Source organism: Syngnathus scovelli, unplaced genomic scaffold, assembly GCF_024217435.2.
Source record: "Syngnathus scovelli strain Florida unplaced genomic scaffold, RoL_Ssco_1.2 HiC_scaffold_43, whole genome shotgun sequence".
NCBI classification, from domain to species: domain Eukaryota; kingdom Metazoa; phylum Chordata; class Actinopteri; order Syngnathiformes; family Syngnathidae; genus Syngnathus; species Syngnathus scovelli.
In genome coordinates this window covers 204795-276883 of record NW_026061528.1, presented here as the reverse complement: position 1 = coordinate 276883, position 72089 = coordinate 204795, and the positions used below count along the sequence as shown (strand labels likewise).

At 47.1% G+C, this 72089-nt stretch overlaps 1 protein-coding gene, 1 non-coding gene and 4 pseudogenes across 2 annotated transcripts; 3 read left to right on the top strand and 3 right to left on the bottom strand.

The window, feature by feature from the left end:
* Positions 1–2056: 2056 nt before the first annotated feature.
* On the bottom strand, positions 2057–2164 carry LOC125968058 (U5 spliceosomal RNA; annotated as a pseudogene).
* Positions 2165–4965: 2801 nt separating this feature from the next.
* Positions 4966–5073, bottom strand: LOC125968062 (U5 spliceosomal RNA; annotated as a pseudogene).
* Positions 5074–19200: 14127 nt separating this feature from the next.
* Positions 19201–19366, top strand: LOC125968057 (U1 spliceosomal RNA). The gene has a single exon (XR_007481035.1). It is a non-coding gene; the product is annotated as a U1 spliceosomal RNA (small nuclear RNA).
* Positions 19367–20666: 1300 nt separating this feature from the next.
* Positions 20667–20751, top strand: LOC125968060 (U5 spliceosomal RNA; annotated as a pseudogene).
* Positions 20752–25372: 4621 nt separating this feature from the next.
* On the bottom strand, positions 25373–25580 carry LOC125968059 (U2 spliceosomal RNA; annotated as a pseudogene).
* Positions 25581–35097: 9517 nt separating this feature from the next.
* On the top strand, positions 35098–60679 carry LOC137840029 (janus kinase and microtubule-interacting protein 3-like). Its single transcript, XM_068649829.1, has 4 exons — positions 35098–35243; positions 35465–35527; positions 35614–35730; positions 60671–60679. Exons 1-4 carry the CDS (start codon positions 35175–35177, stop codon positions 60677–60679), a joined length of 258 nt encoding a protein of 85 aa, XP_068505930.1. The 5' UTR covers positions 35098–35174.
* The last annotated feature ends 11410 nt before the right edge of the window (positions 60680–72089 follow it).

Here is a 72089-nt window from a genome sequence, read left to right as displayed (position 1 = left end):
GCGGTCGATAGCCTTAACTTGTAGGGCGAATGGCGCAATGGATAAAGCATCATGGCATATTCAAATAATGTCACCCATTTTTTTTTTGTTTTTCATTTTTGCAAAAGTGTTACACACAAGTTTATAAGCCACATATTCCTGTGGGGCTCGTGGAGCAATGGATAACGCATCTGTCTACAAATCAAAAGATTCCAGGACTCCTGGCCAGCTCACATACCATTTTGTGGTCAACATTAGCTATGTGTAATTTATGTGAACTTTTGGGTTGAAGTAACTCACAGACACCATCAAAAAATAGTCTTTCCAATTTTGTCTGATCTCAAGTCTTAGGAATCATCGGATCTGCGTAGTTATTGGATAGTTCAACCAACATTTTAACATCGACATTCTTTCATGGTCTGCCTGGGTGTCGTGGCTGAAGTTCCTAGAGAAAAGACCCTAAACATGCAACTGCATATTGGCCATAATATAGCAATGAGGCGGCTGCAACCCCAGTTTGAATCTGGTTAATAGCAGAATAAACTTGTTGCAGTTATTTTTTATTCACCCTAAACAGTCTTACGTTGGACCATGACAAATTTACATACACACAAGCTTACAGAAAATGACAACTTCCCGTGGGGCTAGTGGCTTGTTTCTTGCTCTGAACAGACAGGCAAAACGATTCCTAGCATTTACTAATCAAGTCCTAACCAATTCCTGTGTGTATGGGGGGGCAAAGGAACCAATCAGATGGCCCGAATCCATGCATGGCGGATGATGGCAGTGATCAACACAGATATTTGAGAAGTGAAATGAAGTTTATAGGATTTGCAGACAGTGTGCAATCATTATTTAAACAAAAGAGGCAGGTGCATACATTTGGAAACTCCAACAGAAAAATGACAGCAATATTTAGTAGATCCTCCTTTTGCAGAAATAACTGCCTCTAAACCAGTGGTTCTTAACCTGGATTTGGTCAAACTCTAGGGGTTCGGTGAGTCGGTCTCAGGGGTTCAGCAGAGCCTCCACTGCGGAGGTCCGAACACACCAGATTTATAAATTCGTGATAAAGCATATCTGAACTGGTCTCGCAAAGGCAATAGCAGAAGTCACACCGATTTGCTGGTATGTCATTTGTCGTGAATTCATGCATTGTGTTGGTTTTATTCTTTCAGCAAGATGGTGTTCATGCACTTCTGCATGAGTTCCGCTCTATTCTGGCCCAACTCTTTCGGTGCAGCCGTTGTACATATGATGACCCTGGAAAGTTCTTGGCGAATTATCCATCTTTGCCTTTCATGTTCATCGGGTCTACCATTTTAATAGGTATCTACACTGTGTATTTGGATAGAGACTGCTGAAAGGGGAAGCATATATGCCTCGTGAACTATATTTATTACTGCGGGTGAAGAAGAGTGAACAAATAAGTCATCAGACAAGTTTGCCGATTTATTAGTGCCCAGAAGAGCAGCACTCTGTTCCGTACTGTAACCTGTTAGGTTTGATCCCAGTTCTTTATCTTTAATGCTCGATATGCTAACAGTAATTACCAAGAGGCAGCCTTCACAGTTTAACTATTTGATGTATGCCAGAATGATCGATGCACAGCTGTGGAGCCCTTTCTGCGAGATGCGAAAAAAGGTCCCTCTCCCAGCGCCAAGGTTCCTGCTCTTATACTACTCTGGGCCGCCTTTCTGCAAGGAGGCGACTCTGCCTAGCCTGTGTGATGACGTGTGACCTTGTAGTCTTAACTGAGAGCGACCTCTACATATGTGCAAAGGGTGTCATAGAGAAGAGAAAGCTAATAAAGCAAGAAAAGGGTTGCAGCGATATAACGGCATAGCTCAAGCTACCCAGCTAATCACATGTGCCAAAGAGGCCTATTCTAACAAACCGTTGCTGAGAATGGGTAGACGGGGAAGCCTGTAAGTGAGTCCGTCACTCGCATACTCCATCGCTTCTCGGCCTTTTGGCTAAAATCAAGTGTAGTCTCGGTTCTTGGGTTTGAGGGATTAAGAGAGCTGATCATAGAAGAGAGAATTTTAACCATAAAAGCGGTGCCAAAGAGGCCTATTCTAACAAACCGTTGGTGAGAATGGGTAGAGATAGACTCTTATTGTTCCTCCCACGGAAATCTTTAGTAAAAGGCGAAAGATTTATTCCATCTGAAAAGAAAGAGAGATCTGATAATCTGGGTCAAAACGGGCCACGTCACTGCTGGTCTCACCAAATTCACAGGCGGTCTCACACTCAAATTGTAGCAACCAGTCCTTCTAATACAAACAATAGACGTTGATAGATTTACTATACTTACAAGGACTCAACCTAAATAGAAGGTTTAAACAAGTATTTTGTTTTCATTAATGTCTTTTTTACTTTAAACATCTTTGGCGCACAGGATTGTAGGTACCTGATCAAACCTTCTTTCAAACAGCGTCACCTATCGATTGGGCGTCTATTATGAGTATTGAAGGTAAAAACAGTTGTATGTCTTGGTACGTGTACTTTTGGTATGAGAGAATGGGAAATGATCCCATCTCTGTGTTTTATTTGAAAATCTGTGATTTCATAACTTTATTCAAATCGGGAAACAAAATACGATCGTAATTTCTCAAATGATTTCTCAAATTTCAGAAGTGCTCTATATCTCTCGTGTCGCAAATAATTGAGGCTTTTCTCGTTGCTGGCATGGTTTGGAGTGTAATTTACCTCCACTGTGATGGCGGCGTTCGATATTTGACATTTGAATATAAATCTGTCAATTTACTTTAGAAAGTAAATGTTGTTTTCTAGAAATCTATACTGAGATGTATGAGGAACAACAATCGGGCGTATTCTTAAAAAGACAGACCTATAGCCGACAAAAAGGTTTTGATACGTTCATATCATATGACGAGTCAGGAACGTGGTAATTCCATATTATTTTGCATTGACTAATTTGGTTAATACAGTTTAGCAAGCAAATGCACAGTTCCATAGTACAGTTAATAACATGCTCAAAAGCATTCAGTGTGTCACAGCACCGCAGACCTAAACTCCATGTGCGTACGACTGCGTGTGATTTTTGTTTTAATCAGAAAGACCAGGGGAGAGCGCGAACGCAGTCCACGACTGTTGTGTTTATACGGAGTAGAGATGAACGCGAATGCAACTTCTTTATTCAGCAACTTTTTATTTTCTCCCCACTCATGTCTTACATAGCAGTACAATGCCCCTGGCGCACCACAGAGCCCCCAACTGTCAACATTATTTGAGACCTCCAATAACAAACTATATAATATTATAGTTTCAACATACGATAATACCACATCTCCCTTTTTCCAGGGATCATAGGGTAGACTGCCTTTGTCTCGTCAGACCTTAGAGCAGTGGTTCTTAACCTGGGTTCGATCGAACCCTAGGGGTTAGGTGAGTCGGCTTCAGGGGTTCGGCAGAGCTGGGAAGTCATTGCCCCGCCCCCGCCCCGCGACCCCCCCCCCCCCCCGCCCACGGATGGCTGAACACACCTGAATATCATGTAAATTCGTGATAACGCATATCTGAACTGTTCTTGCAAAGGCAACAGCAGAAGTCACACTGATTTGTTGGTATGTCATCCCCCCCTATATAGAGGGGTTCGGTGAATGTGCACATGAAACTGATGGGGTTCGTTTAACCCGCCCCCCAAAGAGGGGTTTGTTGAATGCACATATGGACCTGATGGGGTTCGGTACCTCCAAAAAGGTTAAGAACCACTGCCTTAGAGGATTATTCTGCCTCTTGTGTAGAAAGGTCTGTTCCTAACTTTTGCCAAGGTCTTTCAGGGCACCCTGATGGCACGAGTGCCTCTTTTGGGTTGTGTCGCTCTTGTATGCATGTCCTGCAGTTCAGTACCATTTTGTTCACTTGCTGGCTGAGTCCCGGCCACCACACAGATTGACGTGCACGTGATTTACATTCCAGGACACCTAAGTGTCCTTCGTGTAATTTGAACAGCACGTCGTTCCTCATTGCGGAAGGTATTACCAGTCGTGTGTCCTTTAGCATCTTTCACTGTTAATGTGGCTCGCTCCGGCCAGTCATTTTTTAGCGCTGGTTCCTGTTTTGCATGTGCTGGCCATCCTTCCATGCACATGGTCATGACACGCGAGCAGACACTGTCGGCTTTCAACTGCTCTTTCAGGTTTTCTGTATATGATGAGCTGACAGGTAGACTCTCAGTGACACAGTCCACAAATATGTTTGTGCTCTCCATCAGCTCCTGGTCATCAGTGGACATGCGTAATTTTACAGGTTGCACGTGAAAGTGTGTCTGCTGTCCAAAGCGACTTTCCTGGTACGTGCACGATGGAGTATGAGTAGCGCATCACCCTCATCATTTATTAGTGCCCAGAAGAGCAGCACTCTGTTCCGTACTGTAACCTGTTAGGTTTGATCCCAGTTCTTTATCTTTAATGCTCGATATGCTAACAGTAATTACCAAGAGGCAGCCTTCACAGTTTAACTATTTGATGTATGCCAGAATGATCGATGCACAGCTGTGGAGCCCTTTCTGCGAGATGCGAAAAAAGGTCCCTCTCCCAGCGCCAAGGTTCCTGCTCTTATACTACTCTGGGCCGCCTTTCTGCAAGGAGGCGACTCTGCCTAGCCTGTGTGATGACGTGTGACCTTGTAGTCTTAACTGAGAGCGACCTCTACATATGTGCAAAGGGTGTCATAGAGAAGAGAAAGCTAATAAAGCAAGAAAAGGGTTGCAGCGATATAACGGCATAGCTCAAGCTACCCAGCTAATCACATGTGCCAAAGAGGCCTATTCTAACAAACCGTTGCTGAGAATGGGTAGACGGGGAAGCCTGTAAGTGAGTCCGTCACTCGCATACTCCATCGCTTCTCGGCCTTTTGGCTAAAATCAAGTGTAGTCTCGGTTCTTGGGTTTGAGGGATTAAGAGAGCTGATCATAGAAGAGAGAATTTTAACCATAAAAGTGGTGCCAAAGAGGCCTATTCTAACAAACCGTTGGTGAGAATGGGTAGAGATAGACTCTTATTGTTCCTCCCACGGAAATCTTTAGTAAAAGGCGAAAGATTTATTCCATCTGAAAAGAAAGAGAGATCTGATAATCTGGGTCAAAACGGGCCACGTCACTGCTGGTCTCACCAAATTCACAGGCGGTCTCACACTCAAATTGTAGCAACCAGTCCTTCTAATACAAACAATAGACGTTGATAGATTTACTATACTTACAAGGACTCAACCTAAATAGAAGGTTTAAACAAGTATTTTGTTTTCATTAATGTCTTTTTTACTTTAAACATCTTTGGCGCACAGGATTGTAGGTACCTGATCAAACCTTCTTTCAAACAGCGTCACCTATCGATTGGGCGTCTATTATGAGTATTGAAGGTAAAAACAGTTGTATGTCTTGGTACGTGTACTTTTGGTATGAGAGAATGGGAAATGATCCCATCTCTGTGTTTTATTTGAAAATGTGTGATTTCATAACTTTATTCAAATCGGGAAACAAAATACGATCGTAATTTCTCAAATGATTTCTCAAATTTCAGAAGTGCTCTATATCTCTCGTGTCGCAAATAATTGAGGCTTTTCTCGTTGCTGGCATGGTTTGGAGTGTAATTTACCTCCACTGTGATGGCGGCGTTCGATATTTGACATTTGAATATAAATCTGTCAATTTACTTTAGAAAGTAAATGTTGTTTTCTAGAAATCTATACTGAGATGTATGAGGAACAACAATCGGGCGTATTCTTAAAAAGACAGACCTATAGCCGACAAAAAGGTTTTGATACGTTCATATCATATGACGAGTCAGGAACGTGGTAATTCCATATTATTTTGCATTGACTAATTTGGTTAATACAGTTTAGCAAGCAAATGCACAGTTCCATAGTACAGTTAATAACATGCTCAAAAGCATTCAGTGTGTCACAGCACCGCAGACCTAAACTCCATGTGCGTACGACTGCGTGTGATTTTTGTTTTAATCAGAAAGACCAGGGGAGAGCGCGAACGCAGTCCACGACTGTTGTGTTTATACGGAGTAGAGATGAACGTGAATGCAACTTCTTTATTCAGCAACTTTTTATTTTCTCCCCACTCATGTCTTACATAGCAGTACAATGCCCCTGGCGCACCACAGAGCCCCCAACTGTCAACATTATTTGAGACCTCCAATAACAAACTATATAATATTATAGTTTCAACATACGATAATACCACATCTCCCTTTTTCCAGGGATCATAGGGTAGACTGCCTTTGTCTCGTCAGACCTTAGAGCAGTGGTTCTTAACCTGGGTTCGATCGAACCCTAGGGGTTAGGTGAGTCGGCTTCAGGGGTTCGGCAGAGCTGGGAAGTCATTGCCCCGCCCCCGCCCCGCGACCCCCCCCCCCCCCCCCGCCCACGGATGGCTGAACACACCTGAATATCATGTAAATTCGTGATAACGCATATCTGAACTGTTCTTGCAAAGGCAACAGCAGAAGTCACACTGATTTGTTGGTATGTCATCCCCCCCTATATAGAGGGGTTCGGTGAATGTGCACATGAAACTGATGGGGTTCGTTTAACCCGCCCCCCAAAGAGGGGTTTGTTGAATGCACATATGGACCTGATGGGGTTCGGTACCTCCAAAAAGGTTAAGAACCACTGCCTTAGAGGATTATTCTGCCTCTTGTGTAGAAAGGTCTGTTCCTAACTTTTGCCAAGGTCTTTCAGGGCACCCTGATGGCACGAGTGCCTCTTTTGGGTTGTGTCGCTCTTGTATGCATGTCCTGCAGTTCAGTACCATTTTGTTCACTTGCTGGCTGAGTCCCGGCCACCACACAGATTGACGTGCACGTGATTTACATTCCAGGACACCTAAGTGTCCTTCGTGTAATTTGAACAGCACGTCGTTCCTCATTGCGGAAGGTATTACCAGTCGTGTGTCCTTTAGCATCTTTCACTGTTAATGTGGCTCGCTCCGGCCAGTCATTTTTTAGCGCTGGTTCCTGTTTTGCATGTGCTGGCCATCCTTCCATGCACATGGTCATGACACGCGAGCAGACACTGTCGGCTTTCAACTGCTCTTTCAGGTTTTCTGTATATGATGAGCTGACAGGTAGACTCTCAGTGACACAGTCCACAAATATGTTTGTGCTCTCCATCAGCTCCTGGTCATCAGTGGACATGCGTAATTTTACAGGTTGCACGTGAAAGTGTGTCTGCTGTCCAAAGCGACTTTCCTGGTACGTGCACGATGGAGTATGAGTAGCGCATCACCCTCATCCTGAAACCCTGGATTCTCTGTGGCAAAAGATCCAGTGCTTGGGCTCCAAGCAGGATGAGAAGGGGTTTATGGTCGGTCTCCAGGCAAAACTCCTTTCCAATGAGGAAATCCCGAAACCGTTCACAGGCCCATGTGAGGCCCATGTGAGGCCCAGAGCTTCCTTCTCCACCTGTGTGTATCGTTGCTCAGTTGGAGGGAGTGACCGTGATGCGTAAGACACAGGCTTCCATCCTTCCCCTCATTTCTGAAGAATTACGCCCCCCCAACCCATACGATGATGCATCAGCAGATACTTTGGTGTCTCTGCCCGGGTCATACATAGCCAGCACCGGAGGAGAGGACAGAGCTTTCTTTAGGTCTTCAAATGCTGCTTTTGTCCTTTTGGGGCACGACCACCATGCCGGCACACCAATCAGTTGGCTCCTTCACCCGACTAATGACGCCCAGAGCTTCCATGCGCTGGAGCTCTCTCTTGACTTCACCCACCAGTGGTAGTGGAATCCTCCTGGGTTTTTTTACTGAATATGGCACGGCACCTGGCTTGACCTTTATGGTGTATGGTTGTTGTAGCTAACCCAGACCGCTGCGCAACTTGGGGTAACTTGCCTTGAAAGTCTCCATGTCTATGCTGTCGACTCGGATAAGCAAGCCAAGAAATGTGCTCTGGTTTTGATCAATATATCAGTGTTTGTTTTCATTTGCCGTTCTCATCCCTGATGTTTAGCTCTGCTTCAAAATGAGGCTTGTCATCTTTCTGTGGCAACTGTGATTTTTTTCTGTGGCTCATCACCTGACACCTACCCACAGTTTGCGGTGTATTTGTCTCCCTAGACTCAATATATATATTTGTGTGTGTATATATAAACAGTGATCTCCAAGAACCACCATCATGTGTTTTTTTTTTTTTTTTTTTAACAACGATTACTTCTAGAACATTCCTTGAAAATAATATGTCCTCATCAGTGAGTTGTTTTAGAACAGGCCTGTCGGCTACTCATGTGGTAGTTGGGGGCTGCCTTTTGCCAATGGGCACAACTGTAGTGAATGCAAACTTCCTGTGTTGCAGAGAAGAACCAGCGGACACACATAGTCATTGCTTTTCTTTTTGTACCTTTAATCAGAAATCTGCTATTGGCTGTAATGAAGATTTGGCACACAAAACGTACCTATATTCCTGGACTTGGACTCTGACTCGGGGACTCGGACTCGGTCGGACTCTGTCATTTTTGCCGGACTCGGACTCAGACTCGGTGCTGATTTTGACCGAGTCCACCGAGTCCGACAATAAAACAATCACGTTCAATTTTATTTTCATCATGCTGCTCAGAATGCGAGTAGGAATACTGTCCACAGCCCTGCTTACGATCAATGCGGCCACGTTGAGTTGCACTTAGGCTAATGTTTACATTATGTACCAATGTCAAGGACGATTATGTCACCCAGCTTATATCATTGATGTGTTTCGATAGTTGTGGGGTCGTCACTAATTATTTGTGTTTAGATAAATGTCTGAGCTATAATGGTGTAATTAATGATTAAAAAATATTATCTTACATGTCCCGTGTTTCAGAATGGTTATTTAATTGGGCAAGAGTGTTTTCAAGCATTTTGCCTCATGCCAATGGCACTCAGGGCTAAGGGTGGGCTTCAATGACCATTTTTGTAAAGCCACGCATTTAATACCATGTCAAATAATATATTAGAGTGTAGGTTATGTTCCAATGTATCCACTTCTATCGGTTAAATTGTCAACCGTACATTTATGACTATGCCTCGAGTGATCTACGTTATGAACTAGCACAACTCCGGTGGGGCAGGGAAAATGTTATCGATCCGACGTCCGATTGGAACGTCGCCTCACTTTTACGTCCGCCCTCTCAGCAAGGGATCCTGTATAAGCCGAACCAGCCAGTGTGAAAGCAGTTGTGTTCGTTCTGATAGATTTTGATCTAAATTAGCCTTGACTAAAGACGAAGCAGTCACATGAATTAACGGAAAAAATTGACAGCCGGACTAGGACCCGGACTCGGACTCGGTGGTCAAGAGGCCGGACTCGGTGCAAAAATCCGACCGAGTCCACAGCCCTGGCTCAAACCTCATTGAATAAAGTACATAAGCAGACAAGTATATTCACATATTAAATAAATAAAAGAAACATTTTAAACATATAATTATACCTACACACCAAATCAATAAAGAAGACATAACTAGACATTTTTGATAAGTGGTAATGAGAAAGGTTTTTATAACTTTATGATCTGATATATATATTTCTGAGCACTTTGAAATAACAAATGTTTTTTGATATATTGCCTGAATAGCTTAATGACCCTTAAGGAACTGTTCAATGCATGCCTGATGATTTTCTAAATCACGGACACTGCCAAAGTCGTCTAAAAATGTTCAGTACTTGATTGTATCTTATGTTTTGACTAATTCTAGACACCAGTTTTCGATTACTACTGAACGTTCTGGACAGAGGGAAATATTTTGCCTAACAAAGAAAAGATATGGTTGAAAGCATGATTAAACTAAGAATATGATGACGTAAGCAAGTACATGGAGATCAAAAGAACAAACAAACAAAAACATGGTAAGTGGTGAGTACAAACTTTGCATGGTCAGGGAACATTAATAAATAGGTAGATGATGTCACAGCCAAAAGCTCACATAATTCCGTACAAAATGACAAAATTGAAAGAATGATGAATGGATGAGGTGGAACAGTATATGTGCAAGAATGTTTACAGGAAGGTCACTTGGAGATAAAACCAGCAGGTGCCAGAGGGAGACAGCCAAGCCAAAGACGATCGTCAAGGCTGAAAGACGGAAAGGACAACAACAGCCCCCACAAATCGAATCTCCCATAATCAGCACCCAACCCCACGGAACCAGCTCTCACCGAACCAGCACCCACTCCCATGGAATCAAACTCTCCTGTGAACTTGCCCCACCCCAAAGACTCATCACCCATCAAACTCGGCCCACACTGGCCGACTGAATATAAGCTGACCAAAGAACCTTGAACGTGGCCTTTTCTGAATGGAGACTTTGCGCTCTTGAAAGGCCCAGCGCTGTATTGTACTTTCCTGAAGACAGAGCTTTCTGAACAAGAATTGTGATTGAACTCAACCAACCTGTGTAAGTCTAATTTCTGCTTCAGTGTCTTAGCATTTTCCTAAATCTGAAGAAATCAAACGAGCACACAGTGAGTAAATTGGATAACTGGTGATTGGCAATGACTTTTGCCGTGAGGCGCAGATAGTGCGCTCCCTAAATTGTGGACAAAATCCAACAGGTGCATGAACTCAATCTGTTCTTCAACAGATTTGATTCCGCCTCCCCCCCACCCCTTCACCTCGCTCCGCATCTTTTTCTACCACCTTCGACACTCCAGCCCCCCCGCCAGCTCACCAACCCCCTCCCCCGGAGTCACTCTTCTGTCTCCTGTCTCCACTCCATCACCCTGGTCTTCCGACATCCCCCTCTTCTTTACAGATCTTCAGGTTCACTTCAGAAAGATCAAAGCAGGGAAGACCCCGGGCCCAGACGGCATCTGGCCGAGACTGCTCAGGGATTGTGCGGACCAGCTGAGTGGTGTGGTCAGGTACCTGTTCAACCTAAGCCTGAGCCTGAACAAGGTCCCAGTACTGTGGAAGACCTCCTGCGTGGTCCCTGTACCAAAGGTGCCATGCCCCAAGGAGCCTAACCACTTCAGGCCTATTGCCTTGACTTCCCACCTGATGAAGACTATGAAGAGGATCATCCTGGGTCACCTGCGTTCACTAGTGGGAGCGCAGCTGGACCCCCTGCAGTTTGCTTACCTGCCTGGTGTTGGGGTGGACAATGCATTGATTTATTTACTGCACAGAACACTGCTTCACCTGGAGGACAACAGGAGCACTGGGAAGATCATGTTCTTTGTTTTCTTCAGCGCTTTTAACACCATCCAGCCGTCACTGCTTAGGGTGAAGATGGAGAAGGCGGGTGTGGACCAGTGCCTGACTGCATGGACAACGGACTTCCTCACCGACCGGCCGCAGTTTGTGAGGTTACATCGCAGTGAGTCCGACGTGGTGCACTGCAGCACTGGTGTCCCCCAGGGTAGGGTGCTCCTTTCCTTTTCACCCTGTTCACGTCAGACTTTACCCACGACACCGCACACTGCCAAATCCAGAAGTTCTCCGACGACATGGCCATTGTTTGAAATGTCGCAGAGGGGAACGATCTGGAATATAGGTTGGTCATCAAGGACTTTGTCAGCTGGTGTGAGCTCAACCAGCATCAGGTGAACAACACCAGCAAGACGAAGGGGTTGATTGTGAGCTTCGGGAGGACAGCACCCATCTTCACTCCAATGAACATCCAGGGATCGGACAGTGAGGTAGTGGAGAACTACAAATTCCTGGGTGTTCGCCTTAACAACAAACTGGACTGGACTGGACTGATCACACCCATATCCTGTACAAAAAGGGCCAGAGTCGCCTCCATCTGCTGAGGAGACTGAGGTCCTTCGGTGTGTGCAGGGCTCTCCTCCGGACCTTCTATGACTCTATGGTGGCCTCGGCCATCATCTACGCTGTGGTCTGCTGGGGTGGGGGCAGTAGTGACCGGGACAGGGGGGGACTGAATAAGATGCTCAGAAGAGCGAGCTCTGTTCTGGGCTGTCCCCTGGACTCCATTGAGGTTGTGGGTGAGAGGAGGACGTTGATTAAGCTTAAATCCATCATGGACAACACCTCTCACCACCTCCATGAGAGTGTGCGGTTCCTGAGCAGCTCCTTTAGCGGCAGACTTTTGCACCCTCGGTGTAGGAAGGAACGGTTCCTCAGGTCCTTCATTCCCTCTGCTGTCAGACTTTACAACATGCATGCCGCCTGATAAAATGAATGTGTTTCGTCTCTACTAGCAGCACTTGTGTTTATCCTTGTCTGTTATTTACCCTTTTTTGTAATTCTGGCACTTGTTCTATTCTTGCACTCGTATTATTATTGCACTGATATGCGCTGCTGTAACAAGTGAATTTCCCTGCTGTGGGATGAATAAAGTTCAATCAATCAGTCAAGAGTTGGTTCAGACTGAAGTCAAGTTTTTGATTTCAAAGCATGACACGTTAAATTGACTATGAAAGGGATCGTCTGATCCGAAGTCAGGTGCCTTATCCATTAGGCCACATCGCCATGTGAAATACTCCATGTTTTCAGTGTGGCCTTGATAAGACTGTTTAACGGTTCCCAACAAGCAAGGATGCCCAATGTGGGAACCGAACCCACGGCCCTGAGTTTAAGAGTCGCATGTTCTCCCCACTGAGCTAACCAGGCTTTTCGACCTTGGAATTGTTTCATTTTTTCATTTTTTTGAATGGGTTAGGGGAAATAGAGAAATGTTTTAAGTGTGGCCTCTGAAACACATCTATTGATAAGACTAAAGAATCAAAGGTTCCCGACAAGTGTGGGCTGCCCAATATGGGGATAGAACCCACAACCCTGAGATTAAGACTTGCATGCTCTACCACCTGAGCTAACCAGGCTTCTCCTATTAAGAACTGTTTCATTCTTTCACTTTTTTTAATGGGTTTGGTTCACGAAAACCAGAAGCCACGTTTTAAATCTGGCCTCTGAAACACATTCGTTGATAAGACTAAACATTTAAAGGTTCCCAACAAGTGGCAGCTGTCCAATGTTGTCTCTAATTGGAAACCCCAGCCCGAGTTGGAAACCCTAATTGGAAACCCTTGCCCCAGTTGAAATTCCTAGTTTGAAACCCTACCCGGAGTTGGAACCCTAGTTGGAAACCCTAGCCCTAGTTGGAAATGCTGGCTCTAGTGTGCAATAGAGAAAGCATTTTTTCTTTTGGTTTTTGTCACTTTGTTGCACTGAAAATGGAGATTGGGGGGGAGTCAGCACAACAAAAAAGAAATCAGAAACCAAAACCTTTCTGACAGTATAGAAAAGAATAATAAATAATACATAGAATAAGGTTTACTGTCTGTGAAGTTGAGTTTAATTGAAATGGCCAGTGGTTGAATCAATTTTACAGTAAAATAGCTTTGTAAAACCAACTATTCATTGCCTCGGTAGCGCAGGCGGTAGCGCGTCAGTCTAGTAAACTGAAAGTCGTGAGTTCAACCCTCACACGGGGCTATGTTTTATTTAGTCCTAACCCTAACTCGAGCCCTTGTTGGAAACCCTAGCCCCAGTTGGAAACCCAACTTTGAGAATGGTCAGACAGAAGTACCTTTTTCTTTTGATGAAGTTCAGTTTCATGGAAATGGCCGGTGGTTGAATCAATTTTACAGTAAAATAGAATTTTAAGACAGGTGCCACAAATTCTCGTTGGCGCAGGCGGTAGCGCGTCAGTGTCGTAATCTGAAAGTCGAGAGTTTGATCCTCACACGGTGCATGATTTATATATATTCCAACCCTAAATCTAGCCCTACCTGTAAACCCTAGTCCTAGTTGGAAATCCTAGCCCTAGCCTAGTTAAGTTTGATCAAAATGGGCGGTGGTTGAATCAATTTTACAGTAAAAAACAATTGCACAAATTGCAAATGCATAGCCTCGTTCGCGGAAGTGGTAGTGTGTCAGTCTCATAATCTGGAGGTCGTAAATTCGACCCTCACACAGGGCACACTTTTATATAGTCCTAACTCTAGCCCGAATTGGAAACCCTCATCCTCGTTGGAAGCCCCAGTTGGAAACCCTGGCCACAATTTGAAACCTTAGTTGGCTTCCCTAACCCGAGTTGGAAACCCTAGTTTCAGAATGCTCAGACTAAAAGTCACTTTATCTTTCTGTGAAGTTCAGTTTGATTGAAATGGCCGGTGGTTGGATCAATTTTACAGTAAAAAAGAATTGTAAAACTGTAAATGCACAGCCTCATTAATGCAGGTGCTAGCATGCCAGTCTCACAATCTAAAGGTCAAGAGTTCGGTCCTCAGGTGGGGCAGACTTTTTATATACCTAGTCCAAACTAGCCCTAACCCTAACTCTAGCCCTAGTTGGAAACCCTAGTCCTAGTTGGAAACCTTAGTTGAAAACCCTATTTTCAGTAGGGAGCAGGTTGCTCAGACTAAAATAACTTTTTCTTCTTTTAAGGGGTAGGGCAGCAAAGTAAGCAGGGATTGTGAATATCAGCAAGCACAGGTTGCTCAACTGGAGTCAAGAGAAACAAATTAAAAATTGTACATCAGATGAAAAATGTGCCTCTTTCTTTTGGCTTTTGTCACTGACATTTGGGGTCACCACAACAAAGATCAAAACAGCACAAAAACAGTTTACCTATATTTTGTCACGTCTCGCCCCCAACTGCTCCACTATGTGTCTGTCTTGGTTTCTGTCTGTGTGCTCGCCCCTCCCCTCCTGTGTGCCCATGATCAATGTGATTGTTCCCACCTGCCTCTCGTTACCTGTCGTGTATAAAAGTCCTGTCTGCCCCTCTCTCCCTGTCGGATCATTGGTTTTGGTTTTGGTTGCTGTCGTTCGGTGTTGGCGTGCTGTCTTGGTGCCGTCGTGTCCTGCTGTCTTCTTGTTTCACGTCCTGGTCAGTCAAGTTATTGTTTAGGTCATGTCAGTTTACCGAGTCTGTATTTTGAGTTGCTTCGGTGGACCCTGGTCCGGGCTGCACTTGGTCGTCCTGCTCCATGCTCCACACCCGACCGTGACAGAATGATCCGACCATCACAGCGGCCAGCGCTTGGACCACCCTTCACCACCAGCTCCCGCTGCGACGCACGATCCACATCCGAGCATGTTCCAGCGCCATGGGCTTGCAGCCGCCATCGGATCTTGCTCCAGCGACGCCGGGCTCACGGCCGCCATCGGAATTCCCCCCCGGCGCCATCAGCTCTGCGACCGTCGTCGGACTTCGCTGCCGCGACGCCGGACCCGCGGCCGCAATCGGAGTGCCCCCCCGGCGTCATCAGACTCACGGCCGCCATCGGGCTCCACCCCAGCGTCGCAGGACCCGCGAACGTCGCCAGACATCCAAGCCAGCTGCGTCGGATCCGCGATCGTCCCTGGCTCCGCTCCCTCTGCTGCGGCGCGTGATGGCTCTTGCCGCCGCGCACAGCCCCGCCTTCCGAATGTCGCCGATCACTGTACGGACTTTGTGAGTGGCCGCCGATCGCTGTACAGACTTCCCAAGGCGCCGCCCCAGTGCGGTTGTGTTTCCCCGAGTTTCCGCGGAGTGCGGTTCTGTTTCCCCAAGTCGCCACCCGTGTGCTGTTGTGTTCCCCAAGTCGCCGCCCGAGCGCGGTTCTGTTCCCGAAGTCACCGCCAGAGTGCGGCTCTGTCCCCTAGGTCACCGCCAGAGTGCGGCTCTGTCCCCTAGGTCACCGCCAGAGTGCGGATCTGTCCCCGCAGTCACCGCCCGAGTGCGGATCTGTCCCCGCAGTCACCGCCCGAGTGCGGTTCTGTCCCCGAAGTCGCCGCCAGAGTGCGGATCTGTCCCCGCAGTCGCCGCCAGAGTGCGGATCTGTCCCCGCAGTCGCCGCCAGAGTGCGGATCTGTCCCCGCAGTCGCCGCCAGAGTGCGGATCTGTCCCCGCAGTCGCCGCCAGAGTGCGGATCTGTCCCCGCAGTCGCCGCCAGAGTGCGGATCTGTCCCCGCAGTCGCCGCCAGAGTGCGGATCTGTTCCCCGCAGTCGCCGCCAGAGTGCGGTTCGGTTCCCCCAAGTCACCGCCCGAGTGCGGTTCGGTTCCCCAAGTCGCCGCCCGAGTGCGGTGCGGTTCGGTTCCCCAAGTCGCCGCCCGAGTGCGGTGCGGTTCGGTTCCCCAAGTCGCCGCCCGAGTGCGGTGCGGTTCGGTTCCCCAAGTCGCCGCCCTAGTGCGGTGCGGTTCGGTTCCCCAAGTCGCCGCCCGAGTGCGGCGCGGTTCGGTTCCCCAAGTCGCCGCCCGAGTGCGGCGCGGTTCGGTTCCCCAAGTCGCCGCCCGAGTGCGGCGCGGTTCGGTTCCCCACGTCGCCGCCCGAGTGCGGCGCGGTTCGGTTCCCCAAGTCGCCGCCCGAGTGCGGCGCGGTTCGGTTCCCCTAGTTTTTTTTTTTTTTGGGACGTCGGGAGACGTCCCTTGTGGGGGGGTTCTGTCACGTCTCGCCCCCAACTGCTCCACTATGTGTCTGTCTTGGTTTCTGTCTGTGTGCTCGCCCCTCCCCTCCTGTGTGCCCATGATCAGTGTGATTGTTCCCACCTGCCTCTCGTTACCTGTCGTGTATAAAAGTCCTGTCTGCCCCTCTCTCCCTGTCGGATCATTGGTTTTGGTTTTGGTTGCTGTCGTTCGGTGTTGGCGTGCTGTCTTGGTGCCGTCGTGTCCTGCTGTCTTCTTGTTTCACGTCCTGGTCAGTCAAGTTATTGTTTAGGTCATGTCAGTTTACCGAGTCTGTATTTTGAGTTGCTTCGGTGGACCCTGGTCCGGGCTGCACTTGGTCGTCCTGCTCCATGCTCCACACCCGACCGTGACATATTTTCCTCTTTCAATTTGATGATACACTAGACATGAATACCTGTTTAGATTTGAAATCTTATCCATTAGGCCAGATAGCCATACAGGAAATTCTGACAAGTGATAGCAGTGCAATGATTTTTGAGCATATACAGTAAATCTACAGCCTAGATTCAAGTGGAGTTAACTGACTGGATCAGAAGATTAAGGGGTTCAAGTCCCTTCGTTGTCAATTTAATGAATGTCAAGAGGAAAGTAGCCTAGTGGATAATGTGTCTAACATTAAATAATAGTTTTTATTTTGTTTCTGCATTACCCAATACATCTCCTTCACATTGTGACACATTCTCCCATTATCTGTCTGTGTTAGGTAGAGAAAAATATTTTAAAGGAAAGGTAAGTATTGTTGTGTTGTGTTTTGTTGTATTGTGTGTTGTCATTACCGTATTTTCTGGACTATAAGTCACGTTTCTTTTCATAGTTTGGGTGGGGGGGGCGACTTATACTGAGGAGCAACTTATACGTGATTTTTTGTCACAAATTTTCAAAATAAAAAAAAAAAACGAAAAATGGATAAACGAACCGTGATGTAGCAAGGGATTACTGTAGTTTGAACTGCAAGTGACATCAGCGGCGCGGCGGTTGTTTACTTAAAGGACAAAGGATTCGATCACGGGATGACGAAGATGACGAAGGGCCCCATGTACTACCGGCATCTTTAGTGGCTTTGCTTGTAAGTGACACAGAGGACGAAGAGTTTTTTTTTTTTCCCAATGATCATCACACACACATCTGGGTGTGGTGAGATTTGTCCTCTGCATTCAACCCATCCCCGTGTGATTTTGATCCATCCCCTGGGGGAGAGGGGAGCAGTGAGCAGCAGCGGTGCCGCGCTCGGGAATCATTTGGTGATCTAACACCCAATTCCACCCCTTAATGTTGAGTGCCAAGCAGGGAGGCAATGGGTCCCATTTTTATAGGTATGACCCGGCCGGGGTTTGAACCCACAACCTTCCAGTCTCAGGGCGGACACTCTACCACTAGTTTGAAGGATTTAATGATTTGGAGTGACACAGAAGGTTTGAAAAACTATTATATGTTTCACGCACACCCGGTCCTATTCTATGGAGCTCTCTTCCACCTCTGTGGCTGGAAGTGCCACCTCCAGGGATGGAAGTCCACGCTGCCACACGCCTGGAAGTCGATGCCGGTGCTTGGGGCTGTGTGGCGGTGAACTGTTTATGTTATTGTTATTTGATATATTTGTCATTTTCAAAACTTGTTCAGGAAAAAAAATATTATTCAGTGGTAATGTTGGACGTTTTCAATAAATACAAATTCATACAGTTTTAGGGTTCTCAGGTTAAAAAAGGCAATGCATGCACGGGGGCCCCCAGGGCTGCGTGCTCAGTCCATTGCTCTTCACCCTGCTGACGCATGACTGCACTGCGACCTACAGCGACAACCGCATAGTGAAGTTTGCTGACGACACGACTCTGGTGGGTCTCATCACGAAGGGCGACGAGACTCGGTACAGGTCGGAAGTTGACCTTCTGACCATGTGGTGCAGGGACAACAACCTCCTGCTGAACGTCAATAAGACCAAGGAAATCGTTGTTGACTTCCGGAAGGGTCACACAACACACCTGCCGCTGATCATCGACGGTGCTGTGGTGGAGTGGGTGAGCTGCACCAAGTTCCTGGGGGTGCACATCAGTGAGGACCTCTCCTGGTCCGCAAACACCTCGTCACTGGCAAAGAAAGCTCAGCGCCGCCTGTACTTCCTGCGGAAGCTCAGGCGTGCATGTGCTCCTCAGGCAGTCCTGTCTACATTCTACCGTGGCACCATTGAGAGCGTCCTCACCAGTTGCATCGCTGTCTGGGGTGGTAACTGCACTGAACAGAACTTGAAGGCCCTGCAGCGCATAGTGAATACGGCTGGTAAGATTATTGGTGCTTCGCTCCCCTCCCTGAAGGACATTTACACCTCCCATCTCGCCCGCAAGGCAACCTCGATTGCCAGAGATGTGAGTCACCCGGCTCACTCTTTGTTTGACCGTCTGCCCTCTGGGAAGAGGTATAGGAGCCTGCGCTCCCGCACCACCAGACTCGCCAACAGCTTCTTTCTCCAGGCTGTTAGGGCCCTGAACTCGCTACCCCCTTCTGCGTAGCGTGCGGCACTGTTGCGCTATTTTCTGGAATGTCTGCTGTACGCACACTTGCTCCTTTTTTTGCTCCTCTTATTTATTTATTTATTTGTTGTGTTATTTATTCATTATTTATTCAGCACGCTTTTGTTATACTTGTTTACTTGTTTGTCTGTTGTGGGCCATGTCTTGTCACCATGGGATAGGGGGGAACGAAATTTCGGTTTCTTTGTATGTCTTCGGCATGTGGACAAATTGACAATAAAGCTGACTTTGACTTTGACTTAAACAGTTCTACGAATCCTGTTTCATCCACTGAGTGTGTATGTGTGCCACACGTTTTTAGCAATTAAGCCCGTGACTGAAGATGGCGTGTGCGGTAAAGACGTCGGCCCATGATCAAGAAGGTGGTTCACCCCATGTGAGGCTCAGCCATTGCACTACGGTTGTGCTGACCTCTGCAAATTCCCCTACTGTGTGAATCTTGACTGCATTATTTCTGGTAGTGGGGGACTGTGTTCGCGCTCTCCTCTGGTCTTTCTGATGAAAACAAAAATTAAGCGCAGTAGTATGCACATGGAGTTTAAGTCTGCGATGCTGTGACACACTGAACGCTTTTGACTATGTAATTAACTGTACTCTGGAACTGTGTGTCAGGGTTCTCCAGATTATCCTTATCGTATGATTATGTTGGAATGCAGCCTGTAATAAATAACCTAGCTAGATTAGTTTTATGCTTATGTTGGAATGCAACCTGTGATAAATCACCTAGCGTGTCCCATCCTACACAAAGTCGTAAAACACCCCTTGCTATGTTTTGACTAGAGGTCAAGGGCTTTCTCTATTCAGTCCACTCTTACCCCCACCCTGTTTCTCTTAATAAAAATGCTCTTGCAGGAGGCGAGAGTCAGACCTCCATTCGAACATCGCTGTACGCACAGCGACGAATGGACTCTCCACCTGCAGGTGTCTAAAGGGACTTATCGTCTCCCGTGTGGTTCTTGCAAAATAAGTTGGACTGAGCGAATCTCTAACACTGTGCATTTGCTCGCTAAACTGTATTCACCAAATTAGCAAATGCAAAATAATATGTAATTACCACGTTCCTGACTCGTCATATGATATGAACGTATCAAAACCTTTTTGTCGGCTGTAGGTCTGTCTTTTTAAGAATGCGCCCGATTGTTGTTCCTCATACATCACAAGTATGGATTTCTAGAAAACAACTTTTACTTTCTAAAGTAAAATGACAGAAATATTTTCTAATGTCAAATATCAAACGCCACCAACGCAGTGGAGGTGAATTACACTCCAAACCATGCCAGCAACGTCAAAAGCCTCAATTATTTGCGACACAAGGGAGACATAGAGCATTTCCGAAGTTTGAAAAATCATTTGAGAAATTACGATCGTATTTTGTTTCCCGATTTGTGTTGAATAAAGTTATGAAATTACAAATTTTCAAATAAAACACAGGGATGGGATCATTTCCCGTTCTCTCAGACCAAAAGTACACGTACCAAGACATACAACTGTTTTTACCATCAATAATCAAAATAGACGCCCAATATAATTGAAAGAACGAGCGCCATCAGTGTTCGATCAGATACCTACAATCCTGTGCGCCAACAATGTTTAAAGTAAGTGAGACATTAATGAACACAAAATACTCGTTTAAACATTCTATTTTGCTTGAGTCCTTGTAAGTATAGTAAATCCATCAACTTCTATTGTTTGTATTAGAAGGAATGGTTGCTGCAATTTGAGTGTGAGACCGCCTGTGAATTTAGTGAGACCAGCAGTGGGGTGGCCCGTTTTGACTCAGATTTTCAGATCACTCGTTTCTCTTCAGATCGAATAAATCTTTCGCCTTTTACTAAAGATTTCTGTGGAGAGGAACAATAAAGAGTATACCATTTCCGTGGAGAGGAACAATAAGAGTATATCTCAATTTGTTGATGCTCTGCGAAAGAATATCAATATTGCAACGGATAGCCGCCTATATCATACTCCGTGCAACAATCATACGTTCACATAATTCATACCGGCACGTGTGAACATGTTCACATAAACAGAGAAATTATGCCGAGTGCAGACAGACAATCACGTTTAAAACCTCGTTTATCATCCATCCATTTATCCATCCTATTCCGCTTATCCGGGTTGGGTCGAGGGGGAGACAGCTTTAGGAGGGACTCCCAGGCTTCCCTCTCCCCAGCCACTTCATCCAACTCAACCCGGGGAATCCCAAGGCGTTCCCAGGCCAGCCGAGAGACATAGTCTTTCCAGCACGTCCTGGATCGCCCGCGAGGTCTCCTACCGGTGGGACATGTCCGGAACACTTCCAAAGGGAGGCGTCCAGGAGGCATCCTGATGAGATGCCTGAGCCACCTCATCTGGCTCCTCTCACCGTAGAAGAGCAGCGGCTCTACTCCGAGTCCCTCCCGGATGACCAAGCTTCTCAAGGGAGAGCCCGGACACCCTGCAGAGGAAACTCATTTCGGCCGCTTGTATTCTGGATCTCGTTCTTTCGGTCACGACCCAAAGCTCGTGACCATAGTTGAGGGTAGGAGCGTAGATCGACCGGTAAATTGAGAGCTTTGCCTTTTGTCTCAGCTCTCTCTTCACCACGACGGATTAGTACAGAGTTCGCATTACTGCCGACGCTGCACCAAACCGCCTCTCGATCTCGCGCTCCATCCTGCTCTCACTCGTGAACAAGACCCAAAGATACTTGAACTCCTCCACTTGGGGCAGGATCTCATCCCCGATCCGGAGAGGGCATCCCACCCTTTTCCGACCGAGGACCATGGCCTCGGATTTGGAGGTGCTGACCCTCATCCCGACCACTTCACACTCGGCTGCGAACCACCCCAGTGAGAGCTGGAGATCACGGCTTGAAGAAGCCAACAGCACCACGTCATCTGCAAAAAGCAGAGACGCAATGCTGAGGTCCCAGAACTGGACCCCCTCAACGCCTTGGCTGCGTCTAGAAATTCTGTCCATAACCATTATGAACAGAATCGGTGACAAAGGGCAGCCTTGGCAGAGTCCAGCCCTCACTGGGAAAGAATCTGACTTACTGCCAGAAATGCGGACCAAACTCTGGTATTGGTGATACAGGGACCAAACCGCCCTTATCAGTTGGCTCAGCACCCCGTACTCCCGAAGCACCCTCCACAAAACTTCCCGAAGGACACGATTGAACCCCTTCTCCAAGTCCACAAAACACATGTGGACAGGTTGGGCGAACTCCCATGCCCCCTCGAGGATCCTGCCCAGGGTGTAGAGCTGGTCCACTGTTCCATGGCCAGGACAAAAGCCACACTGCTCCTCCTTAATCCGAGGTTCGACCTCCCGACAGACCATCATCTCCAGCACCCCTGAATAGACCTTACCAGGGAGGCTGAGGAGTGTGGTTCCCCCATAGTTGGAACACAACCTCCGGTCTCCCGTCTTAAAGAGGGGAACCACCACCCCAGTCTGCCAATCCAGAGGCACCGTCCCCGATGTCCACGCAATGCTGTAGAGGCGTGTCAGCCATGATAGTCCCACAACATCCAGAGCCTTTAAAAACTCTGGGCGGATCTCATCCACCCCCGGGGCCATGCCCCAGAGGACTTTTTTGATTACCTCAGTGAGTTCGACCCCAGAGATTGGAGAGTCCACCTCAGAGTCTCCAGGCCCTGTTTCCACAATGGAAGGCGTGTCGGTGGAATTGAGGAGGTCTTCAAAGTACTCTCCCCACCGACTCACGACGTCCCGTGTCGAGGTCAGCAGCACGTCATCTCCAGTGTAAACAGTGTTGACGGTGCACTGGTTCCCCCTCCTGAGACGCCGGATGGTGGACCAGAATTTCCTCGAAGCCATCCGGAAGTCATTCTCCATGGCCTCGCCAAACTCCTCCCACGCCCAACTCGGGCTCCTTTTCAGTCAGAGAGGCGATATTCCATGTCCCAAGAGTCAGCTTCTGCAGCCAGGGATCGGTCCGCCAAGGTCCCTGCCTTTTTCCGCCGCCCATTTTGCACTGCACCCGACCCCTTTGGCCCCTCCGGCAGGTGGTGAGCCCATGGGAAGGGGGACCCATGTTTCCTTTTCGGGCTGTGCCCAGCCGGGCCCCGTGGGCGAAGGCCTGGCCACCAGACGCTCGCCTTCGAGCCCCACCTCCACGCCTGGCTCCAGATGTGGGGCCCGGTGACCCGCGTCCGGGCGAGGGAAAACAAAATCCATTTATGTTTTTCTTCATAAGGGGCTTGTGAGAGCCGTGCTTTGTCTGGCCCTTCACCTAGGATCCGTTTGCCATGGATGACCCTACCAGGGGCATGAAGCCCCAGACAAGATGGCTGCTAGGATCATTGGGGCGTGCAAACCCCTCCTCCACGGTAAAGTGATGACTAACGAAGGGGCTTCGTTTATCAATGCAGTTTAACTTCTGGTGGGACCCATTTGAATTGGCACATGCCAGTCTATTGTAATTTGGCAAAAAATATTGTTTTTAAATAAAAACCAATAACCAACCCTGTCAATTGCACAAGCACTCCTCTTTACTGTTCACAAGCACAATCACAAGTACAAGTCGTCTTCATCCATAAGCACATGAGTCTTTCCTTGTTAAAACACAGCAGCCCTACAAAAAAAATGTTCCATCAACTTTTAGTGTCTTAATAGACAATGATGGTATTTATTTAAATATTGAAACAAAATATCTACCTCCTTCAATGTTACACGTGAATGCACATACAGAGAGAAGTTTTATTCATTTTGATAAGGCTACATGAAGCAAAATATAAAGGTGAATACACACTGTTTTCGTGCACCATTTTAGCCCAATTCCAACATTTCCTTGTCTGTCTGTGCCTCCTTACCAGCAAATTTCTGGAAGTCCACATGGCGTCTTTGATGGCAGCAAAAGTGAGCCACTGCTTTGTAAAGTCTTCTTACTTGATTTTCAACGGGCTCACCCCATAGAGTACAAGGTTCAAGATTCAAGATTCAAGAGTTTTTTATTCGCCATGTTTGAGCGTGCCAAACAAGGAATTTGACTTCGGTAAATCACAGCCTCTGTTCAACATTTAGGTGACTAACAACAACATGTGAAAAATGAAAGATATTCTCAAACATCCCCTGATCTTAAACTGATCTTAAACTCCCAAGAGGGCAAGGAAAAACTCATAACTCCAGCTAGGGGAAATGAGAAACCTTGAGAAGAGACCACAGATGGGAGGGTCCCTCTTCTAGGATGACCAGGCTGCAATGGATGCAGAGAGGACACATAGTACAAACAGTGTAAACAAAAAAGGTGTGGAAAGTGGGATGTTATTGCACAGTAATGACTCTGAGACTCTAAGAGTGGTGTGAGTTCATCAGAGCGACAGCCTGGGGGAAGAAGCTGTCTCTGTGTCTGCTGGTTTTAGTGTACAGAGCTCTATAACGGCGTCCGGAGGGGAGTAGTTCAAACAGGCTGCAACCTGGGTGCGAAGGGTCTGTTGAGATGTTGATGTCTGCATTCAACACTTCCCTTGCCGGGAACTGCAGGTCGCCCACAGGTATACGGCAGCCATGAACTACCTGAGCAGGTGCCACACTGACTCCTGGGCGCCACAGCCAGGTCGGGGGCACGTTGAGAGCGCTGATATGCCCCGGGAGTGCATAACGGACCTGACTGGGAGGCCATCATGGGCCACCATCCACGACAGGTCCCAACAAGTTTGTTTCGAGAGGGCGGGGTGGTTGACGTTGTGCCAAACTGTTGTGGGCTCGCCGAATGCGGGTCCGAGCACTGGACAAACCACTTCCCGCTGTACGACAGAGATCATAGATCTGTGACTTGTTAAAATGTCACTATTTTCTTGCTCTAATTTAAAGTTCCTCAAAAACATTTTGGTGAAGAAATAAGAAGGTGGCGCGTTAAAAGACACAGGAATTCATTGGTCGATGGGTATTAGCTTTAGTTTCCGGAGGTATTTGTCACGTCTCGCCCTGCTCCACTATGTGTCTGTCTTGGTTTCTGTCTGTGTGCTCGCCCCTCCCCTCCTGTGTGCCCATGATCAGTGTGATTGTTCCCACCTGCCTCTCGTTACCTGTCGTGTATAAAAGTCCTGTCTGCCCCTCTCTCCCTGTCGGATCATTGGTTTTGGTCATTGGTTTTGGTCATTTGTTTTGGTTCCTGTCGTTCGGTGTGTCGTCCTGTCTTGGTGCCGTCATGTCCTGCTGTCTTCTTGTTCCACGTCCCGGTCAGTCAGTCAAGTTATTGTTTAAGTCATGTCAGTTTACCGAGTCTGTATTTTGAGTTGCTTCAATAAACCCTGGTCCAAGCTGCACTTGGTCGTCCTGCTCCATGCTCCACCACCCGACCGTGACAGTATGAGCCCATCCAGAATCGTGTCATTGCTTGGCTTTTCGATGCATTTGGTGTAACGAGCGCGCTTCGCAGGTGCAGGGCAACATATCTGCTTCCGAGGAAGAGTTTTAAGTTCGGGACTCCTTCTCCTCTGTTTTTTTTTCTTTTTCTTCATGGTGTCCCTCTTCAGTCCCTCTGACTTGGATTTCCAGGTGAAGTAAAAAATGGCTCGGTCCAATTCTAAAAGCAACTTACTTGCTGGGATGAAAACAGAACTGATTAGTAAAAGCAAGGGTAAAATCACCACTTTTATGGTTAAAATTCTCTCTTCTACGGTCAGCTCTCTTAATCCCCCAAACCCAAGAACAGATACTACACTTTATCTTAGCCAAAAGGCAGAGAAGCGATGGAGTAGGCGAGTGAGGGACTCGCTTACAGGCTTCCCCGTCTACCCATTCTCACCAACGGTTTGTTAGAATAGGCCTCTTTGGCACATGTGATTAGCTAGGGAGCTTGAGCTATGCCATTATATCGCTGTAACACTTTTCTTGCTTTATTAGCTTTCTCTACTCTATGAAACCCTTTGCACATATGTAGAAGTCGCTCTCGGTTAAGATGACAAGGTCACACATTATCACACAGGCTAGGCAGTCGCCTCCTTGCAGGAAGGCGGCCAGAGTAGTATAAGAGCAGGAACCTTGGCGCTGGGAGAGGAACCTTCTTCTGCATCTCGCAGAAAGGGCTCCACAGCTGTGCATCAATCATTTTGGCATACATTAAATAGTTAAACTGTGAAGGCTTTCTCTTGGTAATTACTGTTAGCATATCGAGCATTAAAGATAAAGAACTGGGAACAAACCTAACAGGTTACAGTACGGAACAGAGTGCTGCTCTAATGGGCACTAAAAAATCGGCAAACTTGTCTGATGACTTATTTGTTCACTCTTCTTCATCCACAGTAATGCATGTAGTAGTTCACGAGGCATGTATGTGTCCCCTTTGACCAGTCTCTATCCAAATACACAGTGTAGATACCTATTAAAATGGTAGACCCGATGAACATGAAAGGCAAAGATTGAGAATTTGCCAAGAACTTTCCAGGGTCATCATATGTACAACGGCTGCGCCAAAAGGAGTCAGGCCAGAAGAATAGAGCGGAACTAACACAAGATTTGAACGCACGCCTTAGTAGAGACTGAGAGCCTAAATCCAGCGCTTCAGCGACACTACCTACCAACTGCAATTTCAACATTGAATTTTGTTGACATTTCTAATAAAATGTGAAAGTGGATAAAAAGTTGGTTTCTCCACCAGCATCCAGGTTAGTGCTGCCCGACTGAGCTTTGTTCATAATGTAATGAGTGACAGTCAGAATCCAGTTACGAGTTGGAACCGAATGCTTGTTAGCCGATTAGAGGACTTGATGAATTGCTAGCACTGAGCAGCAGAGTGGCGCAGCGGGAGCGTGCTGGGCCCATAACCCAGAGGTGGATAGATCAAAACCATCCTCTGCTGTTTGTCTGGTTTGGACCTTCTTTCAAGTTATGCTTTTGAGAAAAAATGTCGTGCGCATTATCTTTTCCACACGTTGGTTGTGCTGCACCTGGAGGCGGGGCTCGAAGGCGAGCGTCTGGTGGCCGGGCCTTCGCCCATGGGGCCCGGCCGGGCACAACCCGAAAAGGAAACGTTGGTCCCCCTTCCCATGGGCTCACCACCTGTGCGAGGGGCCAAAGGGGTCGAGTGCAGTGTGAGCTGGGCGGTGGCCAAAGGCAGGGACCTTGGCGGTCTGATCCCCGGCTGCAGAAGCTAGCTCTTGGGACATGGAATATCAAGTTCAAGTTCAAGTTCAAGTTTACTTTATTGTCAAAGATCTCTGTAACAGGGTTACCACAGAAGTTTGAAATTGCATTTTACCAGTCTCCAATGTGCAGATTAACTAAAAACATGCTGATAAACATGTGCAGTACTATACAATAAAATACTCTCTCTCACATTCACACGCACACACACACACACACACGGTGTGTAATAAGAGTATTGACAATACAGACCCACACACACACACACATACATACACAGCAGCAGAAGTACAATCAGTGGTCATAGAAGTAAAGTGAAAAAGTGTATAACTGTATATAAGGTGCAAGAGTAAAGTGCCAAGTGGCATGGTGACTTTGGAATCTTCAAGTGGTTTTCCTCAGTGTGTTCATGAGTCTGATGGCTTGAGGAAAGAAGCTGTTACTCAGTCTGCTTGTGCGGGACCGCAGGTTGCGGTACCGCTTCCCTGATGGTAGAAAGGAGAACAGTCTGTGTGCAGGATGAGTAGTGTCTTTGATGATGTCCATTGCCCTCTTGGTACAGTGTGAAGTGTACAGTTCCTGAATGGCTGGAAGGGGTGACCTGATGATCTTTTCTGCTGTCCTCACCACCCTCTGCAGCGCCTTTTTGTCTGCAGCTAGGCAGCTGCCATGCCAAACAGAGACGCTGCTGGTCAGGATGCTCTCAATAGCACCTCTGTAGAAGGTGGTGAGAGCAGAGGTGGGGAGGTCGGCTCTTCTCATCCGTCTCAGGAAGTGGAGTCGTGTCTGCGCCTTCTTGACCAGTGCAGTGGTGTTGGTAGTCCATGAGAGGTCATCAGTGATGTGCACTCCCAGGAACTTTGTGCTTTTCACAGACTCTACTGCACTGCCGTTGATGATGAGTGGGATGTGTGTTGGTTGTTTCTTTCTGAAGTCCACAGTGATTTCTTTTGTTTTGTTTACGTTGAGAAGCAGATTGTTCCTATCACACCAGGTGATGAGTTGCTGTACCTCCTCTCTGTATGCTGAGTCATCGTTGTCTTTGATGAGGCCCACCACTGTTGTGTCATCTGCAAATTTGATGATGTGATTCGTTTCAAATCTGGCAGAGCAGTCGTGGGTCATCAGCGTGAACAGCAGGGGGGATAGCACACATCCTTGCGGCACCCCGGTGTTTATGACGGTGGTCGCTGAGGAGTTGCTTCCGACTCTGACTGTCTGCGGTCTGTTCGTTAGAAAGTCCAGCAGCCAGTTGCACAGTGGAGTGCTGACGCCTATTGTACTCAGCTTGTTCACCAGATGTTGGGGGATGACTGTGTTGAACGCAGAGCTGAAGTCAATGAACAGCATCCACGCGTGACTGTTTTTGTTCTCCAGATGAGCCAGGCAGAGGTGGAGTGCTGTTGCTATGGCGTCATCAGTGGAGCGCTTGGGGCGGTAGGCAAATTGGTATGGGTCCAGAGTAGTGGGGAGGGTGGATGTTAAGTGGGTCTTCACCAGTCTCTCAAAGCACTTCATCATGATGGAAGTGAGTGCTATGGGTCTGTAGTCATTCAGTGATGATGCCGGTGACTTCTTGGGTAGTGGTACGATGGTGGTAGCTTTGAAAATTGCTGGTATGATGGCTTGGTTCAGAGAGGTGTTGTAGATGTCTGTGAGGACGTCAGTGAGTGAGTCTGCACAGTCTCTGAGCACGCGCCCGGGTATGTTGTCTGGACCTGCAGCTTTCCTGGGGTTCACCTTGAGTAGGGTCCTCTTCACGTCCGCTGGGTCCAGTTGAAGTGTTGTGCTGTCTGGGTGTACTGGGGTTTTTGTGGGTGTTGTGGTGTTGTTTTCTTCAAACCGGCTGAAGAAGGTGTTGAGAGAGTTGAGGAAGTCTATGTTGTCCTCACACGGTGGGGGGGATGGTTTGTAGTCTGTGACTGACTGGATGCCTTGCCACAGGCGTCTTGGGTCTTTTGTGTCAGTGAAGTGTGAGTTGATTTTTTGACCATATGCACGCTTGGCTACTCTCACGCCCCGGTGCAAGTTGGCCCTAGCAGTCTTGAGGGCCTCCTTGTCCCCAGACTTGAAAGCAGTGTTGCGTGCCCTCAGGAGCTCACGTACCTCCCTGGTGAGGTTGACGTCCTGGTTGGTGGTGGCCGCCTCCCTGAAGACAGACCAGTCTGTGCGTTCAAAACAGTCCTGTAGAGCTGCTGTGGAGCCCTCTGGCCAGGCCCTGATCTGCTTCACAGTTGGTTTGCTTCTCGTCAACAGAGGTCTGTAGGCTGGAATTAGCATAACAGAGAGATGGTCTGATGAACCCAGGTGGGGGTGGGGAACCGCCCTGAAGGCCTGTCTGATGTTTGTGTAGACCTGGTCAAGTGTGTTTTCTCCCCTTGTTGCAAAGTTCACACACTTGTGGAAGTGTGGCATTACTGTTTTCAATTTGGCCTGGTTGAAATCGCCAGCGATTATGCAGACCAAGTCCGGGTGTGTGTTCTGTAGTGTACTCACAGACTTGTACAGTATGGAGAGTGCGTCCTTTGTGTTAGCGCTGGGGGGGACGTAAACAGCTGTGATGTTGACGGTATTGAATTCACGTGGTAGGTAGAATGGACCGCAGTTGAGGGTTAAAAACTCAATGTTCTCTGAGCAGTGACTTGTAGTAACGACAGCGTTTGTACACCAGTTGTTGTTAATGTAAATGCACACACCACCTCCTCGAGATTTACCCGTGCTGGCGTGGTTTCTGTCCGCGCGGAAAGTTGTAAACCCATCCAGTTTAATGGCGCTGTCCGGAACGTTGTTGTGAAGCCACGTCTCTGTGAGGATGACCGCGTTGCATTCTCTCACCTTTCGTTCTGTAGTTAAGTCCAGCTTGAGATAGTCCATTTTATTTTCCAACGACCGCACGTTTGAAAGGAGAATAGATGGAAGTGCTGTTTTGTGAGGGTTTCTCTTTAGTCGGTGTGTGATGCCGGCTCGGGAACCTCGCCTTCTCCTCCGGCGTGTGCTCAGACTCCACCCCCGCTTCAGCTGCTTCCAGTGTCGGCTGGTGGGGGAGGGGGAGCCCGCTGCCTCGGAGGTTCCTTTGTCTCGGGACATTATTCCAAGACCGCGAAGAGTTTCACGATCCATGGCAAAGTTAACTCCGGATATATCCTTTGTGCAGTTGTTGCTTCTAAGTCCCAATAGTGTACTTCTGTCGTATGCGATTCTCGGAGACGATTTGGACGGTACATTTAACACAAAACACACATTTTTATCGGGAGCCGGCTTGGCCGCAGCCTCACAGGGCGCCGCCATCTTTGATCAACCTCATCTTTGAATATCACCTCTCTGGCTGGAAAGGAGCCCGAGCTGGTGTGCGAGGCAGAAAAATTCTGACTAGATATAGTCGGACTAGCCTCCACGCACAGTTTGGGTTCCGGTAGAAGCCCTCTCGAGAGGGGCTAGACTCTCTTCCACTCTGGAGTTGCCCACGGTGAGATGTGTCGAGCAGATGTGGTGGGTATACTTATTGCCCCCCCGGCTGGGCGTCTGCACATTGGGGTTCACCCCGGTGAACGAGAGGGTAGCTTCCCTCCGCCTTCAGGTGGGGGGGACGGGTCCTGACTGTTGTTTGTGTCTATGCCCACCCTTCTTGGAGTCCCTGGAGGAAGTGCTGGAGACGCTCCTTCTGGGGACTCCATCGTTCTACTGGGTGACTTCAATGCTCACGTGGGCAATGGCACCAGGACTTTGTAGTTGTGTCATCAGATTTGCGGCCGCATGTTTTGGACACTCGGGAGAAAAGAGGGGCGGAGCTGTCAACTGATCACCACCTGGTGGTGGGTTGGCTCCGATGGTGGGGGAAGATGCTGGTCCGACCTGGCAGACCCAAACACTCTGTGAGGGTCTGCTGGGAACGTCTGGCAGAATCTCCTGTCAGGAAGAGCTTCAACTCCCACCTCCGGCAGAGCTTTTCCCACGTCCCGGGGGAGGCGGGGGTCATTGAATTTATATAACTCGACCTCTACGTTTTAAGCTTGATGAGCCAAAATATCAGATCTTGCTCTTGTTTCCTACCGTTTTAGCCTATTTGTTTTATCCAAATCTGTTCAATCTCTGATTATAATCTGTAGCCCTACGTATTTTTCAAATTTTTATTTATTTATTTATCAAATCTCCTCAGTTCTGTCAAACTCAGTGCACAATGAACCTCCCTTCCACTTTGAACCAAGCTTCACCAAATTTGGGAACGCCGTAGCAAGGAGTGCGATTTGGTTGTCGGACACTCCAAGTCCATATCTTTTTGCCGCACTTCACCCTCTCAAGTTGGTGTTCTTTTGTTGTTGCTTCAGAGCGACCCCATCCATCACTCTTGAATGAGTCCATTGTTCAAATGAGTCAATTTTCATCATTGTGAGTTCCTCCGCTTTTCACTGTCTTTTCTCGTCCCCGAGGATGTTGTCTGTCCTCCGGAGTGTACTTGTCCTCCTCCAAGCACAACAGCAGTCTTTTCTTGTCCTTCGCCAAAGGTCAAAGGTGCTTCAGAGCCAGGCACCATTTTGTAGTTGTTCACGGCTGCAGGCGAAGTCTCGGATTGGGTTTCAGGGACTCTGACACTGAGAATGACAGGCTGGGACATCAAACTTGTAAGACTATTTCCAAATGTAGCTGCTTCCATCAATTTGCTGGTAACGTTTATTTACCAAACTTCAAATTCTCCTAATAACAGCGGTCTGGGTTTTATATCGTAAATCCTGCAACTCATCCTATTTTTGAGCTACATTTTATCTATAGTTCCAATTTAATCGGACAGTATGTTGTCTTCAGTATCATTATTGAAAATCAACTCATCGAGGTCTGCTTTCCACATCAAGCCCTGATCTGTATGTCTTGACCTCTCACATGTTATTGTCATGCTTGCTCAAAAATGTGACTTAGAGTATGGTGCTGTGAATTCTCAATCTCCCCAATGAAATTGGATCCCACCTCGTAGTTCTTATCGTTCTCATGTTCCTGTTAGCCTGCAATTGTCCAAATCAAAAATGTTTTCTTTTAACTGTCTTTCTTTTGAACCTCTAAATCTCTCGTGTTGCTAACCTATCTACACCAGAACAAAAAAATTACCACAATATATCACCAAATGTATTCGAAAATTCATTGTCATAACGTGTTGTATTATTACTATCTTCCACTATCTGTCCTACTCACTCCCCCCTTTTTGAGGCTTGGCAACGCCCATGCCTCACACCTTGACAAACTTTTTGGGAGAATGCGTTCTTTACTACATACGATTCCATCATCATTTAAGTTGACTTTCTTTCCAAAACACTTCTCAATTTCTCAGTTCACACATCTTCTGCATGTGTTACTGGTTCTCCAGTTTTTTTTCTTCTAGTTAATTATCAATCCAAAAGCTATGTGTTTCTTTCTAACATTCAACCTGCTCAAAATCACTCTTTCATCGAAGTCGCTCTACTAATTTTCTATAGTAGTCGCCAACGACTTCAACCATTCAACCTGTAATTTCTTTTCATTCAGGCTATCATTCATCAATGTTCATTTGCATCTCACACGCAGTCTCCAAAAAGGAGTCTTTCTATCACATTGGTCCCAATTCATCCAAGCTCACCACACAACATTCATATATCATTTTCAACTCAGGTTTCCTGGTAGAACAATCCACCAATTCAAAAAAACTTAACTAAAACAAACAATTGGCAAATTAATCTGAATTTCTTTTCTTTGTTTTTAAATTTGAAGAACTCAATCTCTCAGATTTAGCTTGCATTTAAAAATTTGCATAATCTTATAACACAACCAATCAATTATTCCTATTAAATGTAGCATTGCAAAATCTTAAATTCACAATTTAGCTTCTCCCAATTCCTGAAAGCATGTTCTGTTGTTTTGTTAACTCCGAATTTCTCATGAGGGCTTGACACTAACATGCACTAGTGTGGATTATTTTCTGTTCGCAAACAGATTTCTCTCTTTTTCTTTCATTTTTATCTGTCAAAATTGTTTCTGTTCTGCGGTGTAAATTGAATAGACCACAGTCTAGCAAATTTTTTTATACTAAAACTTTAGCCAATGTTCATCATTTTAACATATACGCACACACATACACAGCTCTCGCATGCAAAAGGTAGTTCCCAGCACCAATGATTCGTCACAGGCTGGCCATTTCCTGTGGTCGATCATGAGCTGGTCCCTCCCATGCACACGAGGACAGCACATTCTACTTTTATTTATTTATCTTCTAGAAGCAAGTTGCATTTCTTTACCACTTGATTTGCATATTTTAACTTCAGTGTAACACAATTTGATCCCTATTCATTTGTAATTGGGCCTACAAACAGCATTGTCATACTTCTTGTGTGGACAGGGGCTCTAACAATCTAAAACGATTTTTGATAACCTGACAATGACATGTTTTGCTGTCATATGGGAGAGGTTTCAGATCTTTTAAATTTCGATACATGATTTGCATAGGACCGGAAACTCCTCTTGCCCCTTGCTTGAGCCGCGGCTTGAGCTGCGGCCTTGCACCTGCTCACAGGGGCCTTATTGTCTCCTGGTCTGACAAACACTTGTGACCGCATCAGTTTTCATCTTTCTAGCTTTTGTCTCTTGAATTCGTTCTCATCTCTTTGTGAAGATTTCAACCACACTCTAGCACTTCTACCACTTCAGCATGTATTCCATACAATTAAGAAATCTACTTGCTATGAACTTCTCGTTTTAAAGAAGAGCAGAGCAAGAGATTTACCGTTCTTTTTTCCCATCTTAATTTCAGTAGTTTAAGGTTTTACATTTTTTTTTCAATTTTTTTTCTTTGAGGATCCTCAATGCAGGTTTAAATTGACCTTTCGACAGATTACTAGCCTGTTTTATTGCCGTGGATCAACGCTAGAACTGCTTCTTAGTCAATTTATCCTACCAGTCACACACTCAATCACACAAGTTATCCCTGCCTACGCGAAGTCCTCCTTTTAAAAAAAAAAAGAGCTGCTTCATCCAGTGAGGGGACTCTACAACACCCCCCACCTTCCCTGGGAACTAAAGACAAAAGTCCTTGTCCCCAGCCCTGCCAACGCGAAGTCCTCCTTTTTTTTAAAAAAAGGAGCTGCTTCATCCAGTGAGGGGACTCTACAACACCCCCCACCTTCCCTGGGAACTAAAGACAAAAGTCCTTGTCCCCAGCCCTGCCAACGCGAGGTTGTACTCCCTAGAACAGTGGTCGTCAAATAATGATTCACGGAGGTACTGAGATTTTAAAACAGTTTGAGAACCACTGCTCCAAAAGAGACACCTCATCCAGAGGGGGACTCTACAACACCCCCTCCTTCCACAAAACTTATTCCTGTGCACTTCTTCCTTTTTACGCGTTTCACAAGCAACAACACAATCACACAACTTCAGGCCTTTAACTTACTTGTCCCCTGGTTCATTGCACTGCCGGGTCCCGTCAATCCACCTCTGTCAGACGAAGGCAGACCTAAGATGCTGGCCCAGCGAAGAATTCTCTTCCCAGGACTTTCTCTTCCAGGTCCTCCTAATGGACGCTGGCTTGTCGACAATGCAGCACGTCCTCCTTCGCCGGTCAGATGGTGGGTATGAGGATCCCGGGTTTCGGCACCAAAATGTTAGAGATTTGCTCACTCCAACTTATTTTGCAAGAACCACACAGGAGACAAGGCAAGTTCTTTTAGACACCTGCAGGTGGAGAGATCACTCGCTTCAGGAATGAAATCTGCCCTCCTTCCTGCACGTGGATATTTATTAAGAGAAACAGAGTGGGGGTATGGGTAGGCTGGCTAAAGCCCTTGTCCTCTAGTCTAAACATGTCAGGGGATGTTTTACGACCTTGAGATAAGGAGGACAAGGTAAGGTATTTATTACCTGTTGCATTCCAACATAATCCTACGATAAAGATAACCTGGAAAACCCTAACACTAGTGCTGTGTTGCATTGGTGTGTGCATGAGGAGGCGGAGCTTCGCTACCGCCAGCTGACGCAAGAATATCAAGCGCTGCAACGAGCCTACGCGCTTCTCGCCCAGACCAGCGGAGGGGACTACGACGCCGAGAAGGAAATCAAGGTGGCGCCCCTTCCCGCAACCCCCGGCCGGGTCGCAGCCTCCCCGTTCTCACCCAGCCTCGGGTGTTCTCTGGTCTGAAAGGAGGAGGAGGAGCCTCCCTCCTCCTCCTTTCAGACCAGAGAAAAGCTGATGGTAGAAATGGGTCACTATCAAAGCAGAGTAGCAGATCTGGAGTCAGCGCTGACGCAACAAGGACAGGTAAGCTCATCAATGAGCACACCTTTTTCTCAGACAAAATAGCTACATTCTTCAGTCACTCATTCGTCTGGCATTACTGGACCAACCCCCCCCCCCCCCCCCCCCCGAACGTGGCTGGGAAAATGCGGAGAAAAGCAAATGTCATTTTCCAGTCAACCAAAGAATTTGTGGATGAAAATGACACAACATTCCAAAGCTGTCCACGCGTTTGTCTCTTCTAGAATGTCAAGTGGGTGGAGGAGAAGCAGCTGCTGCGTCAGAGCAATCAGCAGTTGGCCGAAAAGGTGACGGAAAGAAAGGCGCTGGGCGGAGTCGCTTGGCGTCACACCCGTCGGGAAGCCCCGCAGATGAGGTCTGACTGTCTTTTCAGGTCAGGCGGATGGAGGCGGAAGAAGCGCGTCTGAAAGAGCACATCCAGGATATCCGAGACCAAAACGAACTGCTTGAGTTCCGCATCCTGGAGCTGGAGGTGGGAAGACTCGCACAAGCGTGTTGAGGCCAGAGATGTGACAGACGGACGGACGGACGGATGCATGCCTCTGCCTTTCAGGAGAGGGAATGGCGCTCCCCCGTCTTGAAGTTTCTGCAAGTCCGTTTCCCAGACAGCCTCAGCCCTTTGCAGATCTACTGCGAGGCCGAGGGCGTGAGCGTACGTAAGGCATCCCTCGCAACCCTAACCTTAACCCGAGGTCCCAGAACACCTTACATTGCTCCTTGCGCCTTTACCCCGGACATCGTCATCAGTGATCTGATGAAGAAGCTGGACATCCTGGGCGATAACGCCGTAAGTGTATGTCGAACTCCTTATGTTCGCACTCCACGAGACTCGGCGGCTCAAATGTGACTTTTGGAAGGCTTTGCGATGAAAGAAGCTTGTTGACGCTGTGCCTTTGGGCTCTTGCAGAATCTCACCAACGAGGAGCAGGTGGTCGTGATTCACGCCAGGACCCTTCTCACCCTAGCCGAGAAGGTAACGGGCACGTCCACGCACGCTCTCGCATTCTGCTTATGTGACAGCAGCCTTTCCTCAGTGGTTAGAATACATCAAAGTGACCAAGTCAGCACTTCAACAGTAGATGTTGGACATTGAAAGTGAGAAGGTAGACAGACACGCGACATCAGCCAAGGGGAACTCCGGCAATGTGCCCCAACAATTCTGACCTTGAGCTGTGCTAGGATATGTTCTGTAAGCAGAAGGGCTACCTGGATGAAGAGTTGGACTTCAGGAAGCGTTCCATGGACCAGGCTCATAAGGTAAGCCGCCCTCAAATCTCCCGCTGGACCACTGATGGACGAGGATTGCGGCCCAGAGGATCCTGGAGCTAGAGGCCATATTGTACGAGGCGCTACCGCAGCGGGACTGGCCCGCCACGGACGGCGAAAAAGCCAGCCACGCTGGCGTGAATGACGTGCTGACGGCGGATCAGAGAGAAGAGCTTAGGAGCGCCGTGGACCAATGGAAGCGAGCCCTGATGTGCGAGTTGAGGGAGCGCGACGCTTGCATCCTCCAAGAGAGAATGGATCTGCTGCACAGCGCGCAACAGGTAAGGGCCCAAAGCCAGCCCGGCACTTACTTGCACGCTTACTGGCTTTTGAAGGCCGCTTTCCATTTCTCCGTCCTAGAGGAACAAAGAGCTGAAAGAATTCATCAGCTCAGAAGAGACAAATCAAACAATTGGAGGAGAAGTTTCTGTTTCTCTTTCTATTCTTCTCCTTGGCCTTCATTCTGTGGCCCTAACACCAGCTGGTGAGTGAGCTCCAGCGGCACCGCACTCGACACTTCCGATACACCGCCAGCCGGTCTCAGACGTTGGCAGACGCTCCGATGCCGACGTATACCCCCCGCCACAGTGACAGAGGCACCGCGTCACACCGGCGCTCATCCAATCAGAAGGCAGGAAAGGCAAATTCACATGCAGGGCACTCTTGAACCAGAAGAGAGCGCCACAAAAAACGGTTGTTGCCCCAAACGCGCACTAAAAAGGGTCAGAATAACAAGAGTCCCACCGGCCAGCCGGGGCCACCCGTCCATCCATTTCTTCAGGGGAGAAAAAAATTGGAGTCACCGGTGAGTACATTTTGCATTTAGCTCTGCTTTTCTGCTTCTGTCTTCAAGTGTGTGGCATCCTGCGACCAAAGATTCAGCCAACCCCAAAGCGGTTGACCTCAACATCCCACCACCATGCCGACCAGAGCAGGTGACGTGATGCTTTGGACATCCTTCCGTCTCAGATGCCCAAAAGTACTCTTTGCCACATCTGCGGCAATACGGTGTCTTTTCAAAGGTGCAAATAAATCCAGCGTGGGCGGAACACGCACGTCTTCGTTTTTTCCCGCTTTGTTTGGGGGGGGGGGGGGGGGGGGGTTGTGCGTGTTGGCTTCACTTGAGTTCAATTTGGTATTTTGGTCAAAAGCGCATGTGGTGAAATTCCACAAAGTAGGATGGGCAAACACATTCCAGTAAACTATTAGTGTCAATTGGGCTCTCGAAATGGCAGAGAAAAGATGCACAGCAAAACGGAAATATGTAGATGAACACAGGACGTTTTTATCAGAGTGGGAAAGTTTATATTTTTTGTTGAACTTGATGGCAAACCATTCTGCCTGTTATGTCAGACCTCAGCGCATTTCAAAGATTCAAATCTTCAGCGCCATGCACTTCAGCTCACTCCATGGCTAACATTGATCAGGCGTCGAACCCGCAACATCATGCTTAAGAGGTGGACATGCTAACCAGTGCGCCATTATGTCAACGCATAATAACTAAGTCTACTGATCAAAACAGCGGTTACTATATGACGTCGCTACGTCGTGGTCAAGTGACGCAGACAAGACGTCAATGGACGGACCTTCCTCCGAAATTAGAATCCGTGGGCAGAGTTAACTTGTTTAAAAGGGAGTGGGCAGAAGAAATATTTAATTTATTTAAATCTATTTTGAGTGCACACCATTATGCCAATGCATAACAACTGTAAATCTACTAAATGGAATGTCTGCTGTACGCGCACTTGCTCCTTTTTTTTCTGCTCCTCTTACTTATTTATTTATTGTTGTGTTATTTATTCATTATTTATTCAGCACGCTTTTGTTATACTTGTTTACTTGTTTGTCTGTTGTGAGCCATGTCTTGTCACCGTGGGATAGGGGGGAACGAAATTTCGGTTTCTTTATGTGTCTTTGGCATGTGGAGAAATTGACAATAAAGCTGACTTTGACTTTGACTTTGAAAACAAAACAGCGGTTGCTATATGACATCTGCCACGTTGCGGTCACGTGACAGACGTGACGTCGATGGGCGAAACTTCCGCCGGAATTCAAATCCGCGGGGAGAGTTAACTTGTTTAAAAGGGAGTGGGCAGAAGAATTATTTAATTTATTCAAATCCATTTGGAGTGTGCGCCATTATGTCAATGCATAACAACTGTAAGTCTACTAAACAAAACAGCGGTTGCTATATGACGTCTGCCACGTCGTGGTCACGTGACGCGGACGTGACGTCGACGCCTACTTTACATCCCACCGATCACAGGACCCCTCGGCTGCATAACCGCGCCCCCTTCCCAACCAATCGGATTTGCTATACGCGAAAACGACGCCAATGGGCGGGCTCTTCCGCCAGAATTTAAATCCGTGGGCGTGGCTTGCAACAGGAAGTAGGAAAATGGCGATGTTGACAAAGACACAGCGGATGGTAACATACGACTAACGAGAGAAATATTTTTATTTTCTGCTTGCAACTGGACCGTCCAGAGTGTACACGGTAAGTACAACTCATCGTTTTTAAAAAGAAGTACTTTTGTTGCCCTGAAAAGCGAGTGAGTGTGGCGTTTGGGGGGAACGTCGAATTTCGACGATTATTTCGACTGGTCAACGGTTGTAAATGATTGCGTTGATTAAAAACTTTATTTAACTCTACTCTTAACTTTGCCGTTTCAGATATGCGGGTATTACACCGCGGAAATGACGTCAATAGGCTGAACTGTCACCAAAATTCAAATCTGTGGGCGCAATGGCCTTGAGCGAGACAACGGATACAAACACGACGACTATCAACAGAAATATCTTTATTTTCTGCTTGCAAGTGGACCGTCTAGAGCACATATGTCAGAGTCAAGGCCCGCGGGCCACATCCGGCCCGCGAGAAGGTTTTGTACGGCCCCTGGGATGATCTTGATTTATTATTAGAACCGGCCCGCAGACCGCAGCAAGCCGGCAGCCCGCAGATCTTTCACACGCACCAATACTACATTTCCCACAATGCAACGGTGAAGCACCGAGCAGTAGGCTGCTTGATTTCAGTGTTTATTAGCAAAGCAGTCGTCAGCATAACTGTAAAATTAACCCTCAGATACCCATCATAAATGGCAAAAAGGAAGGTGGACACTGAGAACCGGGGGTTTCAAACAAGGTGGGAGTCGGAGTATATGTTCGCGGAGGTAGCTGGAAAATCTGTGTGTCTTCTGTGTGGAGAAAGTGTGGCGGTACTGAAAGAGTATTATCTGAGACATTATGAAACGAAACACGCGGACAAAAACAAGAATATAGACATGGAACAAAGGCTACAGAAGGCCGAGGAATTAAAACGAGGCCTCAAATCTCGACAGGCTCTGTTCTAAAAAGCCAAAACACAAGGCTAGGCTGCTGTCAAGGCCAGTTTTATTTTGGCAGAAGAGATCGCTAAATTAGCCCGGCCATTTAAGGAGGGGGATTTCATCAAAAACTGTCTGATTAAAGTTTGTGTTTTTACTCAGTTCAAGTTTAAAAGTTAAAGTTTAATATTTTTTTCACTGCATGTTACTTATCCTTGAGGAAAGTGTTGTTTTTGATTAACAGATTTCTGCACTTTATTTTATTGTATTTCAATCCAATTATATTTTTAAAATATTTCAGTTGAGTGGATAATAGAACATTGCTATTGTTTTTTTCTTTGAAGTAAATTACCTCACTTTTGCTAAAATAGAAAATATAGGTTACTGGTGGTGCCTTGAATAATACAGGTTTCTTTCATTTAATGTTCATGTTATGGGGATTTTTATATAAAGGAAATTTGTCTTTTCTGTCTGTTGAAAATTAAAGATTATTGACAAAGCCATAAGAAAATATTGCTTTATTTATCTGATCATATTGGAATATATTTGTTAGGTTTTCAGTAGGTTCAATTAGGTTCACTAGACTACATGCGTCATTTAAAAAAAAAATCAATGAACATTCGATCAGTCCGGCCCTCGGCTTGTAGCTAAATTTTTTATTGGGCCCTCCATCCATTTGACTTTGACACCCCTGGTCTAGAGCGTACACGGTAAGTACAACTCATTGTGTTTAAAAATATTTACGTTTGTGTAGTTTGCGTTGCGTTACATCTGTGAATGTTGGTTGAGGCCACGGTGTTTGTTGGCTGTAAGTTTTCCACTGCAAGAAGAGGCTCGTATCATTGACCAGGAGCGAGCTACAAGTATCATTGACCAGGAGCGAGCTACAATGGTGAGTAGCCATAACATTCATGTTAAACACTTCCTATTTCATGTCTAACAGTACTTGATTTAACAAATAACCATAAATAAATACAGTGTGGGCACTGAAGTTAACATATGTGATTATACTGCCTAATCCGTCACCGAGTATATTGTTGCAAAGTAATATAAGATCCAAAGTTGTAATTCAGAATAGTTTTCAAAAGAAGGCCATTAGAATTATATACAAGTCTGATTACCCTGAACATAATAACAAGCTATTAATTAAATCACAAATTCTTCAACTCAAAGATTTGGTAGATTATCAGACAAATAATGTCTAACAGTAATTGATTTAACACATCACGATAAGTAGATTGAGTGTGGGCACTCTCAAGTTAACATATGTGATTATACTGCCTAATCTGTTACAGAGTATGTTGTTGCCAAGTAATGTAGAATAGATCCAAAGTAGTAATCCAGAATAGTTTTGAAAAGGCCATTAGAATAATAAACAAATCTGATTACCTTGAACATAGTAACAAGCTAAGTGTTTAATATGTCCTATGAAGTCAAAATTGGGCACCATCATGTGGTGAAATTTGGAATTGCATCACATCCAATTTTGCCTGGGAACAAACAGATTAAATAAATCTTAGTTTTGAATAAGCCACTCCTTCTCAAACAAGTAAACTCTGCCCATTTTGCGCAGTAGATGTTCTGTTAATATCTAGTATTTATACAAAGTCATAATTTAAATTGCTTTCAACCTTCATTCATCGGTTCAACCAACATTACTCGCTCTTATTACCAATTTGTATCGATTTAACTAAGCGTTTAATACTTCCTATCAGGTCTCAAGTCAAGATTTGGCAAAATACAATTTCAGCAAATCCAATTTTGCCAGGGAACAAAAATAGATTAAATAAACTAAATAAGTCTTCTTCCCATTAAATACATCAGAAAAGTTTGTCTTGTAACCAGTCCTCTTCAAACAAGTAAAGTCTGCCCATTTTGTGCCGTAGATTTTGTGTCTATGCCTAGTATTTATACAAAATCATAATTTAAACGACTTCTTTCCTTCATTCACTTTGGAAATTTGGAATTGCAGCAAATCGAATTTTGCCAGGGAACAAAAATAGATCAATTAAACTAAATAAGTCTTCTTCCCATTGAATAAATTAAAGAAGTCTGTCTTGTAACCAGTCATTTTCAAACAAGTAAAGTCTGCCCATTTTGTGCCGTAGATTTTGTGTTTATGCCTAGTATTTATACAAAATCATAATTTAAAGGATTTCATTCCTTCATTCACTTTGGAAATTTGGAATTGCAGCGCATCAAATTTTGCCTGGGAAGAAAAGTAGATTAAATAAATTTAATAAGTCTTACTACTTCCCATTAAATAAATTAAATATGTCTTACTTGTTCCCACTCCTTTTCAAAAAAGTAGTTTAAAACGAGGGCCCTTCACTCAACCTTTAACCCTATTTATTCACCTTCTAGGCTAAGTGTTAAAGGCTAAATGTTAAAGGCTAAGTGTTAGAGGCTAAGTGCCAGAGGCTAGGCGCCAGAGGCGAGTTTTTGTGGGCTGAAGTTTTAGTAGGGTTAGTGTGAATACAATCCAAAAGAATACAACAGAATACAATACAATACAATATAATACATAGATTAAATTCAATAGCTCTTACTACTTCCCATTAAATAAATTAAATACGTCTTACTTGTTCCCAATCCTTTTCAAAAAAGTTGTTTAAAACAAGGGCCCTTCACTCAACCTTTAACCTCAACCCCGCACGTCACATTGTGTTGTATCTGTGAATGTTGGTTGTGGCCAAATGATAGTTTTGTTTCATTCGTTTAGGTTCCACGGTGTTTGTTGGCTATATGTTTTCCACTGTCAGAAGGATGAAAATACAAAGTACAACGCTTGGACGTGGGCAAAGACGTTACCGGTGAGTCCTTCCTGTTAAGGATCGGACAGTACAGCCAAGTGCGGGACGACGGACTTTATTGGAAGGGGATGAGGGGAACAGCCGGCGCTGGAGCGGCGATCGGGCTGGAGAGGACAAACGGTTCTGCGGGGGTTTCGAATAGTCAAGCGAGTCAAGTTTCTCCGGGACTGATGAGCGAAGCAGCATCAAGGGACAGACTGGCACTCGGTTCTGCGCTTGCGGCGCTGATATAGCGCTGTCCATGAATCCGTGGCAGGTGACGGTGATTCCACTGACAGGGGGGGCGTGGTCCCGTCGCAGGTGGCACCAACACGTGACAGAACCCCCCCCACAAGGGACGGCTCCCGACGTCCCCAGGAACCGAAAACAACAAAACAACAACAACAACAAAAAAAAGGAAGGCAATACCCCGGGCGGCCAGGTGGAGGGGTCAGCACACCGCTGAAACGTCCGACACCTCGCCAGACGCAGGCTCGACGGGCGCGGGGGCAGAAGAACCCGGTACCGGTGGGCAAGACCTCCCCGGACCCTCACCCCTGGTCCCCTCGTCCCTCCTCGGGCGCCCGCGCCGAGGACCCGGTTGGTCCGGATGACAGCGATGGAACTCCGTGATGAGCGAACGGTCGAGTATCCAGCGGCTCGGAACCCAGGAGCGGTGCGCGTCGTCATAACCCTCCCAGTCCACGAGATATTGTAGGCCCCGACCACGCCGCCGCGATCGGAGCAGGGAGCGGACAGCGTAAGCCGGGCCCCCATCGACGAGCTGGGGCGGCGGAACGGGCGCCGGCGCCAACGCGCTCTCATGGATGGGCCGCACACGGGACACGTGGAACGTGGGATGAACCTTCATGGAGTCTGGAAGGAGCAGACGGACTGTGGCCGGGCCAATCACCTTCTGGATAGGGAACGGTCCAACAAAGCGGGGCGCCAGTTTGCGGGATCCCGCTCGCAGCGGCAAATCCCGCGTCGAGAGCCACACACGCTGCCCCACTCTGTACTCCGGAGCCGGCGTCCGGTGCTTGTTCGCCTGGCGGGCGTAGCCTGAAACAGAGCGGAGAAGAGTGACCCGGCCCCTCGCCCAGGCACGATGACAACGGCGGACACAAGCCTGGGCCGACGGGCACGCCGCACCACGCTCCTGGTGGGCGAACAAGGGTGGCTGGTACCCGAAGACGCAGTGGAAAGGCGAAAGTCCCGTGGCCGAGGTGGGAAGGGAATTGTGAGCATACTCTACCCAGGAAAGCTGTTGAACCCACCCGCGCTGGTCCCCGGCGGCCATGCATCGGAGAGCCCTGCCCAGTTCCTGGTTCAGGCGCTCCGCTTGACCGTTGGACTGAGGGTGAAACCCCGAGGAGAGGCTGGCCGTGGCGCCGAGGAGTCGGCAGAACTCCATCCAGAAGGTGGACGCGAATTGAGGTCCTCGGTCTGACACGATGTCTTGTGGAAGACCGTGGTGACGAAACACCTCCCGCACCATGATGGACGCCGTCTGCTTCGCAGATGGGAGCTTAGGCAGAGGGATGAAATGTGTCATCTTGCTAAAACGGTCTACCACCGTGAGGACCACCGTGTTTCCCTCTGAGGGGGGGAGGCCTGTGACAAAGTCAATTGACAGGTGAGACCAGGGACGCTGGCGAACCGGCAAGGGTTGAAGCAGCCCGGCCGGAGGATGAGTAGACGTCTTGTAGCGGTTACAGATTGAGCAGGCTCTGACGTAATCGCTGGTGTCCACTTGCCAGGTGGGCCACCAGAAACGCTGAGCCACCACGTACCTCGTGCGTGCAGCGCCGGGATGACAGGCCAGGCGTGAGTCGTGCGCCCATTGCAGCACGGCCGATCGCAGGCCTTCAGGGACGAACAGGCGACCCTCCGGGCAGTTGCTGGGGCCGGGTTGATCGCGTGATGCGGTTTCCACTTGGCGTTCGATCTCCCATGTGAGAGCCGCCACCCGAACCGAGCTCGGGAGGATAGTGGGAGGCGGACCCTGTCCCTCCTCCCCACCAGGAAACAAACGCGACAGGGCGTCCGCCTTCGCGTTACGGGAACCCGGTCTGTAGGAAAGAGAGAACTCAAACCGGTCAAAGAACAGAGCCCACCGTGCTTGTCTCGCGTTCAGTCTCTTGGCCGATCTCAGATACTCCAAGTTGCGGTGGTCGGTCCAGACAATGAACGGAGTGGTGGCGCCCTCCAGCCAATGTCGCCACTCCTCCAAAGCCAACTTGACGGCGAGGAGCTCACGATTACCGATGTCATACTTCCTTTCTGAGGCTGACAAACGGCGAGAAAAGAAGGCACACGGATGGAGACGATCGTCTTGGCGGCTACGTTGAGACAACACCGCCCCGACACCCACGTCCGAGGCGTCCACTTCGACCACGAACTGTCTGTCGGGATCGGGAACTCTGAGGATGGGAGCGGATGTGAACCTCCTCTTAAGCTCCTGAAATGCCTGTTCCGCCCGTTCTGTCCATTTGTATGGGGAGGCGGGGCTGGTAAGGGCGGTGAGTGGCGCGGCCACCGTGCTGTATCCACGGATAAAACGTCGCTAAAAGTTCGCGAAACCTAAGAATTCTTGCAGCCGCTTGCGTGTCTCGGGAACAGGCCATGACGTGACCGCCTCCACCTTCCCAGGGTCCATTTTGATGGATCCCTCACGCACCACGTAGCCGAGGAATTTGACAGAGGAGGCGTGGAACTCGCACTTCTCTGCCTTCACGTAGAGCGAATTCTCTAGGAGGCGTCGCAGCACCGCCCAAACATGCTTGATGTGCTCAGGAAGCGAGCGGGAGAAGATGAGGATGTCGTCCAAATAAACGAACACAAATTTGTCCAGCATGTCTCGTAACACGTCGTTTATCAGGGACTGGAAAACTGCTGGGGCGTTGGTGAGCCCAAACGGAACCACCAAGTACTCGTAGTGTCCGCTCGGGGTGTTGAAAGCCGTCTTCCACTCGTCTCCCTCCCGGATGCGGATCAGGTGGTAGGCGTTGCGAAGATCCAGCTTTGTGAAGATGGTGGCACCCTGAAGGCTCTCAAAGGCGGAAGAAAGAAGAGGCAGAGGGTATCGGTTCTTTACGGTGATCTCGTTTATTCCCCGGTAGTCGATACACGGGCGGAGCGTGCCCTCCTTCTTCTTCACGAAGAAAAACCCCGCTCCCGCAGGTGAAGAGGACGGCCGTATGATACCGGCTGCCAGGGACTCCCGGATGTATTCCTCCATAGCCCGGCGCTCAGGAGCGGACAGGGAGTAGACGCGTCCCTTGGGAGGGAAGGTGCCGGGCAACAGGTCGATGGCGCAATCGTAGGACCGGTGTGGAGGAAGAGAAGCGGCCCTGGCTTTACTAAAAACCTCCTTGAGTTCGTGATAAACTGCTGGGACATTGGAGATGTCGGGACTGTACCTGGGCAGGGCTCTGCCGAGTGGGCTGGTGGCCGCCTTCAGGCACACTCGATGGCAGCATTCGCTCCACTGCCGTACCACCCCCACCTCCCAGTCCAGCACCGGGTTGTGCTGCCGCAACCAAGGGTGCCCCAGGATGAGCTGCTGTCCTAGGAGGGAAAGAAGAAAAAACTGGATGGTCTCGTGGTGATTGCCGGAGAGCATTACCTTAACCGGTTCCGTCACGAAAGCCACCTCGCCAATCAGACGGCCATCAATGGCACGCGCGGGAATGGACGGGCTCAGCGGGAGGAAGCCGACACCCCACTGACGCGCCAGGCTAATGTCCATGATGTTCCCCTCCGCGCCGGAATCCACCAAGGCCGCCACGTTCTGGTCGCCCGCCGCAAGCTGGACACGTGCCTGTAGCATGAGTGTGCTGGGACTGGGAGAGCCGGTGCTGGTCGAGCTCACGCGGATCCCCCGACGCCGCGTGAGCTCCGGCCTTTTAACGGGCACCCCGCCACCCGATGGCCCCCCTCCCCACAGTAAAAACACAAGCCCAGCGAGAGGCGTCGACGGTGCTCCTCCGAGGGAACCCGAGCCCCTCCCAGATCCATGGGCTCGGCGGGTGGTGTGGTTGACGGGTCCCCAGCAGACGGAGGAATGTGGCCACGCGGATTCCGCGGGAACCTCCTCTCCCGATCGCGCCGCCGCGTCCGGATCCGCAGGTCTACTCGGGCCGCCAAGTCCATCGCGCCCTTCAGGGTTCGCAGGCGATCGTAAGACACCAGTTCGTCTTTCATATACTCGGCGAGGCCGTTTAGGAATGTGCTAACGAGCGCTGGCGCGTTCCATCCGCTGCTGCCGGCCAACGTCTGGAACTTAAGGGCGTACTCCGCGACCGATCGGCTACCTTGACGCAGCGTCGCCAGTTCCTCGGCGGCGTCTTCGGCGGCGGATCCCAGGTCGAACAGGCAGAGCAATTCCTCTGCGAAGGCGTCGAAGGAATCGCATGCCGGGGCCATCCTTTCATACTCTGCCAAACCCCATAGCCGCGCCTCGCCCGTGAGGTGGGTTAGAACGAACCCGACCTTGGCTGATTCTGACGCAAATGTGACGGGCTGGAGGCTGAACATTATGCGACAGTTGGTCACAAACGCCCTCACGTGCTTGGGATCGCCGTTGAACTTCTCGATGTTGCCGAGGCGGGGCTCCGGGACGTCCACGAGCCTCCTGGCCTCGGCAGACGGGCGGTGCTGTGACAGCCGGGGACGCAGCCACCGACAGTCTCTGGAGGGCTTGGGCCATCTCCTGCTGCTGCAGCTGTTGTTGCTGACCAACCTCGATCAGGTTCCGGATGTCGGCGGACAGGCTGCTGATGGCGGTCTCGGCTCGCTCCAGTCGGCTCAATGCCTTCTCGTCGTTCGCTGACTGCATAGCGTTGGCCAGTCTGTACTGTTAAGGATCGGACAGTACAGCCAAGTGCGTGACGACGGACTTTATTGGAAGGGGATGATGGGAACAGCCGGCGCTGGAGCGGCGATCGGGCTGGAGAGGACAAACGGTTCTGCGGGGGTTTCGAATAGTCAAGCGAGTCAAGTTTCTCCGGGACTGATGAGCGAAGCAGCATCAAGGGACAGACTGGCACTCGGTTCTGCGCTTGCGGCGCTGATATAGCGCTGTCCATGAACCCGTGGCAGGTGACGGTGATTCCACTGACAGGGGGGGGGGGCGTGGTCCCGTCGCAGGTGGCACCAGCACGTGACACTTCCTTCCTATTTATTTACCTTCTAGGTGCTAGAGGCTAAGTGTTAGAGGCTAAGTGTTAGAGGCTAAGTGTTAAAGGCAACACAATCCGAACAACACAACACAATACGAACAACTCAACACAATACGAACAACACAATATGAACAACACAACACAATACGAACAACACAACACAATACGAACAACAGAACACAATACGAACAACACAACACAATACGAACAACACAAGACATTACTAACAACACAACACAATACGGACAACACAACGATACTGCACTGAACAACACGATACCGCACTGAACAACATGATACCGCACTGAACAACACCATCCCGCACTGAACAACACCATGCCGCACTGAACAACACCATGCCGCACTGAATTACACCATGCCGCACTGAACTACACCATGCCGCACTTAACAACACCATGCCACACTTAACAACACCATGCTGCACTGAACAACACCATGCCGCACTGAACAGCACCATGCCGCACTGAACAACACCATGCCGCACTGAACAACACCATGCCGCACTGAACTACACCATGCCGCACTGAACAACACCATGCTGCACTTAACAACACCATGCCGCACTGAACAACACCATGCCGCACTGAACAACACCATGCCGCACTGAACAACACCATGCCACACTGAACTACACCATGCCGTACTGAACAACACGACGCCGCACTGAACAACACGACGCCGCACAAACAGTTTTAGATAATATTATGTCGCAGTCATGTGACGCGGACATGACGTCAATAGGCGGAACTCACGGCAAAAATTTAATCCGTGGGCGTGACTTGCAACAGGAAGTAGGAAAGCGGCAATGCTGGCAAACAAGACACAGCGGTTAGTAACACGACGCCTAACAAGACAAATATTTTTGTTTTCAGCCTGCAACTTGACCGTCTAGAGCGTACAGGTAATTACAACTCATTGTTTTGAAAAGTATGTTTTTTTTGTGTAGCCCTGAAAAGCGAGGGAGTGTGGCGTTTGGGAGGAACGTCGAACTCGGCGTCTGCTTCCAGCCACAGACGCCAAATTTCGACGATTATTTCGACTGGTCAACGGTTGTAAATGATTGCGTTGATTAAAAACTTTAACTCTACTCTTAACTTTGCCGTTTCAGATATGCGGGTATTACACCGCGGGAATGACGTCAATAGGCTGAACTCTCGCCAAAATTCAAATCTGTGGGCGCAATGGCCTTGAGCGTGACAACAGATACAAACACGACGATTATCAACAGAAATATTTTTATTTTCTGCTTGCAAGTGGACCGTCTAGAGCGTACACGGTAAGTACAACTCATTGTGTTTAAAAATATTTACGTTTGTGAATGTTGGTTGAGGCTAAATGTTAATGTTTAATTTCATTCCTTTAGGTTCCATGGTGTTTGTTGGCTGTATGTTTTCCACTGCAAGAAGAGGCTCGTATCATTGACCAGCAGGAGCTACAATGGTGAGTACCCCTTTCGTCGTCCATTTATGTGAAACACTTCCTATTTCACGTCTAACAGTACTCGATTTAACAAATAACCATAAATAAATACAGTGTGGGCAGTCAAGTTAACATATGTGATTATCCTGCCTAATATGTTTATCACAAATATGTCACTAATCACTAAAATGTTTGTTTATCACAACACCTTTGGACCTTCAGCAATCGATTATTTCCCTTCATCTACATAGAGACAGAACGATGGTGTCATAAACATCTCATTCATTTCACCAAATAACTTCACGCAGGTGGATAACGGCCGTCTCGGTCACGCTATGTTGCGTGATGCAGTTTTGAAGAACTAAATGCATTTATTCAATGAATAAGTCAAGCTAGATCTATGTTTATGATGTTGTAAGTTACGGTACCGATTGAAGTTGAGTCCGAAGCCAGTGGAAAACAGCACTGCGTTTGTGCTCTCCAGGTACAAATGTTGTGATCTCTGACTGACGACCGGGCGAGACTCGAGTAAGAGATGTCCAAACGAGCTCCGGCAGGGCGGGCCGAGGCGGAGTGAACGGGCGCCCTTCAGGCCGCCAATGACGAGCTGAGAGCCAAACTTATGGACGTCCAGTTAGAACTTCAGCAGGAGAAGAACAAGGTGAAAACCTCAACAGACAGACACTGCCTGCCTCCAGTGGCAGAGTTTACTTGTTTGAGAAGGAGTGGCTTATTCAAAACTAAGATTTATTTAATCTGTGTGTTCCCAGGCAAAATTGGATGTGATGCAATTCCAAATTTCACCACATGATGGTGCCCAATTTTGACTTCATAGGACATATTAAACACTTAGCTTGTCATTATGTTCAAGGTAATCACATTTGTTTATTATTCTAATGGCCTTTTCAAAACTATTCTGGATTACTACTTTGGATCTATTCTACATTACTCGGCAACAACATACTCTGTAACAGATTAGGCAGTATAATCACATATGTTAACTTGAGAGTGCCCACACTCAATCTACTTATCGTGATGTGTTAAATCAATTACTGTTAGACATTATTTGTCTGATAATCTACCAAATCTTTGAATTGAAGAATTTGTGATTTAATTAATAGCTTGCTATTATGTTCAGGGTAATCAGACTTGTATATAATTCTAATGGCCTTCTTTTGAAAACTATTCTGAATTACAACTTTGGATCTTATATTACTTTGCAACAATATACTCGGTGACAGATTAGGCAGTATAATCACATATGTTAACTTCAGTGCCCACACTGTATTTATTTATGGTTATTTGTTAAATCAAGTACTGTTAGACATGAAATAGAAAGTGTTTAAGATAAATGTTATGGTTACTCACAATTGTAGATCGCTCCTGGTCAATGATACGAGCCTCTTCTTGCAGTGGAAAACTTGCAGCCAACAAACACCGTGGAACCTAAAGGAATGAAATTAAACATTAACACTTCGCCTCGACCAATATTCACACGTACAACGCAACGCGGCTACACTTCTGCTAGGGTTAGCGCCTCAGCTACACGTTGCTATTACCGTGAACGCTAGCTACATCGACAACTTTAGTCAAACTACACAAACGTAAATCTCCTTAAACACAATGAGTGTTACTTACCGTGTACGCTCTAGACGGTCCAGTTGCAAGCAGAAAATAAAGATATTTCTGTTGATAATCGCCGTTGCTCAGTGGCTCACGGCCATCGCGCCAACAGATTTGAATTTTGGCGGAAGTTCCGCCAATTACGTCATATCCGCGGCACATGACTGCGACGTAATACCCGCTTATCTGAAACGGCAGTTAAAAGTAGAGTTACATCAAGTTTTCTTGGAACCTAAACGAATGAAAGAAAACTATCATTTGGCCACAACCAACATTCACAGATACAACACAATGTGACGTGCGGGGTTGAGGTTAAAGGTTGAGTGAAGGGCCCTCGTTTTAAACTACTTTTTTGAAATGGAGTGGGAACAAGTAAGACGTATTTAATTTATTTAATGGGAAGTAGTAAGACTTATTAAATTTATTTAATCTACTTTTCTTCCCAGGCAAAATTTGATGTGCTGCAATTCCAAATTTCCAAAGTGAATGAAGGAATGAAGTCCTTTAAATTATGATTTTGTATAAATACTAGGCATAAACACAAAATCTACGGCACAAAATGGGCAGACTTTACTTGTTTGAAAAGGACTGGTTACAAGACATACTTTTATAATTTATTTAATGGGAAGAAGACTTATTTAGTTTAATTGATCTATTTTTGTTCCCTGGCAAAATTCGATTTGCTGCAATTCCAAATTTCCAAAGTGAATGAAGGAAAGAAGTCGTTTAAATTATGATTTTGTATAAATACTAGGCATAGACACAAAATCTACGGCACAAAATGGGCAGACTTTACTTGTTTGAAGAGGACTGGTTACAAGACAAACTTTTCTGATGTATTTAATGGGAAGAAGACTTATTTAGTTTATTTAATCTATTTTTGTTCCCTGGCAAAATTGGATTTGCTGAAATTGTATTTTGCCAAATCTTGACTTGAGACCTGATAGGAAGTATTAAACGCTTAGTTAAATCAATACACATTGGTAATAAGAGCGAGTAATGTTGGTTGAACCGATGAATGAAGGTTGAAAGCAATTTAAATTATGACTTTGTATAAATACTAGATATTAACAGAACATCTACTGCGCAAAATGGGCAGAGTTTACTTGTTTGAGAAGGAGTGGCTTATTCAAAACTAAGATTTATTTAATCTGTTTGTTCCCAGGCAAAATTGGATGTGATGCAATTCCAAATTTCACCACATGATGGTGCCCAATTTTGACTTCATAGGACATATTAAACACTTAGCTTGTTACTATGTTCAAGGTAATCAGATTTGTTTATTATTCTAATGGCCTTTTCAAAACTATTCTGGATTACTACTTTGGATCTATTCTACATTACTTGGCAACAACATACTCTGTAACAGATTAGGCAGTATAATCACATATGTTAACTTGAGAGTGCCCACACTCAATCTACTTATCGTGATGTGTTAAATCAATTACTGTTAGACATTATTTGTCTGATAATCTACCAAATCTTTGAATTGAAGAATTTGTGATTTAATTAATAGCTTGTTATTATATTCAGGGTAATCAGACTTGTATATAATTCTAATGGCCTTCTTTTGAAAACTATTCTGAATTACAACTTTGGATCTTATATTACTTTGCAACAATATACTCGGTGACGGATTAGGCAGTATAATCACATATGTTAACTTCAGTGCCCACACTGTATTTATTTATGGTTATTTGTTAAATCAAGTACTGTTAGACATGAAATAGGAAGTGTTTAACATAAATGTTATGGCTACTCACCATTGTAGCTCGCTCCTGGTCAATGATACTTGTAGCTCGCTCCTGGTCAATGATACGAGCTGTTAGAGATTTGCTCACTCCAACTTATTTTGCAAGAACCAAACAGGAGACAAGCAAGTTCTTTTAGACACCTGCAGGTGGAGAGTCCATTCGTCGCTGTCTGAACAGCGATTATCGAATGAAGTCTAAAAGTCTCCTCCCTGCAAGGGCATATTTATTAGGAGGAACAGAGTGGGGGTGGGAGTGGACAGGTTTGGTGAACCCCCGGCCTCTGATAAGATCAGAGCAGGGGGTGTTTTACACTATTGTGGGAAACAGAACAACTTTGATTGCTTCCCCTGCAGCTGGTCAATCAAGCAGAGGAAGCAACCACTTCATCTTACTCTGCATTGTGAGGGCCAGACGTGATTGATTTAATCATTACATTTGTGAGGGCAAGACAAGATTGATTTAATCATTACAGTCTACATTCCAACATAATCATAGGATCAAACTAACCTGAAAACCCTAACATCTCCCTCCTGATTTATCATATGATTATGCCACCCCAAACAACAACGATAAGCAAGAAAAAAACATATATACGTATAATGAAGAAAGTAGAATGGTAAAAATAAAAACAACAAACAATGATAGCAACACTTTCCAGTGAAGATGAGGCATTACCTCAACACCCCAGATCAAACTTATTGTGTAAGCGAAAAACCTGCTGGCCAGATGTTATTAGCAGGAAAATTCTTACACGGCCCCTGTGCCACAGGCGACCAGAATGCTATCAATAAAAACAAAAAGAAAAACACAGAAACAGTATATCTGAGGGAAGAGCGCAAGGACAACTTTGTCTCCGACGGACCATACTTTATGGTCATCTGGAACGTTCGCACCCCAGACAGGGTCATGAGGGTCAAAGGTTGCAACTGCTCTGCGTCGAGTCCAGAAGAGTTGTGTGCTCCTGTCAGCTGATGATGTCATATCCTGTAGGTGTGGTCTGTCACCCACACTGGTGCACACACTCCTGTCCAGTTGGCGGGCAGCATCGGATAAACCACCTTGGATGTAACATGTGTAATTCACTCCAGCTGGTCTCTCTGTGTAGGCCACTTGTGGTATTGTTCGTCCTTTAACAGTCACATTGAGATTTGCCCAGAAGTGTTCATCATAGGCACCGTGTTTCGCTTCAGTGACATTCATTGCTCTGGCCTCCAAGCGAACTTGCGTGGAGGAAGGGGGGAGTTTCGAACACGCATAGCACGCCTCCTGTGTGTGAGCTCTCACAGTGAACCTGAGGGTTGTCCACCTGTGAGGGGGAGAGATCAGGCGGCAGTAAATTTGCATTGGACACATCTTTCAGTTTGAGCGTCCTGATTAGATAATCTGCCCAGGACTGCTCTTCATCTGTTGCTTGCAACTCTCGTAGTCAATTGTAGTGCCCATTTAACTGGCAAATAGGATTTTTTTTTTTTTTTTTTTTTTTTTTGAAACAAGCTCTACAAAAAAAAAAAAAATGTTTGTTTTGTTTTGAAAATGTTTTGAATATGAATCAAATCCATATGTTGTATAAAGCTGACTGACCTGCCCCACTATCCCTCCTCTTGAGCCATGTGACGCGCACCATGGCTCAATATTGCAGCCCATTTGCATAGGTTCTTTGGTAGGGTAGGTCATTTATAGATGCCATTCTCTAATCATGCCCCTGTTTTGACAACTAGCTTAGCAAGTAAATGGATGGCCTCCCCGAATGGGGAGCGACTCAGCTAGCAAATGATTAGACATTTTCACTTTGTTGTAGTTTCTTTAGTTACTTTTCAATCGTTTTCTCATTGTTTATCACAAGAATCTTAGAAATTTGAATACAAATCAAAACGTATGTTTTATTTTACTCAATTGTATGATTTAGAGAATCCATATGTAGTAAAGTTTTGTAGTACTACATATGATTTCATCATCATTTAGTTTGACTTTCTTTCCAAAACGCTTCTTAATTTCTCAGTTCACACATCTTCTACATGTGTTACTGGTTCTCCATTTTTTTTCTAGTTAATTATCAATCCAAAAGCTATGTGTTTCTTTCTAACATTCAACCTGCTCAAAATCACTCTTTCATCAAAGTCGCTCTACTAATTTTCCATAGTAGTCGCCAACGACTTCAACCATTCAACCTTTCATTCAGGCAATCATTCATCAATGCTCATCATATGTATCTCACACAATCTCCAAAAAGGAGTCTTCCTATCACATTGGTCCCAATTCATCCAAGCTCACCACACAACATTCATATATCATTTTCAACTCAGGTTTCCTGGTAGAACAATCCACCAATTCAAAAAAAACTTAACTAAAACAAACAATTGGCAAATTAATCTGAATTTTTTCTTTGTTTTTAAATTTGAAGAACTCAATCTCTCAGATTTAGCTTGCAATTAGAATTTTGCATAATCTTATAACACAACCAATCAATTATTCCTATTAAATGTAGCATTGCAAAATCTTAAATTCACAATTTAGCTTCTTCCAATTCCTGAAAGCATGTTCTGTCTTTTTTTTTTTTTTTCGAATTTCTCATGTGGGCTCGACACTTAACATGCACTAGTGTGGATTAGTTTCTGCTTGCAAACAGATTTCTCTCTTTTTCCTCTCATTTTTATCTTTCAAAATCATTTCTGTTCTGCGGTGCAAATTGGATAGACCACAGTCTAGCAATTTTTTTTATACTAAAACTTTAGCCAATGTTCATCATTTTAACATATACGCACACACATGCACAGCTCTCGCACGCAAAAGGTAGTTCCCAGCACCAATGATTCGTCACAGGCTGGCCATTTCCTGTGGTCGATCATGAGCTGGTCCCTCCCATGCACACGAGGACAGCACATTCTAATTTTATTTATTTATCTTCTAGAAGCAAGTTGCATTTCTTTACCACTTGAACTCTCAACTTCCTTTCTACTCCATACTTTTTCTTCCACTTCGGCATATATTGCATACAATTAAGAAATCTACTTGCCATGAACTTCTCGTTTTAAAGAAGAGTAGAGCAAGAGATTTACCGTTTTTATTTCCCATATTAATTCTAGTAGTTCTAGGTTATACAATTTATTTTCTCAAAAATATTATTATTATTATTACTTATTTATTTATTTAACTATTGCTTTGAGGATCCTCAATGCAGGTTTAAATTGACCTTTCAACAAATTACTAGCCTGTATTATTGCCGTGGATCAATGCTAGAACTGCTTTTTTAGTCAATTTATCCTACCAGTCACACACTCAATCACACTAACTCCAGCGCTTTTTTAGGCCTCATGGCTCGGACAAACCAAAGCCGTATCTCATAGCTCGGACAAACCAAAGCCGTATCTCATAGCTCGGACAAACCAAAGCCGAATCTCATAGCTCGGACAAACCAAAGCCGAATCTCATAGCTCGGACAAACCAAAGCCGAATCTCATAGCTCGGACAAACCAAAGCCGAATCTCATAGCTCGGACAAACCAAAGCCGTATCTTTAGCGCTTTAACTTACTTGTCCCCTGGTTCGTTGCACCGTCGGATCCCGTCAATCCACCTCTGTCAGACGAAGGCAGACCTAAGATGCTGGCCCAGCGAAGAATTCTCTTCCCAGGACTTTCTTTTCCAGGTCCTCCTAATGGACGCTGGCTTGTCGACAATGCAGCACGTCCTCCTTCGCCGGTCAGATGGTGGGTATGAGGATCCCGGGTTTCGGCACCAAAATGTTAGAGATTTGCTCACTCCAACTTATTTTGCAAGAACCAAACAGGAGACAAGCAAGTTCTTTTAGACACCTGCAGGTGGAGAGTCCATTCGTCGCTGTCTGAACAGCGATTATCGAATGAAGTCTAAAAGTCTCCTCCCTGCAAGGGCATATTTATTAGGAGGAACAGAGTGGGGGTGGGAGTGGACAGGTTTGGTGAACCCCCGGCCTCTGATAAGATCAGAGCAGGGGGTGTTTTACACTATTGTGGGAAACAGAACAACTTTGATTGCTTCCCCTGCAGCTGGTCAATCAAGCAGAGGAAGCAACCACTTCATCTTACTCTGCATTGTGAGGGCCAGACGTGATTGATTTAATCATTACATTTGTGAGGGCAAGACAAGATTGATTTAATCATTACAGTCTACATTCCAACATAATCATAGGATCAAACTAACCTGAAAACCCTAACACGAGCCTCTTCTTGCAGTGGAAAACTTACAGCCAACAAACACCGTGGAACCTAAAGGAAGGAAATTAAACATTAACATTTAGCCTCAACCAACATTCACAGATGTAACGCAACGCAAACTACACAAACGTAAATATTTTTAAACACAATGAGTTGTACTTACCGTGTACGCTCTAGACGGTCCACTTGCAAGCAGAAAATAAAGATATTTCTGTTGATAGTCGTCGTGTTTGTATCCGTTGTCTCGCTCAAGGCCATTGCGCCCACAGATTTGAATTTTGGCGACAGTTCAGCCTATTGACGTCATTTCCGCGGTGTAATACCCGCATATCTGAAACGGCAAAGTTAAGAGTAGAGTTAAATAAAGTTTTTAATCAACGCAATCATTTACAACCGTTGACCAGTCGAAATAATCGTCGAAATTCGACGTTCCCCCCAAACGCCACACTCACTCGCTTTTCAGGGCAACAAAAGTACTTCTTTTTAAAAACGATGAGTTGTACTTACCGTGTACGCTCTGGACGGTCCAGTTGCAAGCAGAAAATAAAAATATTTCTCTCGTTAGTCGTAAGTTACCATCCGCTGTGTCTTTGTCAACATCGCCATTTTCCTACTTCCTGTTGCAAGCCACGCCCACGGATTTAAATTCTGGCGGAAGAGCCCGCCCATTGGCGTCGTTTTCGCGTATAGCAAATCCGATTGGTTGGGAAGGGGGCGCGGTTATGCAGCCGAGGGGTCCTGTGATCGGTGGGATGTAAAGTAGGCGTCGACGTCACGTCCGCGTCACGTGACCACGACGTGGCAGACGTCATATAGCAACCGCTGTTTTGTTTAGTAGACTTACAGTTGTTATGCATTGACATAATGGCGCACACTCCAAATGGATTTGAATAAATTAAATAATTCTTCTGCCCACTCCCTTTTAAACAAGTTAACTCTCCCCGCGGATTTGAATTCCGGTGGAAGTTTCGCCCATCGACGTCACGTCTGTCACGTGACCACAACGTGGCAGATGTCATATAGCAACCGCTGTTTTGTTTAGTAGATTTACAGTTGTTATGCATTGGCATAATGGTGTGCACTCAAAATAGATTTAAATAAATTAAATATTTCTTCTGCCCACTCCCTTTTAAACAAGTTAACTCTGCCCACGGATTCTAATTTCGGAGGAAGGTCCGTCCATTGACGTCTTGTCTGCGTCACTTGACCACGACGTAGCGACGTCATATAGTAACCGCTGTTTTGATCAGTAGACTTAGTTATTATGCGTTGACATAATGGCGCACTGGTTAGCATGTCCACCTCTTAAGCATGATGTTGCGGGTTCGACGCCTGATCAATGTTAGCCATGGAGTGAGCTGAAGTGCATGGCGCTGAAGATTTGAATCTTTGAAATGCGCTGAGGTCTGACATAACAGGCAGAATGGTTTGCCATCAAGTTCAACAAAAAATATAAACTTTCCCACTCTGATAAAAACGTCCTGTGTTCATCTACATATTTCCGTTTTGCTGTGCATCTTTTCTCTGCCATTTCGAGAGCCCAATTGACACTAATAGTTTACTGGAATGTGTTTGCCCATCCTACTTTGTGGAATTTCACCACATGCGCTTTTGACCAAAATACCAAATTGAACTCAAGTGAAGCCAACACGCACAACCACACCCCCCCCCACACACACACACACAAATGTTGATATGAACATAAAAGGGCCGCATGAATCCAAGCAAAGAGCCGCATGCGGTTCAGGAATTGCGGCTTGGCCAAACCTGTACTATACAACTTTATTTGTATAACATTTTCACAACAGCTGTCACACAAACAAAGCGGGAAAAAACAAAGACGTGCGTGTTCCGCCCACGCTGGATTTATTTGCACCTTTGAAAAGACACCGTATTGCCACAGATGTGGCAAAGAGTACTTTTGGGCATCTGAGACGGAAGGATGTCCAAAGCATCATGTCACCTGCTCTGGTCGGCATGGTGGTGGGACGTTGAGGTCAACCGCTTTGGGGTTGCTTGAATCTTTGGTCGCAGGATGCCACACACTTGAAGACAGAAGCAGAAAAGCAGAGCTAAATGCAAAATGTACTCACCGGTGACTCCAATTTTTTTCCCCCCTGAAGAAATGGATGGACGGGTGGCCCCGGCTGGCCGGTGGGACTCTTGTTATTCTGACCCTTTTTAGTGCGCATTTGGGGCAACAACCGTTTTTTGTGGCGCTCTCTTCTGGTTCAAGAGTGCCCTGCATGTGAATTTGCCTTTCCTGCCTTCTGATTGGATGAGCGCCGGTGTGACGCGGTGCCTCTGTCACCGTGGCGGGGGGTATACGTCGGCATCGGAGCGTCTGCCAACGTCTGAGACCGGCTGGCAGTTTATCGGAGGTGTCGAGTGCGGTGCCGCTGGAGCCCACTCACCAGCTGGTGTTAGGGCCACAGAATGAAGGCCAAGGAGAAGAATAGAAAGAGAAACAGAAACTTCTCCAATTGTTTGATTTGTCTCTTCCGAGCTTCGATGAATTCTTTCAGCTCTTTGTTCCTCTAGGACGGACAAATGGAAAGTGGCCTTCAAAAGCCAGTAAGCGTGCAAGTAAGTGCCGGGCTGGCTTTGGGCCCTTACCTGTTGCGCGCTGTGCAGCAGATCCATTCTCTCTTGGAGGATGCAAGCGTCGCGCTCCCTCAACTCGCACATCAGGGCTCGCTTCCATTGGTCCACGGCACTCCTAAGCTCTTCTCTCTGATCCGCCGTCAGCACGTCATTCACGGCAGCGTGGCTGGCTTTTTCGCCGTCCGTGGCAGGGCAGTCCCGCTGCGGTAGCGCCTCGTACAACATGGCCTCCAGCTCCAGGATCCTCTGGGCCGCAATCCTCGTCCATCAGTGGTCCGGCGGGAGATTTGAGGGCGACTTACCTTATGAGCCTGGTCCATGGAACGCTTCCTGAAGTCCAACTCTTCATCCAGGTAGCCCTTCTGCTTACAGAACATATCCTAGCACAGCTCAAGGTCAGAATTGTTGGGGCACATTGCCGGAGTTCCCCTTGGCTGATGTCGCGTGTCTGTCTACCTTCTCACTTTCAATGTCCAACATCTACTGTTGAAGTGCTGACTTGGTCACTTTGATGTATTCTAACCACTGAGGAAAGGCTGCTGTCACATAAGCAGAATGCGAGAGCGTGCGTGGACGTGCGCGTTACCTTCTCGGCTAGGGTGAGAAGGGTCCTGGCGTGAATCATGACCACCTGCTCCTCGTTGGTGAGATTCTGCAAGAGCCCAAAGGCACAGCGTCAACTGTTAGGGTTTTCCAGGTTATCTTTATCGTAGGATTATGTTGGAATGTAAACTATAATGATTAAATCAATCTTGTCTTGCCCTCACAATGCAGAGTAAGATGAAGTGGTTGCTTCCTCGGCTTGATTGACCAGCTGCAGGGGAAGCAATCAAAGTTGTTCTGTTTCCCACAACAGTGTAAAACACCCCCTGCTCTGATCTTATCAGAGGCCGGGGGTACACCAAACCTGTCCACTCTCACCCCCACTCTGTTCCTCCTAATAAATATGCCCTTGCAGGAAGGAGACTTTTAGATTTCATTCCTGTAGCGAGTGATCTCTCCACCTGCAGGTGTCTAAAAGAACTTGCTTGTCTCCCGTGTGGTTCTTGCAAAATAAGTTGGAGTGAGCAAATCTCTAACGTTTTGGTGCCGAAACCCGGGATCCCTCATACCCATCATCTGGCTGACGGAGGACGACGCGCTGTACACCGTCGACGGGCCAGGGTCCATTAGCCGGACCTGGTAAAGAAAGACCTGGGAAGGAAATTCTTTGCTGGGCCAGCATCTTAGGTCTGCCTTCGTTTGACAGAGGTGGATTGACGGGACCCGGCAGTGCAACGAACCAGGGGACAAGTAAGTTAAAGGCCTGAAGTTGTGTGATTGTGTTGTTGTGAAACGCGTATAAAAAAAAAAAAAAAAAAAAAACACAGGTGCACGTGAGATTCGGCTTTGGTTTGTCCGAGCTATGAGATACGGCTTTGGTTTGTCCGAGCTATGAGATACGGCTTTGGTTTGTCCGAGCTATGAGATTCGGCTTTGGTTTGTCCGAGCTATGAGATTCGGCTTTGGATTGTCCGAGCTATGAGATTCGGCTTTGGTTTGTCCGAGCTATGAGATTCGGCTTTGGTTTGTCCGAGCTATGAGATACGGCTTTGGTTTGTCCGAGCCATGAGAAAAATACAAAGTGCTGGAGTTTGTGTAATTGAGAGTGTGACTGGTAGGATAAATTGACTAAATATCAGTTCTAGCATTGATCCACGGCAATAATACAGGCTAGTAATTTGTTGAAAGGTCAATTTAAACCTGCATTGAGGATCCTCAAAGAAATAAATAAGTAATAATAATAATAATAATAATAATAATAATAATAATATTTTTGAGACAAAGAGATTGTAAAACCTAAAATTACTAGAATTAAGATGGGAAATAAAAACGGTAAATCTCTACCTCTTGACGGAGATGAGAAGTACATGGCGAGTAGATTTCTTAATTGTATGCAATATATGCCGAAGTGGAAGAGAAAGTATGGAGTAGAAAGGAAGTTGAGAGTTCAAGTGGTAAAGAAATGCAACTTGCTTCTAGAAGATAAATAAATAAAATTAGAATGTGCTGTCCTCGTGTGCATGGGAGGGACCAGCTCATGATCGACCACAGGACCAGCCTGTGACGAATCATTGGTGCTGGGAACTACCTTTTGCGTGCGAGAGCTCTGCATGTGTGTGTGTATATGTTAAAATGATGAACATTGGCTAAAGTTTTAGTATAAAAAAAAATTTGCTAGACTGTGGTCTATCCAATTTGCACCGCAGAACAGAAATTATTTTGAAAGATAAAAATGAGAGAAAAAAAAGAAAAAGAGAGAAATCTGTTTGCAAGCAGAAACTAATCCACACTAGTGCATGTTAAGTGTCGAGCCCACATGAGAAATTCGAAGAAAATAAAAATGACAGAACATGCTTTCAGGAATTGGAAGAAGCTAAATTGTGAATTTAAGATTTTGCAATGCTACATTTAATAGGAATAATTGATTGGTTGTGTTATAAGATTATACAAAATTCTAAATGCAAGCTAAATCTGATTGAGTTCTTCAAATTTAAAAACAAAGAAAAAATTCTGATTAATTTGCCAATTGTTTGTTTTAGTTAATTTTTTTTTGAATTGGTGGATTGTTCTACCAGGAAACCTGAGTTGAAAATGATATATGAATGTTGTGTGGTGAGCTTGGATGAATTGGGACCAATGTGATAGAAAGACTCCTTTTTGGAGACTGTGTGTGAGATGCAAATGAACATTGATGAATGATAGCCTGAATGAAAAGAAATTACAGGTTGAATGGTTGAAGTCGTTGGCGACTACTATGGAAAATTAGTAGAGCGACTTTGATGAAAGAGTGATTTTGAGCAGGTTGAATGTTAGAAAGAAACACATAGCTTTTGGATTGATAATTAACTACAGAAAAAAAACTGGAGAACCAGTAACACATGTAGAAGATGTGTGAACTGGGAAATTGAGAAGCGTTTTGGACAGAAAGTCAAATTAAATGATGATGGAATCGTATGTAGTAAAGAACGCATTCTCCCAAAAAGATTGTCAAGGTGTGAGGTATGGGCGTTGCCAAGCCTCAAAAGGAGGGAGTGAGTAGGACAGATAGTGGAAGATAGTAATAATACAACACTTTATGACAATGAATTTTCGAATACATTTGGTGTTATACAGTGGTAATTTTTTTATTCTGGTGTAGATAGGTTAGCAACACGAGAGATTTAGAGGTTCAAAAGAAAGACAGTCAAAAGAAAACATTTTTGATTTGGACAATTGCAGGCTAACAGGAACATAAGAACGATAACAACTACGAGAGTTGCAAACAACAGATGAAGAGCAGTCCTTGGCAGATTATATGATCAGGACGCTCAAACTGTGTCAAAGACAAATTCACTGCCGCCTGATCTTTCCTCCTCACAGGTCGACAACCCCATCAATCCAGGAGACTGGGTCTACATCAAGGTCATCAAAAGAAAGAACTGGGCCAGCCCGCGGTGGGAGGGACCGTTCCAAGTTTTGCTTGCTACTCCCATGGCGGTAAAAATTTCTCAACGGCCCAGCTGGATTCACCACAGCCACTGCAAGTTGCAGAGAGTGCTGGACCCCTAATTCGGAGTGGTGGGGAAGGCTGACTACAAAGGGGCCCCATCGTTTAGGGTGAGGCGTCTCAATGTTGGTGAAGAATTCATCGATCCCCACTCCGCTAGGCGAGGGGATGTCCCGGTGTCTCTGCCATCCTAGTAGCAACGGGGCTCCATATGCCAGATGGATCCTCTGCTGCGTTGTGGTTGGAGCGTGCTATGGTCTATTGACTCATCTGAACAGACCAAATGACAATGTTGCCCGTGGTAAACGATGGTCACATGATGAGAACTTTGAAGACTGGTCATGGGACCCCAGAAACCCATACGAAACCAACACTTGGTACCGGTATGTCAGGTTCACTGTGAGAGCTCACACACGGGAGGCGTGCTATGTGTGTTCGAAACTCCCCCCTTCCTCCACGCAAGTTCGCTTGGAGGCCAGAGCAATGAATGTCACTGAAGCAAAATGTATGGCATCCATGGGAGGAGTTGGATATCAGCACCGTGCCGTCACAGTCAAAGATGCCGACCCTTACCGCCCTGGACTTGCTGACGGTGCCTGTGATCAGCTGTTCTGGACAAATCTCAATGTGACTGTTAAAGGACGGACAATACCACAAGTGGCCTACACAGAGAGACCAGCTGGAGTGAATTACACATGTTACATCCAAGGTAACAAGACCCACGTCTGCATTAACGACGACTGCTCTCCAGGAGGAAACTGGATGGGAGCTTTGGACATCACCGATGAGTGTCAAGATAAGAGAGCCATTTCAGGTGGTGAGGGCTCTCCAACCAACATGGCTACACCATCGAACGGAACATACTTCATACAGAATGGCTGGTGGCTTTGTGGTCACAAGGTTTATCCGATGCTGCCCGCCAACTGGACAGGAGTGTGTGCACCAGTGTGGGTGACAGACCACACCTACAGGATACGACATCATCTGCTGACAGGAGCACACAACTCATCTGGACGTCGACGCAGAGCAGTTGCAATCTTTGACCCTCATGACCCTGTCTGGGGTGCGAACGTTCCAGAGGACCATAAAGTGTGGTCTGCCGGAGACAAAGTTGTCCTTGCGCTCTTCCCTCAGATTGGGGTTGGGAAACTATCGCTCTTCATCGAGACACTGAACTATCGTTTTCAATCCTTTGTGAATCTCTCGCTGCAAGTCAACGATGGACAAAATAGAGAGATTCAGGCTATTAGACTGATGGTCTTGCAAAACAGGATGGTTCTGGACTTGTTGACGGCAGCACAAGGTGGTGTGTGCCACATCATTGGGACTTCCTGTTGCACATACATACCTGGAGAAAATGACACCCACATAAACGACGCCATGAATTCGCTGAAGAACTTACAGCAGGCCATGTCTAAAGACAAGGTCCCACATCAGTTTGATTTCTTTTCATGGCTATTCTCTGGCAACTGGTGGCAACTGCTGTTGAAATTGCTGTCTCCTGTGCTTGTTGTGCTGGTGGTGTTGTGCTCGTTTACGACCTGCGTTATCCCATGTTTGAAGTCTGCTGTGTCGAAATTTGTGTCCTCTACTGTAGCCCAAGTTCATATACAACTTCTTAGAGATGACAGATGTGATGACGATAATGACACGTGGATTGCGTAGATGCTGCTCTGTTGGGCATGTTTTACAGAAACTTGATGATTTAACCATCGAAAATGCTTCGCAAGTGATGGATACAATGATGTACTGTTTCTGTGTTTTTATTTTTATTTTTTATTGATAGCATTCTGGTCGCCTGTGGCACAGGGGCCGTTTAAGAATTTTCCTGCTAATAACATCTGGCCAGCAGGTTTTTCGCTTACACAATAAGTTTGATCTGGGGTATTGAGGTAATGCCTCATCTTCACTGGAAAGTGTTGCTATCATTGTTTGTTGTTTTTATTTTTACTATTCTTCTTTCTTCATTATACATATATATGTATATGTTTTTTCTTACTTGTCTTTGTTGTTTGGGGTGACATAATCATATGATAAAACAGGAGGGAGATGTTAGGGTTTTCCAGGTTATCTTTATCGTAGGATTATGTTGGAATGTAAACTATAATGATTAAATCAATCTTGTCTTGCCCTCACAATGCAGAGTAAGATGAAGTGGTTGCTTCCTCTGCTTGATTGACCAGCTGCAGGGGAAGCAATCAAAGTTGTTCTGTTTCCCACAACAGTGTAAAACACCCCCTGCTCTGATCTTATCAGAGGCCGGGGGTACACCAAACCTGTCCACTCTCACCCCCACTCTGTTCCTCCTAATAAATATGCCCTTGCAGGATGGAGACTTTTAGATTTCGTTCCTGTAGCGAGTGATCTCTCCACCTGCAGGTGTCTAAAAGAACTTGCTTGTCTCCCGTGTGGTTCTTGCAAAATAAGTTGGAGTGAGCAAATCTCTAACATCAACAAGCTTCTTTCAGCGCAAAGCCTTCCAAAAGTCACATTTGAGCCGCCGAGTCTCGTGGAGTGCGAACATAAGGAGTTCGGCATACACTTACGGCGTTATCGCCCAGGATGTCCAGCTTCTTCATCAGATCACTGATGACGATGTCCGGGGGAAAGGCGCAAGGAGCAATGTAAGGTGTTCTGGGACCTCGGGTTAAGGTTAGGGTTGCGAGGGACGCCTTACGGTCCACTTGATGTCCGGGCCCCAACCGTCGATGGGCGACAGCTGCACTGCTATGTCCTTCGGGGGAGTGTGACAGACGACATAGTGCTCCGGATCCACAGGCTTGTAAGTGCCCGGAACAGAGTCTTGCACGGCCACAAAGCTGTACGTGACACCGTGGGCTGCGCGAACTGTGTTATGCAGCATAGTGTGGGGCATCTTAATGTACACTAGACTGTTTGCGGGCGCCGGGTCCACCACCAGTCCCGTTTTGGGTACCGTGATGGTGGGAGAACTGCCCGTTAGCTTCTTGCACAGCTCTGCGTGGGTGTACGGGCGCCCGGTATCTTCATTTCTCACATCGATGTTACGTTCTTTGCACATTGTTAGGGTTTTCCAGGTTATCTTTATCGTAGGATTATGTTGGAATGTAAACTATAATGATTAAATCAATCTTGTCTTGCCCTCACAATGCAGAGTAAGATGAAGTGGTTGCTTCCTCTGCTTGATTGACCAGCTAGCTGCAGGGGAAGCAATCAAAGTTGTTCTGTTTCCCACAACAGTGTAAAACACCCCCTGCTCTGATCTTATCAGAGGCCGGGGGTTCACCAAACCTGTCCACTCCCACCCCCACTCTGTTCCTCCTAATAAATATGCCCTTGCAGGGAGGAGACTTTTAGATTTAATTCCTGTAGCGAGTGATCTCTCCACCTGCAGGTGTCTAAAAGAACTTGCCTGTCTCCCGTGTGGTTCTTGCAAAATAAGTTGGAGTGAGCAAATCTCTAACACACATGGCGACCACTTGTCTCATAGACATCGTTCTCATGCACTCACGCATACTTGGAATACGTTGGACGCTGCTGCTGCTGCTGCTGCTGCTGCTGCTGCTGCTGCTGCTGCTGCTGCTGCTGCTGCTGCTGCTGCTGCTGCTGCTGCTGCTGCTGCTGCTGCTGCTGCTGCTGCTGCTGCTGCTGCTGGCCACCGCGGGCCGATGCGAGGCTGATGTAACGGTACTGGTCTGCGGTGAGCCCGAGAGTCTGGCCACTATGGCCGCTTTGTCAACGGCTCTGCCCCTGTCCATGATCACAATATCCGGATCGCTGCACATAAACTGGAGTTGAGTAGTGTTGTATTTTACCAGGACGCGATCCACAGCCTCATCGTGGAGTGGGTGACTCATGGTGCAGTCGTTTTCATTAGGCTGAACTGTCTCTTGGAGCGTGCGTTCGGCCGGGTGAAACAACATCTCACACAACGCGTGCTTAGTCAGGGGCTTGTCTCGCTCATTCAGGTAAGGGATGCCCTTTTCCGTGCACATGTTCTGCAATTGCCCAGAGCCCTATTACGGTTGCCCGACTGAACTAGATACCACCATGATCGAGACGCCCACACGTTACGAGAGCACCGTCATCGACGCCCCCAGTTGGCCCATTGAACCGACACGGGTTACAGTTAGGCAGTGTGACATATCCACATTGCGCATACATAGTGCAGCGGGCTCTGGGCTGCTAAGAGAATGCCAGCATCTGGATGATATTCGAGTTGGGGAGGCAAAAATAACCAGAGGCTATAACCTTCCGGCCGATTTTGTCATCCACACCGTAGGCCCTGTGCTGAAACGCGGCAGTGTCCCAACCACGCAGCAAACCCGGCAACTGATGGGCTGCTACGTGCAGTCTTTGTACGAGGCCATGAACAACCACTTACGCACAATAGCGTTCCCGTCCATCTCTACAGGTGTGTATAACTATCCCATATGGGACGCTGTGCGAGTGGCCATGAACAGTGTGCGGGCCTTTGTAAGGCAACACCCACACGCGTTCGATTGGATCACATTCTGCCCATACAGTGCGGCCGACTTGCAGGTGTACCAGGAGGTGTACGCGCAGTACTTCCCATAGTTGGCCTACACCAGAGCGCTCGGGTCGATCCTGTTGTTCTTGAGCACGTATGCCATGTGCTCGGGCTTGATGAGCATAGTGCCGCTGCTGACTCAGCAGCACTCCCACAATATGCAGGTACACACAAATGTGCTGCTGCTGGATGCGCACTCCAGGCATCTTGTCCTTCATGAGCCTGATGATAGTGCCCGACTTAACGTAGTACATGGGTAGCTGGACCTCTGGCCACCCTGAGATGCCGATCACTTTGAGCAGCTTCTCGGTAACAGTTTTACTGTTGTTATAGTCGAGGCCCATGGTGATACGGGCGCACAGGTCCACAATGTACTGGTTCTTTATGTGGGCGATGACCTCTTGCAGCACACTGTTGGACAGTCTATACTCAGTGCCCATGGCGCTGAGTAGTTGCTCTTTTACTGAGTTGCACGACAGTGTGGCCTCTTTGCGCAGTGGCTGCTCGGTGTCTGCCATTTTATTTTATAATGCTCTGTTGCCTGAGCAGCTCTTTACGCACATACGCAGCCTGCAGATGCACAGCGTACACTTTGCTACACACGGCGCCATAGCCGGCCGTGACAAAGAGCTGATCACACGCATTTATGACGCTCTTCATGTAGTACAGGCGGTCCAACGGGTACACATCCTTGGTGTCGCTCCAGTGGTCATAGTCTAGGATCCTGCCGCCGAGGGGCGCTTCAGGCACCCCATGCTGGTGCCTGAGCACAACGTACTCGACGCGCGCCCCTCACACGACCGCGCGCCCCTGAAGCCTCATGCGCTCAGCGAGTTGGGCCTGGGCAGGCATCTGTTTGACAAGCTCCTCTCTGAGGGCGGCACGGTATGCATCCCCTGTGCCATAACCGCACCTCTGCTGCGCCACCTCCTGCGCCTTCTTGGGGTTGCGTATGCGGTACGAGCCCTGGTCATTGCACTCACCGCCTATGCCCTGTACGCTCTTGGTGAGCACAAAGTCATTGTTGGGCAGCGCCCCGGGCACCATGATGGCCGTCATCATGTCGCTGGCCGTGACGTGGGCCCGGGGGTCTTCTTGGAGGATGGCGGTCATGACGGCTGCATATATGTTACGGGCGCACATGGCACTGTCCCGCCTGGACAGCATGACGCCCTTGCCGCCTGTGCGGGTCGTGCCGTCCCTGGCCGCGGCTACATACACGTACCTCTTCTTTGTGAAGATGATGAACTTTGTATAGATGCACTGCTCGAACTCGAGACGCACGGGCTTATCGAAGAACGACGACACCGTGTCGCTGGCGTCGATGGCCAGGTCCCACAGCTCCTCGAGGGAGGCTGTACGTAGCACGAGTCCGTGTCGCCGTAAACCATGGTGGCCCCCACCACGGTCCTGAGAAGCTCGGCGGCTCTCTCGATGAGCTTGCGCCCACAATACGTGACGGTCATAGCCCCGGCCATGAACGGTAGATATCCCCTCTGTGTGCCCATGGTGCCGTACACGGAGTTTGCGCTGATCTTGTACGCCAGCTGTCTCTTCTCCAACACCATGTACAGGTCCCTGTCCTTGATGTCCTTCATGCGACGGCGTATGGTCGCTCTGCTGTCCAACAGTCCCCTGAGCACCTTGGGCAGCACACCCTCAAACTCTCGAGTGAACCTGTAGCTGAACGTGTTGCACTTTGTGCTGCCGGGCACCATGGCTGCGTACCGTACTTTGAGCTGTTGTATGCGATCCCTGAGACGGGCGCGCTCTTGCTTAGCTTTGGCCGGCAACGCTGCGAGCGAGCACTGCTGCGCCCCTATCTCCCGACCCAAAGCCTCCTTCTCGGCGTACCGCGGGGCATGCTCGCAGCCCTCGTGCTCCTCCCAGGCATACTCCTCGCCGCCGTGCTCTACTATGGTGGTGTAGCATATGTTTTTGCTGATGATGATGTTTGGATACAGGCTAGAGAAGTCTAGGGGTATGACGTTCTTGTACACACCCGGCACGGGCTCGTAGACGTAGGCCCCCGTGGACGAGCCGACCGCTTCGGCTTCGTTGCCGTCGGGTATGACGTATACCTTGTCTGTCACCGAGCGCGGCGTACAGTGCTTGTATATCTGAGAGTACACGCGCACCTGTTGACCCTGGGTGAATAATTGCATGATGGACGTGTTGCACACCGAGGCCATCTCACATAGGGCTTAAGAAAGTGGTTGGCCACAAAGTTGAGACTATACGAGTCGAGCTTATGATCCATGGTCACTATGGGCAACAGGTCTATGGTGAGCACGCCTTCCCACTGTATGTAGGCTATCCTCGCATGCCCCATACCCACGGTCTTTTCCAGGGCCAGTCTGGTGGGATCCCAGCCCACACGCCTAAGTGTGCCCAGGGCCGACAGCCGGCTGTACCTCTTGATCATGTAGGGTATATCGAAGCCCATTATGTTGTAGCCGCACACTGCAACCACCTGGTGATCCTTGAGGTACGCAACAAACGCCTGCAGGAGGTCGGCCTCTGTGTCATACTGGTACACTGTGCTGTCATAGTTGTTACCCCTGAGCGAGAGCAGGTCGGTCTTGAGTACCTGACTACCCTTGCATAGCACCATACCTATCTGAAAGACCACCTCGTCGTCCTTGTCACTGGGGAACACATTGGCAAACTCTGACTTGACCTCTATGTCAAAGTAGCAAATGGTGGGCGGCGGCACGCCCTCTATGTGGGGGGCGGCCTCAATGTCCGTGTTAGAAAAATTGTATATATATGTTATCATGCGTTCTCTAATGAGTACTTATTCACAATATTACTGTTCAGTATGCTTGCTGCTTTGCCTTGCTTATTCTTATCTTGTACAATAGAACAGAAGGATTACGGCTGGGTCAGGGGCGAGATGACGGTTGTGTCAAACAAGATGCTGCTGACAGCTCAGCGTCCACCAGAACAGATCGTGAAAACAACACGTCAAACAATGCGTCATGAACCTTCTGATCTTCCTTAAAGAACGTCACTTTCTCTTTTTATCTCTCGGAATATCGCTTAAACTGTTTTGCTGATATAGCCATATCTGCACGCAACACTTTGTGCGTTACTTTTTGTTTCTTTTCTTACGAGACGAAGCCACAATCTCTTCCCCCCCCCCCCCCCCCCCCCTTAAGGGCTAATCGTCTCACACTGTGGGTAGGGCATTCCAAATAAAAAGAGCGAGGAGTGTAAAACAGATTTTTAGTGTAGTCGGATTGCTGTAAGTCTGAATGCACTCCTTGCGAGAAAAGACTCAATATTCTGCCTCACTGGTTTTGTCTGCTGATCCTTTTGCTGATTTTGAACCTAACAGATTTTTGGGGGCTCGTCCGGGATCTCAATAGACCTATTTCGGGATTCCAGCTGACTTTTCGACCCAGGACAAGTCCTTGGCCAAGGCATATAGAGGAAACCCTTTTCACGGGGCTGACTCGATCAGTCAGCTGGACGCCGGAGTGGTTGACGAGATCATCCGAGGAGAAGGCCCAGCAGACTGTGAGTACGAATCTTGATTCTGTTGAAAGTAATGAAAGTGCAGTGACAAGAGGTCACTTAAAACCTTGACAATTCTAGACCCTATCAAGTGCAATTAGAAACAGTAAATTCCGCTGGGATGATGGAGTCCCCTGACTGATAAGTCAGTTAAATTCCATGGGAGAGCGGACCCATCTGTTTTCTAAAGAAGTAAAGGTAATTTGGAGCAGTTAAATTCCGCTGAGGTGTCGTGGGCCCTCCTAACTTAACCTTCCTAATGTGTTAGCTTTCTGCTGCCATCTGTGGTGTTTTTCTTAACTCTTGTTTAGCTGGTTTGGCTTCTTTATCCATGAAAAGATAGGTTTTATATCTACTTTAAGAATAAGGCAAAAATAAGTTTTTTATTACACAATAGGAAGGTTAAAGAGTTTGTTAAAATCCACGGGAGGGCGGACTCCCCTGCTTGCCTGTGAGACGATAAGGATGCGCATTGTGTGTGTGTGTATGGTTTGACTGAGAGTGATCTCATTTGAGCTCTCCTTTATGTAAACAGTGGTTTTGTGTAAAAGCAGAGGAAAGGAGACTTACCACTCATTGAATATTTTACCACTGTCCGGTGAATAAAGTTGGCTTTCGGACACTGTAGGTGCCATTCGAATTGCCAACTCCGAAATTTAGAGAAATAAACCATGGGAAAATCAAATAGCAAACAAAAGCCGCTACCCCGACATGAATTAAAATGCAAGGGGTCGACACCGAAAATATAAAATACCTTGACAAATGCATATTTTGGACAGAGGGGATTGCATTATGTGACGTGGCGGTGGCGAGGCTCTCCGCACTTCAGTTGCTCCCCCACCCTTGTTATCAGCTGGGAAGATTGTCATGTCTATGTTGTGGGCCCGTGTGTTTGTTTCTGTGTATGTTTGTCTTTGTGTATCAGTTCGTTATAAAGGTTGGAATTGCGCTAAATTGGTGCACGAAAACGGTGTGCTAGACAATGGTTTATCAGATTTGCATTGTTAAATGTAAAAATTTGAAATTATAGAATAATATGACGGTTGTGGGCAGAAACTCATCCCACGAGGAGAGTGCCCAACCCTCATAAAAATGTGAGAGTAAGAGAAAAC

Coding starts and splice junctions, on each gene's coding strand:
- LOC137840029 (XM_068649829.1), top strand. CDS start 35,175: ATGGTAGAAATGGGTCACTATCAAAGCAGAGTAGCAGATCTGGAGTCA. Junction 35,244..35,464: donor CGCTGACGCAACAAGGACAG/GTAAGCTCATCA, acceptor TGTCTCTTCTAG/AATGTCAAGTGGGTGGAGGA. Junction 35,528..35,613: donor ATCAGCAGTTGGCCGAAAAG/GTGACGGAAAGA, acceptor CTGTCTTTTCAG/GTCAGGCGGATGGAGGCGGA.